Source organism: Trachypithecus francoisi, unplaced genomic scaffold (genome assembly GCF_009764315.1).
Source record: "Trachypithecus francoisi isolate TF-2019V2 unplaced genomic scaffold, Tfra_2.0 Lachesis_group15, whole genome shotgun sequence".
Classification (NCBI taxonomy): Eukaryota; Metazoa; Chordata; class Mammalia; order Primates; family Cercopithecidae; genus Trachypithecus; species Trachypithecus francoisi.
Window position 1 is genome coordinate 21,358,872 of NW_022681460.1, and position 72,089 is coordinate 21,430,960.

Sequence of the window (72,089 nt, forward strand, 5' to 3'; positions counted from 1 at the left end):
AACAGGTAGACAGGAGATCAGTAAGAACATAAAATATTTGAACAAAACTATGAACCAACTAGATATAACAGATATCTATACAATATTCTACCCAACAATAGCAAAATACACATTTTTTTCAAGTGCATATTGAACAAACTACACAATAGATCACATGCTAGGCTATAAAACAAGCCTCAGTAAATATGGAAAGAATAAAATTATACAAACTGTTTTCCAAACACAATGTATTAAATTAGAAGGCAACAACAAAATTAAATTTAAAAAATCACAAAAACATAAAAATTAAACAACATGTTACTAAACAGTTGGTCAATAAATCATAAGGGAAATTAGAAAGTTTCTTCTGATGAATAAAAATATAACACAATGTGCCCATCCTGGGCAACAGAGAAAGACCCTTTATAAAAAAAAAAAAAAAAAAAAGGAAAAAAGAGAACAAAAAATGCATGAAAATAGAGTTGAAAAATAATATAATGAAATTAACAAAACTAAAAGTTTGTTCTTTGAAAAGATTAACAAAATGGACAATACTTTATGCTAAAGACAAAAGGCTCAAATAAAACAAAGAATAAAAGGGGAGATATTTTTAAGGACTTTTCATAAATAATGAGGATTATAAGAAAATAAAGGAACAATGGTGTGCCAATAAGTTAGATGCTTAGATAAAACAAATTCCTAGAAAAACACAAACTATGAAAACTGACTCAAGAAGAAATAGAAAATCTGAGGACACATAGCAAAATGTTAAGTTAATACTGTAAAAGTTTCCCAAAAAGAAAAACCCTAGCCCAGATGGCTTCACTAGCAAAAACTGCCAAATATATAAAGAATTAATGCCAATCCTTTACAAACTCTTTGAAACAAAAAAAGAAAAGGGAATACTTCCAAACTCATTTCAGGAAGCCAGGATTATTCTGATACTAGAAGCAAGCAAAGACATCAAAATAAAATTACATATGCTTTATGAATACAGATGCAAAAGCCATTAATAAAATTCTAGGAAATTTAATCTAGCAGCAGAAAAAAGGGATTGTACAACATGGCCAAATAGGATTTATCCCGGGAATACAAGGTTGAATTAACATATGGAAATCAATCGATCTGATTTGTTATATTAGTAGAATAAAGGGCAAAACCACATGATAATCTCAATAGATGCAGAAAATAATTTTGACACATTAAACCCCCTTTCATGATAAAACACACTCGACAAGTTAAAATTAGAAGCAAACTTTCTCAACCTGTTAAAGAACGTCTACAAAAAATAAAAATTAAAAATTAAAAAAACCACACAGCTAATATCATACTTAAGGAAAAAAAGATCAAATGCTTTCCCTTTAAGTTAAAAAACAAAGCAAAAATATCTTCTATCATCATTTTCAGTCAGCATTGTGCCATTTAAGACAATTAGGCAAATATAAGAAATAAAATGTTTCCAAATTGGAAAGGAAAAAGTAAAACTGTTTGCATTCATAGATGACATGACATTGTCTACAGAAAATCTTAAGGAATTCACTTAAAAATGATCAGAGCTAATAAGTGAGTTCATCAAGGTTGCAAAATACAAGATCAATATACAGAAATCAATTGTATTTCTATCCATTAGCAATGACAATCTGCAAATGAAATTAAGAATACAATTGCATTCACATTAGCATCAAAAAGTATACAATTCCTCAGAATAAATTTAACAAATTAAGTTAAGATTTGTACACTGAAAACTGCATAAATTGTTGAAGAAATAATGCAACGCAATTTCCATCAAAAGCCCCACTGACTTTTTTTCAGAAATTGACAAAATAAAGTTAATATGGAAATGCAAAGGACTCAAAATAGCCAAAAAAAAAAAAAAAAAAATTCTTGAAAAAAACAAGGTTGGAGAACTCACACTTCCTGATTTTAAAACTTTTTCCCATACACAGCTGCAGTAATCAAGGCAACATATACTAGCATAAAGATAGACTTATAGGTCAATGGAGTATAATTAGAGTCCGGAGACAAACTCTTACATTTATAATTAATTCATTTTTGACAAGGATGTCAGACAATTCATCAGGGGAAGAACAGTCTTACTAACAAATGATGCTGGAAACAACTGAATATCCGCATGTCAAAGAATGAAGTTAGACTCTTTCCTTAAACAACACACACACAAAAATAACTCAAAATCAATCACAGACCAAAATATAAAGATAACACTACACAATTCTTAGAAGAAAATTTAGGAGCACATTTTCATTTACTTGGATTAGGCAATGGTTTCTTAGATATGAAATGAAGGTACAAGTGACAAAAGAACTAATAGATAAATTGGGTTACATCAAGATTAAGAACTTTCGTGCTGCAAATGATACCATCAAGAAATTAACAGTGGTGGTGGTGATGCTCAGCGCTACAGAGGACAATGGCTGGAAATCCTCTTTGTTTTCCTCAGCTCCTGGGGTCCAGGGACAGCCCACAGAGCCCCTGTGCCTGGCCAGCAGCCATCATGGAAATCGTTAGTTTCACATTTTTGTGGAAGAAGGAATTGCGGGCAGAAGTGGACTGCAATGCATTTTAATCCTTGTGGGAAGAGCTAAGGCATTGAATTGCTTCCTTTGAAGGAAGGAGTGGAATTATGCAACATAGTGACACAGGTAATTTTTCTACCCTAAATTATTGTAATGATTCTTTCAGTACTTAATGCAAGATTTAGTGTGTATCTATCTGTTTTACTTCATGTTTTAGCTGTAGGTTGGAGTGAAATAGCTGTTCTGTCCTGCAGAACTGGGTTTCAAGGGTCAGAATAGTAGATCCAATAATTAAAATTTATGCTTTAACATTTTAGATCTGGTTTTTGATATGCTCTCTCAGTAAATCTAAGAGTGTCTTTAAAAATGTAAACCCAGAGGAATTTGAAGTTTCTATTTAAACTTTATTTGCAACTCCTTGAATGAAAAGATTGAATTTATTTATAGTTAATTGTACTATTCAGAATTTTTTTTTTTTTTTTTTTTTTTTTTGAGACAGAGTCTCGCTCTGTCGCCCGGGCTGGAGTGCAGTGGCCGCATCTCAGCTCACTGCAAGCTCCGCCTCCCGGGTTCACGCCATTCTCCTGCCTCAGCCTCCGGAGTAGCTGGGACTACAGGCGCCGGCCACCTCGCCCGGCTAGTTTTTTGTATTTTTTTAGTAGAGACGGGGTTTCACCGGGTTAGCCAGGATGGTCTCGATCTCCTGACCTCATGATCCACCCGTCTCGGCCTCCCAAAGTGCTGGGATTACAAGCGCGAGCCACCGCGCCCGGCCTATTCAGATTTTTGAATGTATGAGGCAACCAAAAAAATTCTATCTACAGCATGCTCTTAAAAAATATAAAAAGAAGATGAAAAGACAACACACAGAATGGGAAACAATTATGGTAAACTATATATCTGATAAGAGACTGGTATCCAGAATATACAAAGACCTCATACAATAATAAAAAGACAACCCAATTAACAACTGACAAAGAATTTGAATTGACATTTCCTCCCCAAAACGTATACGGATAAAGAGATGTTCAACATCATTACTCATTAGGAAAATACAGATCTTTTCATCAGGGAATACAAATTAGAAAAATCTTGAGAGATCTTGTGATAGAATATTGTTTTTTATGAATATTCTTTTAGTTGGGAAGCCTAGGCGGGTAGGTCACTTGAGGTCAGGAGTTCAAGACCAGCCTGGCCAACATGGTGAAACCCCATCTTTACTAAAAATAAAATATTTGGCCAGACGCAGTGGCACATACCTGTAATTCAGCGATTCAGGAGGCTGAGGCATGAGTATTGCTTGAGCCTGGGAGGCGGAGGTTGCAGTGAGTCTGGATCGTGCCACTGCGCTCCAGCCTGAGCGAGAGATCAAAAGCAAGACTCTGTCTCTGGAGAGGGGATTGGGGAGTGTGGCTCAGAATATTCTTTCAGGAATATTCTTTTGAGAATGGTGAGTTTTTAAGTAAGTGTGTCCTTACTTTAAACTTATCGTTCAGTTCATGTTAGCATTTAGTTATATTGGAAAAACTATTATACCTTTTGATTATGAAGATAAAAATCTCTCTTTCTCTATCTCTCTCTATATACACATACATATATGTATACCTACATATATATCAATATAAATATAAGATATAAGTATTTAAAATTTCTACTATAATCCAAATTTTATTCCCTAATTTTTATTAAATCTTCAGACTAAAGAGGATTTGCCAGTCATAAGTGGAATAAAATTTTATTTTGAAAGAACCAAAAATTTGATGATGGGAACTAGGAAAATACAGAGTATAAATGAGATTCCATATGATTTCATTATTTATAAAGTGTGAGAAAAATAAGGATGTACTTGAATATGATTCTAAATTTTTATTAATTAATTAATTTTACTTCAATAGGTTTTTGGAACAGGTGGTGTTTGGTTACATGAATAAGTGTAGTGATGATTTCTGAGATTTTGGTGCACTCATCACCTGAGCAGTGTACGCTGTACCCAATGTATAGTCTTTTACCCCTCACCACCCCCCATCCTTTCCCCTGAGTCCTCGAAGTCCAGTATCATTTTGCATCCTCATAACTTAGCTCCCACATATGAGTGAGAACATATTTGGTGTTTGGTTTTCCATTCCTGAGTTACTTCACTCAGAATTATGGTCTCCAGTTCCATTCAGGTTACTGCAAATGCCATTATTTTGTTCCTTTTTATGGCTGAGTAGTATGCCATGGCATAAATATATCACATTTTCTTTATCCACTTGTTGATGGATGGACATTTGGTTTGGTTTCATCTTTCTGCAGTTGAAAGTTGTGCTGTTATAAACATGTGTATGCAAGTAGAATATGATTCTAAAACTAATTTGAAAGTGAAGCATGCCCTTGAAGGATATGGCATAGGCGGAGTTAAAACAAAGGCCACTATGGTTGATAAGTAACTGTTATAAAGAAAAAAAACGACAACACTGTTTTTAAAACATGGAGATCTTGCCAGTTACATACAAGCCTTTCTTTTTAATTGTAATAGAAAAAAGGTTTTTTTCAAGGTCTTTTCTGCAAAGGCCTCATCAAAATATAGCCAAGCCTCTCTTGCTTCCCACTAGTATCAAATTAAATATTATCTAAGTTGGAAACAATAAGTGCTAAAATTAACTTTATTTAAGGTTTTAAAAAATCACTTTGGAATATTAGTGCTGTTCTATTTTTATCATTAAATATTACTCATTTGAATTATATATATAGTTAAATTTTCTACATAGATCAGAAAGCTATTTCTGTTACTGTATCATCATCAAAGGATGGTAACAGGTATTAGAATTAGGACTAATTTTTTCAACCACTGAAGACATAAAACAACTCTGTATGCCTCCAGGAAATCTAGAACCCATGATTTATAAGAATCAGTATTTATGAGACTGAGTTTTCAAAATGAATATTCTGCTCAGGTTAATATAATGGTAGAGAGATTAGTTGTCCTCCCCAATTTCCCTACAGCATTATTTAAAATTAAAATCAATATTTAAAGATTAATTTTACTTTGGAATGGTGTTACCATCACTTATCAAATATCTTTTCTTCTTCATGGATCTTTGCTGAATTCATAAGTCGCTGAGAAAGTTTTGGTTAGAAATATAAGCTCTTCTATTTCCTAAAATTTTCAGCATACTTCTTACTCTCCAGGTAGAAAATTTCTTGCAGTAGTACTGCATGCAGATTAAAAGTCAGAAAAGGCTTCATGCTTTTTCTTTCATCTGAGTTCCACATACGCCAGCCTCTCAACAATATAGATCTTAAAATCAGATGGGCAGCCAAGTCATAGCACATATTCAGTAATACTTTATGTTTATGTATTGATTATAAAAGGTTGATTAGGCCAGGTGAAAACCTAGGCCAGCAGTCACCCTTTCCAGATACTGACTTTTTCATGACAATTAATTTAATAACCAATACAGTATTTAATACTAAATACTGTATTCTGATGGGGATGTACTGACAAGCATACAGAATCAGAAAAAAATGTATCTGGCTTGGGAGATAAACCTACTAGAGCATTATTTTGGCTGGTATGAACTTTCTCTTTAGGTGAATGCCAAGAAAACAGTACTCTGTCTTCCAAACTCTCTTCTTTTCTTCTGATTCACTATTAATATTTGAGTGACAGATTAAGTGAGCCTGAAATTTGCTCTGATCTCTACTTTGTGTAATATGATTAAGCAACTAGTTGTCTCTGGTCAGGGACAAACTCTTATGTTGACCATCTCTCAACTAAATAATCTAAGAGAGATTGTAGCAAGCACCAGTTGTTTTTGTCACATAGTATTATTTCATGCCCTCTCTTTCATTTATTTTTGTTTGAAAGAAAGAGAAGTAAAATAACACTACAGTGGTTCTCTGGGGAATCACTCTTCTATTTTCGTGATAAGTGATGGTGGTGAAATTGATTTCACTATCTACTCCATTCTCTATTCCAGTGATCCCGGTTAAGCCATTGGCATATCCCAACCTTTGATAAATAATTCCATCAGAATCGATGAGATGTGAGGACATTTTGTGAGGCCCGTCAGTGGAAAATGGCTCCATTTTTTCCCCTGAGAGGCATGTCTGAGGAGGTGAAGTCAGGACCGTCAGAAGCAATGCTACCCACCCTACGAAGAGAACCTAAAACTGCTAATGAGACCAATTTTGAAGCCTAAGGATAAAAATCATTACCACAAAAGGCAGAGGAGAGAGATGGAAATGAATGGGGCCTACTATTCAAGCCACTGGATAAAAGCTCACCTGGAATTAAATATATGTACCTGGACTTTTAAATTGCTAATGAATAGATTTGATTTATATTTAAGTCAGTGTGATTTAGGTTTTCTATAATGTACTTATGACACAAAGAAATATGACTCAGCTGGCAGGAAAATGAATGCTTTCACCAAGAATAATAATTTCATTTCTTTATTCACATTATCTATTTGACCACCAAGGAAACTTTTTACTTAGAAAAGTGTGTGTGTGTGTGTGTGTGTGTGTGTGTGTGTGTTTTCAATCAGTGGTGTGATTTTGTGTGACTGAGAAGCATAAACAGGTGAAGAGTCACATGCAGGTAGGGTGTGGCACTTGTAACAAGCAGATACTTGGTTCCAATCTTCAGGCCATGAAGGGAATACCACTTTGGTGCTTTTTTTTTTTTTTTTTTTTTTTTTTGATGCTTCACTTAACTGTTTGTTTTACACTGTGAATTTCTCGGATACTTCACAAGTCTATTTTAGAGACTTAAGCCATAGTACACACAGCCTACCTCTGATGTCTTTAAAAGGACAAGAAACATTGGCAAGCTGCTTCTCCTAGTTTACATTTGGGTACTCCTTTATAGAGGGTCAGCAATGTCAGCTAAAGACCACAAATGGCAGCTGCCTGCAATTTCCCCAATTTTCTATAATTTCCCCTGGTCTTTGCACTTCAAATGAGCAAAGATTAATTCTTTACAAATGCTTTTTATTTTTTTAAAAATGAATGCTATACTTATAGTCTATAATAAACACTAAGTTGTAGTCTTTTTCTTTTACCCCAGTAACTCCTACCATACTTATGTTGGACTTTCTGCGACAGCCATGCCTACCAGGCAAGTTTCCTTCCACCTTTATTTCTACTTTGGAAAACTGGCTTACTCTTTGTTTCCTTTCTGTGGAACAGCATTTAAAAGGGCAATTTTCAGAACTCTTTTGGTTTCTTTTTTCTTTTGTTCCTACAATGAAAGACCACAAGTTTGTGTCTAATGTTTCACAGGATAAGCATTTTTATTATTTCAAATCTGATTCTCTAAGCCAGACTTGAACTCTTCGCCTACATGTATGTGGCTTAAAGGAAAGAAGTCTTGGAAATTATTTATTTGATTTCAGCAAAGTACAACTTGTGCCCAGTCTTTCAGCCTTCCAAAAATGTCGAATTAGTGAATCAAATTACCTGGATTGGCTCTCTTTATATAAAGTCCTTTTTATCTTCTCTCTGTCCATCCTTTTATAAGTAAAATTGGCTCTGATGCTGCACTGAAAATATCCCCTCAGAGATTACCAATCCTAAAGGTAGAATCCAGTTTCTAGTCTTATTTTTATGGCATTTCTATTGGACTTTACAACAATTAATACAATCTTTCACATTAGCCATTAGAATGTAGAATCCTGTGCTTTGAATTTTTAAAAAAATCTGTTCTTCCCTTTTCCTTCATGGCCTCTACTTTTTCTTCTCACATCCCAAATGCAAGCCTTTCAAATAGTTTCCTGTTTCATCTTTGTTTATTTCCTTTTATTTTCTTCGTTATTTTCTTCCAAGACTTCAAAAAGTCAATTCCATGTGTAACTTCCAAATCCATATTAATCAGCCCCAATTATGCTGAGAGACAAATCCTAAATGTTCAATGTCTGTTTGATCCCTCAAAAAAATATATTTCTTAGGCCTCTCATAACCAGTCTTTTCTCCTCCATGCATACCAACAGATGAGTTCTTTTAAAGCACAGTTCTATTCTTTTTAGATTCTCATTCAGTCTCTATCATTGTACACTAATACAATCAAAATTTCTTATCACAGCCTTTAAAAACCTCTACTACTTCTTCAACTTTACTGCTTGCTACTCCTCCACCTGCAAAATGAAGATGTTCCACCATTTATTGTCTCTATAATCCATGTTACATTTTTTTTCCAGGAATAATTTCCCTCCATCTTCATCCAGGAACTGTCAGCTGTAATGCTACTGAAATAGCCAAGCCTTTATGAAGAATCCTTTCTTTCCCTACTTGCTTCTTTTTTCTGACCTCTCATTGGAAATTTCCTTTCTCTTTTTGACTTTTAGTAAACATTGCCTTGCACTGATATTATTTGTGTGTACGTGTTCTTGCCAAGAAAGCCATAGTTCCTCCAGAATGAGTAATTAATATTATTCATTTTCTTTTCTCTATAGTGCCTAGTGAAGGCACTGAATAGACACTCTGGTAAATCTTTGATGTTATTACTGATTATATGCAAACTTAGTGGGGATAAGGAACAGCCTTCAACACTTGAAAACGTTTAATTTTCTTCATAGGCAAACTTCTCCAAATGGGAGGAGGAATTTTGTTCTCACTGAACGATGTAGTTGAAAAGCAATATACAGATATAAGGTATGTAATAACTCTATGTATTATAACATCAGACTGAATTAGTAAAGGAAATAAAATTAGCAAAGGAGATATAAGATAGATATTTTCTCAATATGCTTTGAATCTAAGGACAGGATTTCACCTGTCACTGAATAGCTGTGTGGCATTGGTCAGATTATATAACCTCTATAAGTCTGTGTTTTTATTTGTAGAGGGAGAACAATACTCCATACTGATATTGTTAAGAAAAAACAGGACAGTACATATAAAGAGGTAATAGAGAGGACATGCTCCATACACAACAGCTACTATTGATATTATCATCAATGACGGATTACTTTTTCTTAGCTAAAACTTACATTCCCTTCTACCAAGCAAGACCCCTGAAACTTTAGATGACTCTCTGGGCATGATTTTTCCTTTCAGATTTATCACATGCTACATTTTCTGCTTTTATCAAATTGCTGATATTCTACCTTCCTTAGAAGGTCATAAATTCTGCCATGATTCCCCATTGGCAAATTGTTACAAAAGAAGAGAAAAATTATGTGTGTGTATACACACACACATATTTGTGATACATAACTGTTCCATTTCTGTAGCACAGACCCACAAAAATGGAGGCTCTATTTTTATTAACTTCTTTTTTTTTTTGAGACGGAGTCTGGCTCTGTTGCCCAGGCTGGAGTGCGGTGGCCGGATCTCAGCTCACTGCAAGCTCCGCCTCCCGGGTTCACGCCATTCTCCTGCCTCAGCCTCCAGAGTAGCTGGGACTACAGGCGCTCGCCACCTCGCCCGGCTAGTTTTCTGCATTTTTTAGTAGAGACGGGGTTTCACTGTGTTAGCCAGGATGGTCTCGATCTCCTGACCTCGTGATCCGCCCGTCTCGGCCTCCCAAAGTGCTGGGATTACAGGCTTGAGCCACCGCGCCCGGCCTTATTAACTTCTAATAATATAGATGTTTTGATCTGTTCCTCTATATTATTACCATGTACACGATAAAACACTGTCTAAATTAGTAACAAGATTGAGTGCACATTTGAAGAAGGAATCCTCATAAACTTTCATAATGGAGGCAAGTGCAGCAGGAGTAACTTTATGTATGCCGAATTGTTACATCAGCCATGCTTTACAGCTGTTTAGTGCTTTTCAGTTTACAAAACCCTGTCCTCACATTATCAACTTTAAATTTTGCAAAAATACAGTTAGGATGGGAGAGAAGGTAGCATTATTTCAATACTATAAATGAGGAAAATGAGACTCCCAAAGATTAATTAGCTTGTAAAAAAATCACTTGGTTTGTAATGGAGAATCAGGTTCAGAACCGTCTTCTGACTTATAATTAAAGATATTTTCACTCAATCTCTCTAATTCTTAGTTTCCATGAACCCTAGGGTAAAATTAATCATGCTTGCCAAACAATGGAATTTTAAGACAAACTAGGTAAACTGCTAAAAAATTAATCTTGTTCTTACTCAATAACACAGTGATAAATTATTTTCATGGTACCGTCTATATTTTATGATTGAGCGAGTTTACAGCATTCTTATCTTAATATATCACCCACTCAACTTTCAGTAACTTTGTGCTTTCTCCTTTCTTCTTTCATTCCTCTGGCATATGAACTGGTTGCAGCTAAGTGAGTTACTCAGTATAAGAGCTGTTAAAAATATATATTTGATGTAACCATGCTTTGCACAAAAACAAAAATAGGTGCTGGTAAATGGTACCGTTGTTCAACCTCACTCAAAAAGTTCTGGTAACATAGATGAAAGATAGTAAGCACACTGGTAGTAATTTGCTGCAGCAGTTATGTAGATAAGAAGACATTTAGGTATGAATATCACTGATCAATATTATAATAGTCTATTAAAACAAAAACAGTTATTTGAGAGACAAAAATAGGTGATAGCATTTCTATTTTGGGTATTAGAATCAAAATCTAGGGGAGACACCTCTTTCTGTTTTTTCTAACAATTGGTTCTTAGGACTTATAACAAGCTAAGGTTATTTTTGTCCAACACAAATATCATCTCATATTGCCTTAGTTTCCCTATTAATAAAATAGGAGTAATAAAACCTTACTTCATATAATTTTTGAAACATAATCACATATACCTAGTATATAATAAATATTCAGTGCACACTGGCTAATAGTATTAGCACCAGTAATGTCTTGCCCCTCTCTCCCAAACATTAAATACATGCTATAGTTGATGATAAAAATGGTCACAATTCTCTACCCTTTCTTATATCCATGTCTTCTGAAATGTAACTTTACAGCTTCTCCCCAGCTGGCCCTGTAACTTGCTTTGACTAATAGAATGTAGCAGAAATGTCACTCTCTTCTTGTCTCTTGGAATCCTCTGCCTCTTTCCTATAAACAAGCCCAGGCTAACCTAATGGAGAATGAGAGAGCAGATGGATCAGAGCCAAGTCACCTCAGCTGTCCTAAGCAAAGTCATAAACACATCAGATACAGAAGCACATTGGATAAAGCATCCAAGATCAGCAAAGCTGGCTCATAGTCAATACTCAGCTGATGACAGACACATGAGGGAGCCCAGCCAAGACCTAAAGAACCACTCAGCTTTCCCATGATTTGTGAACTATAGTAAAGTGTTGCTGTTCTAAGCCACTAAGTTTTGAAATAATTTGTTATGCAGCAATATCTAACTAATACACAGAATTTGCTGGCCAAGAATTGTAAACACTATGAATTGGGTTTGTTTTTGCTTTTCCATCTTGTAGATGGAACTCTGGGGCAGAATGAAGGGTTGTCAATCATAATGTTGAGAATAAATGTTTAAAATCAGGTCCAGAAGGCTAAGTATTTATTTGCTATGCTCAGCCAATAGACAGATGATTTTACCTTAGAATTCTGTGACTTGAGAGACCATACTCTTTTTCTTACACAACCATGTAGTGCAGTGTATCAGTGTTTGCCTTGAAGTAGGCAAAGAATTTCAGGGGAGGGAAAAAGAGAAGTTAGAGATTAAACATGTTATATTATTTGGCTGTGTCCCCACCCAGATCTCATCTTGAATTGTAGCTCCCACGATTCCCACATGTTGTGGGAGGGACCCAGTGGAAGGTAATTGAATCATGGGGGCAGGTCTTTCCTGTGCTGGTCTTGTGACAGTGAATAAGTCTCGTGAGATCTGATGGTTTTATAAAGGGGAGTTTCCCTGCACAAGTTCTCTTCTTTTATCTGCTGCCATGTGAAACATGCCTTTCACCTTCCATCATGATCGTGAGGCCTCCCCATCCACGTGGAACTGCGAGCCCATTAAACCTCTTTCTTTTGTAAATTACTCAGTCTTGGGTACAACTTATTAGCGGCTTGAAAACAAACTAATACAACATTCAGGGCCCTTTTATTACGAAGAAAAAAAATTTACCATTTGGAAACACTTCTTTTTGCTTGGAATTGCTCTGTTTTTAAAACTTGCCAATTCAAAAACTAAACTAAGGATCAACATTCAATTTATCTTAACCCAGATTTTGCTCAGATGACAACATCTTTTTAAGGAGCCTCCTTTGTCCAAGGCAGAAGAAAAATCAGGCAAGAGAAACGATAAGTAGAATTTAAAAAATAACCAATACTTTATTCTGAACTACAAAGGATGAACAAACAGCACTTAATTTTCTTTTTTCCTTTCTCCTTCCGGTGAGAAATAGGTTAAGGATTTTAATGCCTTTCTGAATAGAACCTATAAAAAATTGAAACTACTGTTTTCTTCCTAAATGTTCTTAAGACAGAGAAAATATACTAAAAATTAGGTGGTACTATTGCTTAATGTCTCTAAGGGACTAAAATAAGTGACCTGAATAATTAGCTAATTCTCTTTGAGTCTCTTTTAACTTTCAGCCAAACAGTTATGCTATTTACTGATCTCACCATAAATATTTCTTCAGAATAGGAAAAGCAAGATATCAAGTTCCAATTGTCCTTTCTAATAATAGATTTAACTCAAATATTTGTGGGTGGTTTAAAAATGTTAACCCAGCTTAGATATACTAAACTATAACTTTGTATTTCTGTAATTGAACAGTTTACCTCTAAGGTTACTCTAAGTATCTTAAGATACTTCTAGGGCAAAATGTCATCCTCTGGGGGTTCTCCTTATGTGTTCCTGGTCTTCTCCTGGGGTTATCTAATGTCTGTGGTCATGTACATATAATGCTGGCATTGAGAGAGGACTCTGGTCTTTGTGCCATCTATTGGTCTAGGTTAGCCTCTGTCCAAGGAGTGGCTATTGCACCTGAACTTGGCTGTTGGGCACCAGTGTCTGTGTCTCTGCCATGATCTCCTCACTCAATGTCATCTGTGTAGAGCCTGTGCTTCTTCCAGGCCTCTGCTCTTTGCAACACTGGTTGACATGCACACTACATTTTCTTTGACTCTCTCTAGCCCCTACTCAGTCCAGGAAGAGCTTTTATTTTCTTCTTGAATGTTGAAAAACTACTTTTAAGCAGCTCAAGGTCAAGATTATTAAAATCAGTTTTGGAGATGTAGAATAACCTGGTCTTTTTCTCCTTATAAAATGAAGTGATTAGAATGTGAGACGTTACAATTTTTTTTCCTAAGAGATAGTCTAAATCAGTGTTTTTCCTGATGCCAATTTGAGGACTAGGACAGGTTTTTACCCGTCCAGTTTGAAATCAGACTGCATCGGACAATCCAGTTGATTTTTTAAAGCTACATTTATTAGTTTACAGTCTGTCTATCATTCTGAGGTTTTAGTCTCTTATATTTTTTACATTTTAAAATAGAATTGTGATAATAGATACAATTTTTAAAATGGCTTAACTTTGCCAATAAAAATTGGCAATATTAAGTCAGTTTCCAAAATATTTTTTGATTACTTGCTTGAATTATTTCCACAGATCTATAAAATCTAAATTTTCAGAAGCCATTGATTCAATCAATCATATTGAGAAAGCTTATATTAACTTGACAATAACAGTAACAAAAGGAATTCTGCATGGCATGAGAAAGCTCCTTATTTCTTAACTTCGTAATAGCTCTAGTCATAGCTATTTAAGATTTCCAAAACCGTAGAGGTGATAACTCTATCTCATACATTTTTAGGGTACATCAAATAAAATTGTATTAATAAACTCCCTAGCCCATCATAAGAACTTTCCAATAGTTCATATCACCTCCTCTTTTCCACTTTATAAATACAAGTTAGATATTAAATAAAAGCAGGTGCTTCCTCCTCAGATAGGCATCTTGTATTTCTCACGGGCTTATTTATATCTAGGTTCCTGAAAATTCAAATAAAACTTGACTTTTTAGACAAGTAAGCCACAATTGTGTTGATTATTTTATAATTATCAGAGATATTTTATCTTTTTTTGAAGTTCTTTAATAGAACAGTGAATTTTAATTCTTCGGCTTAAAATCTTCTGCTTTGCCTCATTCCCATATAGTTAAGAAGTTTAAATTCGTCAAACTATTGAGGAAAACAAATGAATCACTGCAAAAGGTAAGATTTGTTTTATAAATACACAATTGACTCCATCCATTTATTTATCCATCCACTCATCCATGCATCCCCATATCCTAATAGTCTAACATTTAAAATGTAGATTTTAGTATTTTTAGCCTTTTTCTTTTTAAAAAATTATAAGAAAATTTTGAACCGAATAACCACTAAAAGGCTTTTTCAATTAAAGTTACAGCATCTTTTAAAGGTAGGTCACATGTTTAAATTCACTATGTAATTGAAATGCACTCTAGTTAGACATACTTAAATGAATACACTGGGTCACATGAAAAATGTTATTTGGCTCAAGTATGACCTACAATATCTAGCCCTTGGCAAGCTGTAGAGACATGCTGTGTTTCTCAATGCTAAAGAAATTGGTTGTGGTGTAGCAGATTCAGTCAGACTAGAGAAGTTGTTGCCTTCCTTTGGCTATGAACCAAATCCCAGCAGATTAGATAGCTGTTTTCCTGACATTCAGTGAAATGACCCTGTGAATTAGCTCAGCTGGCTTGCATTTATTTTGAGTATGCAGAGTATACTGATATAAAGTAACTAATGAAAGCTGAGTATGGTTTTATATTACATAAAAATTTCAGGCAACAAGAATATAAAAACTAAGCAGAGATCATTTTAAACAGCACTAGTTACTCTTAAAGCTAAATGTTATCTCCTGGAAATTTTACTTATATGGATAAATTCTGAAATGTTTATTTTAATCACCTTTAATGCAGAAACCTTAATTTAATATGACATAAAATCATTTACTTTTTCTCAGATGTTATTAAGAATTTTAATTTCTTGTATTAACATTAGCCATATACACCTGATCAGTGTTTTTTCTGTCACAGTAAAGAAATTAAAGAACTATATGATATGCTTCTACTCTTAATCAATTATAAAATGATAGCCCTCCTTTAAAAAGATCTTCATGTATTTTATGATTTGATAAGACTGGAATAAAATTTACTTTGGTGCTCCTTTGAGAAATAGTCTGGTGGAAAAATACATTTACCACCTCTTGTAATACAAAAGGGATGTGGACATTAAAAAAATGTCTTACTCCTTAGAATGAAACGAAATTAATGAACATGATTAGAATAGAAGGATGAAAACTTAATGAAAAAACAGTTTAACTCTGACAAACACCTGGCAAACCTGAGCATTTTGTCTATTAAATCTCCAGACAGAAGAAATTATTTTTTCTTTCCATGTTCAAATATATAGCATTTCTTTCCCTAACCAAACATCTTAATTTAGCATAAACTTCCTCATACTAATTCAGTACCTTTAAATATTATTTGTCATGGTCAATGATACTGCTTTATCTACCTTGTTTTCCCACCAAAAATCTATGTGTGACATCCGGACATGTTTAGGGAATACATTTTAACTGAAGTTCCCATGGTCTGCATCATCTATTGTTTGAAACACAATAAACTGGCAGGGAGTAAATCTATAATAAAATAAGCAACAGTTGCTTGGCATCTGGAAACACATGGTGAAATACAATTACTAGGTGTTTTGTAGAGCAAGTGGCTGGCTTCCTCATAGAAACCTTTTTTTTTTTTTTTTTTGAGACGGAGTCTCGCTCTGCCGCCCAGGCTGGAGTGCAGTGGCCGGATCTCAGCTCACTGCAAGCTCCGCCTCCCGGGTTCACGCCATTCTCCTGCCTCAGCCTCCCGAGTAGCTGGGACTACAGGCGCCCGCCACGTCGCCCGGCTAGTTTTTTTGTATTTTTAGTAGAGACGGGGTTTCACCATGTTAGCCAGGATGGTCTTGATCTTCTGACCTCGTGATCCGCCCGTCTCGGCCTCCCAAAGTGCTGGGATTACAGGCTTGAGCCACCGCGCCCGGCCAGAAACCTTATGTCTGTTAGTGACTAACACGGGTATACAATATTTCTTATTCAATATCCTTCACTGATAAGAGCTACACACAGTTTACCTCTTTTACCTCTCACTGAAAACCAGTGTCATCCTTCTGTGTCATCCTTCAAGGAACTAAGAAACTATCTTCTGCCTTCATATCCAATGCAAAGATATTTTGAGGACTTGGTGACCATATGCATGTTTCCCTCTTTCACAAATGTGACCAAAAAGAATACAGTTTCTTCTAAAAGGGTTCACAGGAAAAAAAAAATTAAGCCTTCATAAGGAAACTAGAGTATTATTATCAGACTCTAATATCAACTCATGGGCAGGAAAACATCTTTTAAAAACTCAAGTTCTGAGCCAGATGGATGGTAAGGAAAAAAAAAAATGTATGTTTTCAAGTTTTTTGTGACTAGGGTTTCCATCTTTATACAAACAATCCCCACAAAAACCAAAACAAATCCCACAAAAAAACAAAAGCCCTTCCAAATGTTAGAATTAATAGCTGATATTTGTGGGATTTGTAGATATGGATCATAAAACTAAATAAATATCTATTAAATAAAATCTTGATTTCTGAGGAGAAAAGCATTTATCCATGTTATATGTAACATAACCCAAATTATTAATAAATTAAAATTAAGGACATGGAGTTCTATATTTTATACCTTCTACCTTCCTACCAATAACTAAAATTCAATCTTCCATAATTAAAAATTCTTGTAGATTATTAAGGCAGGCTTGCATACACACACACACAAAGAAAGAACAAATCTGACTTCTGAAAAAGAAGAAAGCCTTGATAATCAACTAAAACTGGAACTTTTACATATTTCAAAAGTTAAGAAGTAAAAAACACTATGCAGAAAAATCATGTGCCTCTATGTAACCTGTTTAAAAGCAGGACAGGAATTTGAAAACAAAATGCATTATGAAAATCTTAGTTGAGAAATTTTCCATTGCACATCAAGTCTGTTTGCTCAAGATTTAATGCTAATGAGATCTGCATAAACACTAAATCTTGGTTGCTTCTTCAATTATTACCTAACAGTGAGTTTTGACTACTGAATGACTACAGAGAATGGAATATTATGCAAATTAGATGAAGGGAAATACAAATGGCAAACATGTTGAATCATTTTCTCTTTGTAAATTTATTTTAATTTCTATTGCCTCCAAATGCTGTTTGATACACTATTTCTTTTTTTAAGTCATAATTATTTAATGAGCCACTAAAACATTTTCATCATTGATTTTATTTCAGAATAAAGTAGTTTGTATTTTATTCATCAAAATTATCTGAATAATAAACCAACTGGCAAAAATATCCCAGATTATATTCAACTAAAATCAAATGGAAATTGCTTCTAATACTTGACCTGCTATGTGATTTAAAAATTAATTTTTAAAAACTTGCACAAAATATACACCTATAATTAGAGGGAAGAACTTCATTAAATTAAGCAAAATAACAAGAACAACAAAAACTTAATAAGAAGAGTAACATTACAATTGAATCAAAATAGGAAAGAGAAATAGAAATTATACTTGAAGAGCTTAGAGTTCACTATTAAGTTCTCTTTGACTATTGGAAAGCCAATAATTTTTTATTTTCAATAGAGTGGTTTTAACTCACAAAATAAGTTTTGATTGATAAATACAAGCATTTTACACAGAAAATATAGAATTTAAGTAGAGAAAACTTCACAATAATCTCAAAGAATTATCATTTCAGAACTGTGATTTGTTTCCAAGTCAATTTCCCATCTACATCATGACTCATTTTTTCTTCAAATGACATTCTTTCCCCTTTAACCAAAAACCTTTCCAGTATTAATCTGATTGACCTTCTCACTTTATGTCTTTCTTCCTTCCTTTTTATTCTAACTTGAATTACTTAAAATATTTATTTTTGGTCTCTGGGTCATCCTGAATATGACTGTAGACCATGTGGGAAATAGCTTTCCCCTTTGTGTAATGTGACAAGCATAACCAGTTAGCAGTTAACATATTACATATCTATTATGATGCAGGAACTTAAAAGTAGGAGGTGGTTAAGAAAATTAATTCTGAAATCAGAATGCTTTAGTCCAAATCTCATCTCTAACACTTACAGGTTTTGTAGTCTTGGGAAAGTTGAATAAAATTTTCAGCTTTTATTTTCTTATCTGGCAAAAGAGAACAATACAAATATTGGCCTAAATTAAATTTATTGGTGATAGAATTAAAGCCTTTATGGAATTAAGCATCAGAAAGTAAAGCTAAGATAGAAAAATATATTATTGTGGCAGAGAGCTATTATTACATATTAAAACAGACTAGTAGGGTTTTTCACAATTTAGTATATATGTATTACAAGTCTAAGAAATAAAACCTATATTTGGTCCATTTTATACACACACACATACACACATACACGCACACACATACACATTCAGTTTCTTAATATATTGATTGCCAAGTCAGAAAAAATTATTAAAATAATATAGTGCAAATGAACAGATGGTACAGCTACATTTCGTATTATGCTTATTAAGCATGAGCATTTGTGTTCTCTTCTTCAAGAACATATTTGTAGCAGAAATTAAGATAGGAATATTTGCCTTAAACCTCATGGACAATGCAAATATGTAGATGCAAATTGATTTTTTATGTCTTATCTCTAGCATTTCTAAAATAATGTATCTCATTCATATACAAAAAAGTGATTATTTTCTTTACCAAAAATTACACAAGTAATTTTTCTCAGGATAACAAAAAAAAGATAAGCAAAGCTGAGAAAAGTGTTACCAAAATTCCTAGGACCCTGAGGTAACTACTTCTAACAATTTGGTGTATCTCCTATTTGTGTATGAATATGTGTTTCATAAAAATGAGATCTAAATATACATATCGAGCTGGGCATGGTGGCTCACGCCTGTAATCCCAGCACTTTGGGAGGCCAAAGTGAGTGAATTGCTTCAGTCCAGGAGTTCAAGACCAGTCTGGGCAACATTGGTGAAACCTCTCTACCAAAATACAAAAAAAAAAAAAAATTAGCTGGGCATGGTGGCTCACAGTAGACCAAGTTACTTGGGAGGCTGAGGTGGGAGGATTGTTTGAGTGAGCCAAGCTCCAGTCTGTACTCCACTGCACTACAGCCTGAGTGACAGACTGAGACCCATCTCAAAAGAAAAATAATAAATAAATAAATAAACCTATACAGTATAGTCTTCATTGGTGATTCCTCTGCCTAGCACAGTGCTTGACATACAGTAGATCCTCAATATTTAATGAGTAAATGGGTAAATGAATAAATAAATGATTTCTAATAACAAATAGAGGAAGGTCCATTTAGAAATATTTGATTGTGTTTGTACAAAAAATTAGCATTTTTGGCCTCGCGTGGTGGTTCACACCTGTAATCACAGTAACTTGGGAAGATGAGGTGGGCAGATCATGAGGTCAAGAGTTCAAGACCAGCCTGTCTAACATGGTGAAACCATGTTTCTACTAAAAATACAAAAATTAGCTGGGTGTGGTGGCATGCACCTGTAATCCCAGCTACTCAAGAGGTTGAATCAGGAGAATCACTTGAACCCCAAAGGCGGAGGTTGCAGTGAGCCGAGATCATGCCATTGCACTCCAGCCTGGGTGACAGAGTAAGACTCCATCTCAAAAAAAAAAAAAAATCGTATTTTTATTGGAATTATTTTTATATTTAGATCAATTTGGTGGTGAAATGTGTATATTAATATATAAATTAATGTTACATATAAATATATTAAACATATAAAGTATATATTATATATTAGTTTATATATTACTATATTATTATACAAATATATTAAACTACATTAAGCTTTTCTTTCAACAGACAGAAAATATTTTTTCATTTATGTATGTCTTTTATAGCTCACAGAAGAGGTACTCAGTTTTCTTCTAATATATTTCAGATATTTTGATTTTTCTGAGTGAAGTTATGAAGGAATATCATGGTTACCATAACAGTAATAGTGGTTATCCTGCTTTGTCTTTAATGTTGAGACATTTTAATATTTAATGTTGTGTTGTTACGGTGTTTCATTGTTGCAGTGTGATGCTGGCAGATGGTTTCAAAATGTTAGAAATGCAAAATGCTTGTTCCGCAGTGCCTTAAAGAAATGGCACTCAAACATAAATTTAATTTTCTCAGCAAGGCAATTTTTACTTTCTGCAGAAAGGGTGCCCCTCGCAGATGAAACAATGGCAAGAGCACACCTGGGCAGGGGAGGGGCAGGGGTTCTTATTCCTGACCCAGGTAGCCCTACTGCTGTGTCATTCCCCTATTGGCTGGAGTTGGACTGCACAGTCTAAGTTAATTCTGACTGGCTATTTTAAAGAGGGCAGAGGTATGAGCCAGAGTGGTGGGATGAGTGGTTTGGTGGGAAGGATGGTTAGGAACAGGTAACTAAATGTGACTTAGGTCAGAGCAGGTAACCAAGGGTGACTCAGGTCAAAGCAGGTGACTGGGATGAGTCAGGAAGGAGCAGGTGACTAGGGGAACAGATGTGAACTACTGATTAGGACTGGTGGGAAAGTTGTTTACTGAAACTAGAAGTGAGGAGCTGAAGAGAACCAGGAAGTTAAACATTAAAATGGATAACTGAAGAATAAGAGAGCTGAACATACTGACATACTGATTCTTTGAAGAGAAACTTGGGGTTCACTATATGTAACAAAAGATTTAACAAAGAATATGCTGGGCTCAGTGGTTCACACCTGTAATCCCAGCACTGTAGGAGGCTGAGGCCAGCAGAGGCAGACCACTTAGGCCCAGGAGTTTGAGGTAACATAGTAAGACTACCTACAAGAATTCTTAAGGCAGGGTTAAAAGTGGTATTCATTAAACATGGAATTTATAGGCATGCAATATTCCAGAGACTATTGGAAAACTTTATTGATAATCTGCAAGTAGTTATTTTACAGAGAAAGAGAAATCCATACTAATTGATTAGGGAATGATGAAGGGAGATAAATATGTCCAAAGCTGTGATAAAACAAATTTCTCATCTCAACTTTATGTGATCAAAATATCAGAAATGAAAAAAGTATATAAAAAGAAAACTTGATAACAAATTAACTATACATCAATAACTCAAGGACATGTAAAGAATAGAGACTCCCAGCCTGGGCAACATGGTGAAACCTGGTCTCTACAAAAGAATAGAGAAATTAGCCAGGCATGGTGGTGCATGCCTGTGGTCCCAGCGACCTGGGAGACTGAGGTGGGAGGATCACTTGAGCCTGGGAGGTCCAGGGTGTAGTGAGCCTTGATAGTGCCACTGCACTCTAGCCAGGGCAAGTTTCAGAGAGTAAAGGAGAAAAGGGAAAGCTTTCTAATTTTTTCACTAACACTATTTTAAATTTGATATCAAAACTTGTAAAAGAGAATCCAGGAAATTAAAATTGTAGACCCACTCAGTTATGAATATAGATGTAAAATCCTAAAGAAATAATTTTTGAATTATTTCAGTTATGTATTAAATGACAATAATAACAGTAATAATACTTCATGAGGAAATAGGTTTACAAAAATTAAAAAAAAAAAAAACTACCAATGCAATGTATTGGAACACCGATTAAGTTAAAAAAGAATATTATCCAGACAGATGTAGACACATTTAATGAAATTCAGAAATCAGTCATTAAAAAAATAAGCCAGAAACCTAAGAACATAAGGTAAATCCTAAACCTGATTAAGGGTCTTTATCAATAATGGAACAACAAACAGTACATATGATATTGCAACATTCCCATTGAAGTTAGGAAGACAAATTGTTTTGACTGTTCAACATTATACCATACTGGAGAGATTCAGCAATATAATAATTATAAAAATGGGAAGAATAAAAATTAGAAAAGAAAGAATAAGTTATTGAAATATGATAGTTTACATGAATAAACCTAAGATTTTAATCACAAAACTTTTAAAACTTAAATAAATTTCAATGCTGTGATCGGATACAATACCCATATATGAAAATCATTTGGTTTCTTATGTGTTAGCAGTAGTAAATTAGAAAAGAAGAAAGTAATCTAAGATATATTTATAGATACAATGAAAGCTTTTTGAGCTTTGGAAGAATAATTTTAAAACTACTTACAGACATAATGAAGAGAAATGCAAAGACAGAAACAAGAATGACAAAGAACCTCCTGTGTTGAATATACTTCCAAATCCAACATGCAAGATACATGAAGATAAGTAGTACGAGAAAGAGAATCCACAAAAGTAACAAAGAAAAGTTAGATTTACCCCAGTCTAAATGCAAATTGGGAAAAAAAAGATTTTAGAATATTTAAGATTAATTTTTAAACTCATTTACTCATTCAATAATAATTACTATGATTGTGCATATGCCTGTCAGGTGCTATTCTGATTATACATAGTATAGTGAGGAGAGCTGAGGTATAGCATGACTACAAATGTGATCAGTGCTGAATTTGTGGGGATCTCAAAGGAAACAGAATTTTACAGTAATCCTGGTTAATATAGGAATTGGTGAGTCAGGCCTTGGGTTTAATTTCTTCTGCCAAATGAAAGGATATATATAACACTACAGAAAAAATCCGAGTTCCTTGTACTTGGGGATCCTTCTCTGTAGACAGCTTATTAATACTCCCATTCTGTTTGTTCTAGAAAAAAAAATCGACATAAAATAACAGATACTGAAAGTTTTCCCTTAAGAGTCTCCAACATTTGGAAAAGTTAAAATAAATGTACTTGTATTAGTCTCTATACTGATATCAACCTATTTTATTAACCAAGCTCAAGTCCATCCTTTTTACTATGCAATTATGGTCTAGGTCAGGATCCTTCATTTGTCATATAAAGGAAAAGCAAATGTGGATGTTTAGAATGCAAACCCTAGCTTTTCCCGTTCTGGTAAGCTCAGTGAGTGAAAGCATTAGGCCTGAGCCAAAATGCAGGAACTTGCTTCTAAATAGCTTGACCTAAAAAATAAAGATAATAGAGGAGCTATTTTCTTTGGTTTCCTTTCACAATTGCTTTGGGTTTTTTGTTTGTTTGGATAAAAACACCAAAGACCATTCCACTATTTGGTCAAAATGTATTTCTTGCAGAATGTCTTCTTTCCCAGATGTAGGAAACAATCCTGTTTATGTTAGTGCAATAAATCTAAGAAATAAAGGAGCTGTTGTCACCTCCTTGTCCAGTTTATAGTAAAGATCAGTGTGAAGCTTACATTCCAGAGGTGTATTCATTCAATTCGACAAGCACCAGTTTAATCTGGACTTCTTGATATTTCAACTAAGTAAAGTTACTCTTGACTCTTTGTGAGTGGTCAGAAATGTGGCTTTTTTCTATTAGCCTCAAAAGGATTCATTTATATCTCCTCTTAGTTCTAACATGCTTTCTCATCTAATATTTTTTTCTGATTTTTATAGTAGCCTTGAGAGATACACAAATATAATAATTCTTATTTTACACGTGAAGAAATAAAATCTCCAAGAGATGATGTGGATTTTCAGTAGAACTGAGACTTATGAATCTTTGCTTAGTGTTCTTTCATTAAGTTCACTTACTTGAACATTTATTTATCAACACATAATTATTGAGTGCGTAACTTAGGCCAAACTGTGTTGCAGGGACTCTACTGCCTATCAAGTTTGATTGTCACTGTTCTTTATAAGTATCAGAAAGATTATTAGTAACAAGAACTTCTGGTATTAATTGTGAAGAGAATATCCCTACTTTATTTTTTCAGTCTTAAAAACTAGTCTACATTATGATTATAGCTTGTTCAGACATGATTTTGATAATGCTTTCAGCCCACGTTTATGAGAATTTAAATATCAATATTTCTGATATTGACAGCAGTTAAGTCAATATTTGATAGCAAACATTTCAAACTTTTTTCTTTAATGAGGAATGAATTTGGCTTGAAAGGTTTTAAAATCAGACCTTTGATTATAACCTATGAGCTGCTTTAAAATTTATTAATCCCCCAAATATTAGAAGCCCATAATTTACACTCTAATTTGCTCTAATATGCTGTTTGTATTCTCTTTCTCCAAATACTTAATATGATCAGTCCCTTTCCTATAGGACATTTAAAAAATCAGTTTTCTACAAATATATACCACATTATTTATTCTATAACATATAGCAGGTATTCATTGATTTTTTGTTGTTGGTGGTGGTGGTAGTTTTTAGTGTCCTATGAATGCAAGGAAATAACACCAAAGTGGGGTAGCAGGGAGGTAGTAGTGAGTTCAGCAACTCAACTTCCCTACTGCTTTTTATAGCCAAGAGCATCTCAGATCATTGTTCATATCCCAATAGGGCAGTTGCAATGTTCAGACACAAGGTGATTTTCTTTTCTGCACATATTTATGCAGTTGTTCTACATCATTGATTGAAATTATTTTCCCTTCACTTTTGAATTACTATGGCATGTTTATATCAAAGATCAGTTGACCGTATATGTGTGGGTCTATGTATGTCTGAACCCTATTCTACTCTACTGATCTGTTCTTCTATCCTTATGCCAATTCTAGAATATCTTGATTACTATAGCTTTATAATTTGGCTTGAAGTCAGATAGTGTAAATCTTTTACCTTTACTCTTCTTTTTCAATTATTTTGCTATTGTAGCTCTTTTGAATTTCCACATTAACTTGTCATTTTCTACAAAAAAAGATTAATTGCGATTTTATGTGGATTGTATTGAACCCATAGATCAATTTGCGGACAATTGACATCTTAGCAATTTTGAGCCTCCTAATCCATTAACACGGTATATCTCCATTTAGGTTCACTTAATTTATTTCAGCATGTATTGTATCTTTATTGTAAAATTCTTGCCTATCTTTTGTTAATTTTTTAACTTAAGGATATGTTATAAATAATTATATATATATTTATTGCAAATAATTTTTTAATTTAATTTTTCCAGTTGTTTGTTGCTAGTATATAAAAATACAGTCAATTTTTATATTAATTTGTATTTTGCCACTTTGCTAAGTTAACTTATTGGTTTTGAGACTTTTATAGATTCCTTTCCATTTTGTAATTAAAAAAACGATGTCCGTAAATAAAATTTAGTTTAACTCTTTCATTCCTTTTTTTGGTTCGTTTTATGCCTTTGTGTTTCCTTATGACATTGTTTGCTACCTTCAATACAACTTTTTTTTTGTTTTTTAAAATTACTGCTATTTTACTTTTTAAGTTCCATGGTACGTGTGCAGGATGTGCAGGTTTGTTACATAGGTAAACATGTGCCATGGTGGCTTGTTGCACCATCACCCAGGTATTAAGCTCAGCATGCATTAGCTCTCTTCCCTAGTGCTCTCACCCCCTTCTGCCCTCCCCTGACAGGCCCCAGTGTGTGTTGTTTCCCTCCCTGTGTCCATGTGTTCTCATTCTTCAGCTACCACTTATAAGTGTGAACCTGCAGTGTTGTTTTTCTGTTCCTGCATTAGTTTGCTGAGGATAATGGCTTCCAGCTTTATCCATGTCCCTGCAAAGGACATAATCTTGTTGCTTTTTATGACTGCATAGAAGTTCATGCTGTATATGTAGCACATTTTCTTTATCCAATCTATCAATGATGGGCATTTGTGTTGATTTCTTGTCTTTGCTATTTTGAATAGTGCTGCAGTGAACATATGTGTGCATGTGTCTTTGTAACAGAATGATTTATTTTCCTTTGGGTATATACCCAGTAATGGGATTGCTGGGTCAAATGGTATTTCTGGTTCTGAATCTTTGAGGAATCACCACACTGTTTACCACAATGATTGAACTAATTTACATTTTCACCAACAGTGCAAAAGCATTCCTATTTCTCCACTACCTCATCAGCATCCGTTTTTTTTTTTTTTTTTTTTGACTTTTTAATAATCGCCATTCTGACTGGCATGAGATGGTATCTCACTGTGGTTTTGATTTGCATTTCTCTAATCATCAGTGATGTTGGCCTTTTTTTCATATGTTTGTTGACTGCATGTATGTCTTTTTATGAAAAGTGTCTGTTCCTGTCCTTTGCCCACTTAGTAATGGGATTGTTTTTTTCTTGTAAATTTGCTTAAGTTCCTTGTAGATTCTGGATATTAGAGCTCTGTCAGATGGATAGACTGCAAAATTTTTCTCCCATTCTGTAGGTTGTCTGTTCACTCTGACAATAGTTTCTTTTGCTGTGCAGAAGCTCTGAGGTTTAATTAGATCCCATTTATTAATCTTTGCTTTTGTTGCAATTGCTTTAGGCAAATTCATCGTAAAATCTTGCCCATGTCTATGTCTTGAATGGTATTGCCTAGTGGTATTAAAGTCTCCCACTATTACTGTGGCGGGGGGTCTAAGTCTCTTTAAGAACTTGTTTTAGGAATCTGGGTGCTCCTGTATTGGGTGCATATATATTTAGAATAATTATCTCTTATTGTTGAATTGAATCCTTTACCATTATGTAATGCCCTTCTTTGTCTTTTTCGATCTTTGTTGGTTTAAAGTCTATTTTGTCAGAAACTGGGATTGCAACCCCTGCTTCTTTCTGTTTTCGATTTGCTTGGTAAATTTTCCTCCATCCCTTTATTTTGAGCGTATGTGTGTCTTTGCATGTGAGATGTGTGTCTTGAATACAGTACACTGATGAGTCTTGTCTTTTTATCCAGCGTGCCATTCTGTGTCTTTTAATTGGGGCATTTAGCCCATTTACATTTAAGGTTAATATCGTTATGTGCGAATTTGATACTGTTATTATAATGCTGGCTGGTTAATTTTGCAGAATTGTTAATGTAGTTGCTTCATAGTGTCATTGGTCTGTGTACTTCAGTGAGTTTTTGTAATGGCTGGTAATGGTTTTTCCTTTTCATGTTTAGTGCTTCCTTCAGGAGCTCTTGCAAGGCAGGCCTGATGGTGACAAAAATCCCTCAGCATTTGCTTGCCTGAAAAGGATTTTATTTCTCCTTTGCTTATGAAGTTTAGTTTAGCCATATATGAAATTCTGCACTGGAGGTTCTTTTCTTTAAGAATATTGTATATTGGCCCCCAATTTCTTCTGGCTTGTAGGGTTTCCACTGAGAGGTCTGCTGTTACTCTGATGAGCTTCCCTTTGTTTCTCTCTGGCTGCCCTTAACATTTTTTCCTTCATTTAGACCTTGGAGAATCTGATGATTATGGGGTTGATCTTCCTGTAGAGTACCTTAGGGTTCTCTGTATTTCTTCAATGTGAATGTTGGCCTGTCTTGCTAGGCTGGGAAAGTTCTCCTGGATGATAGCCTGAAGTGTGTTTTCCAATTTGGTTCCATTCTCCCTGTCTCTTTCAGGTACTGCAATCCACTATAGGTTTGGTCTTTTTACATAGTCCCATAGTTCTTGGAGGTTTTGTTCATTCCTTTGCATTGTTTTTTCTCTAATCTTGTCTACCTGCCTTATTTCAGCAAGATAGTCTTCAAGCTCTGATATTCTCTCTGCCACTTGGCTGATTTGGCTTACATCATGCAGTTCTTGTGCTGTGTTTTTCAGCTCCATCATATCATTTATGTTCCTCTCTAAACTAGTTATTGCAATTAACAGCTCCTGTAATTTTTAAAAATCATATTTCTTAGCTTCTTGGCATTGGGTTAGAACATAATCCTTTAGCTCAATGAAGTTTGTTATTACCCACTTTCTGAAGCCTACTTCTGTCAGTTCATTCATCTCAGCTTCAGTCCCAATCTGTACCCTTGCTGGAGAAGTGTTGTGATCATTTGGAGAAGAGGCATTCTGGATGCTGGAATTTTCAGTGTTTTTGCATTGATTTTTCCTCATCTTCATGGGTTTATCTACCTTTGATCTTTGATGCTGTATTCCTTTGGATGGGATTTTTATGGGTTCTTTTTTGTTGGTGGTGGTGTTCTTGTTGCCTTCTGTTTGTTTATTTTTCTTCTAACAGTGATGCTCCTTTTCTGGAAGTCTCCTGAAGTTTGCTGGGGGTCCACTCCAGACCCTGATTGCCTGGGAATTGCCAGTGGAGGCCACAGAAGAGGCAAGATTGTTGCCTGCTCCTTCCTCTGGAAGCTTCATCTCAGAGGGGCACCGACCTGATGGCAGCTGGAACTCTCCTGTATGAGGTGTCTGGTGACCCCTCTTGGGAAGTCTCACCAGTCTGGAGGCACAGAATCAGGGACTCTTTTAAGGAAGCAATCTGACTGTCCCTCAGTGGAGCTGGTGCACTGTACTTGGGAAATCCCTCTCATCTGGACCAGCCAGACTCTTCAGAGCCAGCAGCCAGGAGAGATTAAGTCCACTGAACCTGAGACTGTGGCCGGTTCTTGCTTGTTGCATCAACAAACAAGACCCGGGCCCTGAGTAAGGAGTTTACAGTCTGTGATATTTATGGAGACAAACTATACATATACAAAAGTTTAAAAAGTTGTAATTAAAGTGTAATAAATGGGTATTCCTGAGGGGAGGAAGGATCCAAGAGCTAAAAAGAAATTATTTAGGCAGTTAGTGAGGGTAAGAGAGTCCTTGGCAAGATATCCTGTCCTAACAAAAAAGCAGCCCCCAATTCTTTACTAACAAAAAGTAGCCTATAAAATCAAGCTGGAGACATAGAAAGGCAAGCCAGAAGGTGAATGCTGTCAGCTGTGCCAATAGAAAAAAGCTACCTAGGGGCCAGGTATGTTCTACGTGGACGCTCCATCTTTCTTATTGTTTGTCAACCACATATATAGTAAAGAAACAGGCGGCCGGGCGCAGTGGCTCATGCCTGTAATCCAAGCACTTTGGGAGGCTGAGGCAGGCTGATCACGAGGTCAGGAGATGAAGACCATCCTGGCTAACATGCTGAAAACCCGTCTCTACTAAAAATACAAAAAAATTAGCTGAGCGTGGTGGCAGGTGCCTGTAATCCCAGCTACTTGGGAGGTGGAGTCAGGAGAATCGTTTGAACCCAGGAGGCAGAGGTTGCAGTGAGTCGAGATCATGCCACTGCACTCTAGCCTAAGCAACATAGTGAGACTATCTCAAAAAAAAAAAAAAAAAAAAAGAGGCAGACAATGTGGCACTGGCTAGGTAGAGGCCCCATCTGCATAATAAAAGATTAAGATGGGGCCAGGCACAGTGGCTCACACCTGTAATGCCAGCACTTTGGGAGGCCGAGGCAGGCAGACCACTTGAGGTCAGGAGTTCAAGACCACCAGCCTGACCAACATGGCAAAACCCCATCTCTACTAAAAATACAAAAGATTAGCCAGGTGTAGTGGTGAGCGCCTGTAATCCTAGCTACTTGGGAGGCCAAGGGAGGAGAATTGCTTGAACCTGGGAGGTGGAGGTTGCAGTGAGCCGAGATCATGCCACTGTACTCCATCCTGGGTGACAGAGCTGGACTCCATCTCAAAAAAAAACAAAACAAAACATTAGAGTGGGGTGTCCAGCTTCTATGTGAGCTATGTAAATGGCATGCCTAGTCAAGCCAATCCTCTGTCTGAACCCTATGTAAATCAGACACTGATCTCTCTGCAAGAGAGCTATTCTCTTTTTCTTTGGCCTATTAAACTCCGCTCTTGAACTCAAAAATAAAATAAAATAAAATCCCAGGGAACAATTTAATCTGAAAACAGCACTTGTTACTGAGAAATAGTGCATTTTCACCTAGTTAGTGTTCTATTTAAGTGAATTTTAAGGCCTGAGGATAATCAGTATACATTTACTAATGAAGTTGCAACTTTGTGCAGTGTAATTAAGAATATAGAGTCAGGAAGTTGCATGTTGCCACCCATCGTGGTTTTGGGATGTGTCGCAGATATTTTTGGAGTTTAAGTCTAAGTTAAGTATTGCTGTTAGAACATTTCACAAAGAACAAATGTGATCTGGAATTCTCAAACATATCACTTTTTATACTCACTTTTTTTCTAATAATTCTGTGTTATTTATCTTCTAATGTCTTTACTTCTGTTTTCTTCTTTCATTACTGGGTTAGCATAAGCTTTAGAAATAAATCAGGGTATTGCCAGGCATGGCGGTTCAGGCCTGTAATCCCAGCATTTTGGGAGGCTGAGGTGGGCAGATCACTTGAGGTCAGGAGTTCAAGACCAGCCCAGCCAACCTGGTAAAATCCCGTCTCTACTAAAGATACAAAAATTAGCTGGGTGTGTTGGCGGTTGCCTGTTATCCCAGCTGCTCAGGAAGTTGCTGCAGGAGAATTGCTTGAACCCAGAAGGCAGAGGCTGCAGTGAGCCAAGATTGCGCCACTGCACTCCAGCCTGGGCAACAGAGGGAAACTCTGCCTAAAAAAAAAAAAAAGAAAAGAAAAAAGAGAGAAACAAAAAGAAAGAAATCAGGGTAAAAACTGAATAATAAGATTATTATACTGGATAAAATATCAAATTGGATGACTTCTAAGATTCTTTGATGGGAGAACCACTTCAAAATCAAGAAGTTTAGAAAAATAGTAAACTGATAAATATGGGAGCATACATTCATTTGGGAAAGGAACAACATATTTGATAAAATACTTTCTAGGACAGATAAAAAGATATAGAGAGATAGATATAAAATTAAAACTGTTAACAATGCCTGACAATTCTTTTCTTTTAGGCACATTTGTTTACCATTCCATAGAAGAGATGATGAAGGATCTAAAAACATTATTTCACCTGTCACTATGACTGCCTAAGTTACTGTTCATTATGAGACAGGTATTATGAGTTAAAATCGTATCATTTCTTCTGTTATGAGATAAGAAAACCGTATTGCTTACCTACTCAAGTTATATTTAATTCTCAATTCCAGGACGATAGCCCTGGAATAAGCTTATTAGACTTAGAGAAGATGAGCTTTTATCCTGGAAAAGATTACAGTTATAAAATATAGTGTTAGAAACTATAAGGAATTTTTTTTTTTCAAGGAGCTAAAAATAGCTATGTGGAATATACACAGGCTGCTATTTTCTTCTTCACTTTGACTTTAGATCGTTTTCTAATTAGTTGTTCTTCTCTCTGTAGTCTTTCTTCTCTCTGAAGTCTTTCTTTTCTCATAAAAACTGAAAGAATATTTTAGTAAATATATATCATTTATATAAATATATATTTTATTATTGAAAAGCATGTTCCCAGTAAGCAAAAATCAAGACTTTGTAGGCATTATAAGCAAAAGTTGACACATTGTCCACTTAATTTAATATTGACTTAGGAAATGATATCTTTATGTTAGTGTAGATTGGAATTCCAACCTAAAATAGAATTTTGCCATGATAATAGGCCATACAAAAAGAAGGGAGCTTAATGTGCAGGAATATATGGAAAAATTGAGAGATGTTAGCATTAGAAATATAATACCAAAAAGGATAGAGCATCATAAATTTGTGGTGTAATTATAAGCTGACAGAGAGGAATGGTTTCTCTTACTGATTAGTTTGAACTTTTTATGTAATATATAAATTTTGTGTCAAATTTGTGAAAGTTATTTTTTTTCCAGCTTGTTAGCTGATGGCAATAGTTCTTAAAAAAAACACAAAAAGCAATGAGATAAATAATTCTATGTGTGTGTGTCTGTGTGTGTGTGTGTCTGGGTGTGTGTAGTTATTAAGTATCCATTTATTACGCTTGAATGACTACTTTTAAAACTTTTTATATATTTATAGTTTGTCTCCATAAATGTCATAGACTGTGAGCTCCTTGGTCAGGATCTGTGTCTTGTTTGTTGGTGGGTAAACCACGGTTCAACCTAACCAAATCAAATTTTGATACTTGTCTCATCTACAACCCCATTCTATGTTTGAATTGTAAAAAAAAAGTCAATAAGCATGAATTTAAGTCAACCATTTCCACTTGTTCAGTTTTCCTAGGTGGGGTTTTGGGATTGAAGTTATGTAAATATTTCTTTAGAGAGTAGAAGATAAGCAGTCTGAGGCTGAGGCAATGGAGCTTCCTCAAAGAGGCCTTCATTGGAGGAGAGGCAGCAGTGGGTATTAGAAATGAAAAATGTATTCCTTTTCTTTCTTTCTTTCTTTCTTTCTTTTTTTTTTTTTTTTGAGTCGGAGTCTCACTCTGTCACCCAGGCTGGAGTGCAGTGGCATGATCTCAGCTCACTGAAAGCTCTGCCTCCCGGGTTTACGCCATCCTCCTGCCTCAGCCTCCCGAATAGCTGGGACTACAGGCACCCACCACCACTTCCGACTAATTTTTTGTATTTTTAGTAGAGACTGGTTTCACTGTGTTAGCCAGGATGGTCTTGATCTCCTGATCCTGTGATTCACCCTCCTCAGCCTCCCAGAGTGCTGGGATTACAGGAGTGAGCCACCTGTGCCCAGCTGAAAAATGTATTTCTTATTGATTTATTGATTGCTGATGAGTCATGAGAGTGGGGAAGCATTAACAATGAAGAAGCATCTATGATAACCTCAAGAATTCTATTTTTGCATAGAGACATGCTCAGGCTGAAAACAAAAACCTTTCTTTTTTCTTTTCTTTTTTTTTTTTTTTTTTTTTGAGACGGAGTCTTGCTCTGTCGCCCGGGCTGGAGTGCAGTGGCTGGATCTCAGCTCACTGCAAGCTCCACCTCCCGGGTTTACGCCATTCTCCTTCCTCAGCCTCCCGAGTAGCTGGGACTACAGGCACCAGCCACCTCACCCGGCTAACTTTTTGTATTTTTTAGTAGAGACGGGGTTTCACCATGTTAGCCAGGATGGTCTCAAACTCCTGACCTTGTGATCCGCCTGTCTCGGCCTCCCAAAGTGCTGGGATTACAGGCTTGAGCCACCACTCCCGGCCCCTTCCTTCCTTCCTTCCTTCCTTCCTTCCTTCCTTCCTTCCTTTCTTTTTTTCTTTCTTTGTCTCTGTTTCTTCTCTTTTTCTCTTTCTTTTCTTTCTCTTCTTTCCTTCTTTTCTTTGTTTTCTTCTTCCTTTTTAATTGAGACAGGGTCTTGCCTTGTTGCCCAGACTAGAATGCAGGGGGGTTATCATAGCTCACTGCTTCCTCCAATTCCTGGGCTCAAGGAATACCCTTGCCTCAGCATCTCGAGTAGCTGAGACCATAAGCATGTGTTACCACACCTCGCCAACTTACTCAGACTGGTCTTGAACTCCTGGCCTCAAGGGATCCTCCACCCTCATCCTCCCAAACCGATTTCATCACAATAGTAGATAAACCTGATATTCATTCATATTTTTGAACTTATACTATGTTCTGATTTTCTGATTGATTCCCCTAGTTTCTTCCCTTTCACTCTCAGATATACAGTTTTGGTTGATGCTATTTGAAATTTGTTTTGATAAAAAGAAAAAGTTAGGCCAGGCGCAGTGGCTCAAGCCTGTAATCCCAGCACTTTGGGAGGCCAAGACGGGCGGATTACGAAGTCAGGAGATCGAGACCAGCCTGGCTAACCCGGTGAAACTCCGTCTCTACTAAAAAATACCAAAAAAAAAAAACTAGCCAGGCGTGGTGGCGGGCGCCTGTAGTCCCAGCTACTCGGGAGGTTGAGGCAGGAGAATGGCATAAACCTGCGAGGCAGAGCTTGCAGTGAGCTGAGATCCGGCCACTGCACTCCAGCCTGGGGGACAGAGTGAGACTGTGTCTCAAAAAAAAAAAAAAAGAAAAGAAAAAGTTGATTTTTATAATAATGTATCCCCTTTTGCTTATGACAAATTCTCTTTCATGTAAACACTGATGTCTTCAAAGTTATATTTCAAACACTGAATCTCACTCCATCATGTATTCATATCATTTATTATTGATTGGTTCTTTTGGGAATTGTTTTAACCCAGGTCTCTGAAGCTAAACCAGTTTCCCCTTTTTTACATGTACATTATCTTCAACTAATAGAAAAGTTAAATCAGTTTAAGAAAAAAGTCGCTCTTTTTACGACTGGAACCATGGAGGGTGTAAAAAAGAAGCAGAAGAAGGTTCCTGCTCTGCCAGAAACCCTTAAGAAAAAGCGAAGGAATTTCGCAGAGCTGAAGATCAAGCGCCTGAGAAAGAAGTTTGCCCAAAAGATGCTTCGAAAGGCAAGGAGGAAGCTTATCTATGAAAAAGCAAAGCACTATGACAAGGAATATAGGCAGTTGTACAGAACTAAAATTCGAATGGCGAGGATGGCAAGAAAAGCTGGCAACTTCTATGTACCTGCTGAACCCAAATTGGCGTTTGTCATCAGAATCAGAGGTATCAATGGCGTGAGTCCAAAGGTCCGAAAGGTATTGCAGCTTCTTCGCCTTCGTCAGATCTTCAATGGAACCTTTGTGAAGCTCAACAAGGCTTCAATTAACATGCTGAGGATTGTAGAGCCATATATTGCATGGGGGTACCCCAATCTGAAGTCAGTAAATGAGCTAATCTACAAGCGTGGTTATGGCAAAATCAGTAAGAAGCGAATTGCTTTGACGGATAATGCTTTGATTGCTCGATCTCTTGGTAAATATGGCATCATCTGCGTGGAGGATCTGATTCATGAGATTTATACTGTTGGAAACGCTTCAAAGAGGCAAATAACTTCCTGTGGCCCTTGAAATTATCTTCTCCACAAGGTGAAATGAAGAAAATGACCACCCATTTTGTAGAAGGTGGAGATGCTGGCAATAGGGAAGACCAGATCAACAGGCTTATTAGAAGAATGAGCTAAGGTGTCTACCTTGATTATTTTTCTAATCTGGTCAGTTAATAAACAGTACCTGCTCTCAAATTGAAAAAGAAAAAAAAAAAGTCAACATAATAGCATCACAGATTTAGGAAATTGCTATAGCTAATTTAATCTGTTGTTTGGATGACTAAATTCTCATGACAGCCAAATCAGCCATGCGTTTACAAATCATAGAAATTAGAGCTGGCATAGATAATGACCACCGTCTAGTCAATACTCTCATCCTGCAGTTAAGAAAACTGGAGCGAAGGAGGTAAAGTAGCTCATTCAAGTTCTCACTCCTAATTTGTGTCTTTTTTATGGATTGCCAATGGAAGAGTTAAACTAACATGCTTCTTTTCATTTATTCTTACTGAAATTACTTCTTTTACTCTCAATAAGCTTTGAAGAAAGGGAACCAAAAATGTCCAGAGAAGATGAATCGTTACAGTGCTTTTCTGTCCTGTGGCTTTATTTCTTTGAATATTGAATTATGAGATTTCCATTGCTTCTGACCCTTTCTATTTTCCTGTAAATAGTGATGGTCCAAAATTGCCTTTTAAGCACTGAGTACCACTCCCTTTTACTCATCCGCATCTAATTATTTCTTTTTCTTTTCCTTTCTTGTCAAGTTAATAGTGTCGATATTTTTAGAGGGCAAATCATGTGTGAAGCAATACCATTTTTAAAGTTCCTGGCACAAGAGACGATCAGTCCAAATATTTATACAATACATGCTGTGCTTCATAGATGGCTGCTGATAATTATATTGAGGCCATGAAGCAAGGTTTCCCTCCAAGGCATAGATTCAGATTCAAAAATATTTGATAGAGACAATCAAATTGGAAAGGATGATGGAATTTGTTGCAGTTAAGCTAGGAAGAGCAGTGGAAATGAGATCCAGATAACACTGTTACTGTCCTTTACTATTTGTGAGGACACTGAGGTGTATTTTGCACAAATGACTCAAATGCATTTTATTAGGAAAAAGACTCCTACAGACTATAGGGGTTTAAGAAATTTCATTTTTTCTTCATAGTAAAATGTTAAAAGACAAACACTTGTAAAGTTAAAGATTGGGCTCTATGTGATTTATGGCCAGAGACGAAGGGAAAAGAGAGAAGAACAGGCACCAACCAGCCAACATCTGTCCTCCAGAGAGTTTGTTTTTATTTTCTTAAAGCATTTGAGAAAATATTTGGCAGTTACTTTTTCCTGAATCGCTATGCTGAAAGCATTGTGTTAACAAGTGTGTCTTGAATGAATAACACCTCATTGTTTGTGAGAGGGTAACCTATCTCTTTTACAGTAATTCAATATTTTGCCTTCAGTAATAAATGATAGCTTATTTTTGGTGTATCTCATTCTTTCATAAGTTTTATTTAACCATGCCTTGTCACCTTAATGAGATGGGTAGTGGGTGCTCAAAGGAAACAGGCACCTAAATCATCATATAACTTTTGCACTCTGTATGTCAGATTGATACTATGTTTCATGACTAGAGGCCGCAGTACTCTGTGGGTACTCTGCTTCAGTGAAAAACTTTATAAAAGTAATATTTGAATAGATTTAAGAAAAAATTTCATGTACTTTATAAATCTTTACAGATAAGAAAATAAGTTCCCAAAAGGCCCCATGACCTGCCCGTTTTTTCCTAGCATTTCTGTTGATCACTGGGTTTATCAAGGATACCTTCATTTCTAGTATATTCTGAACGTAAGGGTCCATGTTAGGTTAAAAACTTTAAAAATACCTTCCTACTTTACTACCTATAACTGACATTTATTAAACAACAATTATGCACTGAACACTATGCCATGTATCATCAGTCATTATAAACCTATAAGAGATATATACTTTGGCCAGGTGATGTGGCTCAAGCCTGTAATCCCAGCACTTTGGGAGGCCGAGGCGGGTGGATCACGAGGTCAGGAGATCGAGACCCTCCTGGCTAACACGGTGAAACCCCGTCTCTACTAAAAATACAAAAAACTAGCCGGGCGCGGTGGCGGGCACCTGTAGTCCCAGCTACTCGGAGGCTGAGGCGGGAGAATGGCGGGAACCCGGGAGGCGGAGCTTGCAGTGAGCTGAGATCCGGCCACAGCACTCCAGCCTGGGCGACAGAGCAAGACTCCGTCTCAAAAAAAAAAAAAAAAAAAAAAAAAAGAGATATATACTTTATTATTCTAATTTGGCAGACTACAAAATTAGGCTCAGGTCAAATAACTTGCTCAAAATCACATAGCTGGTGAGTTGTGGACACAGAATTTGAATCACAGCAGCTTGATGCCAGATGTTATACTACACTTAAAGAGCACATATATGCGGGTGTTAGATACAATAAATCATAGTACAAGTGGGTAATACATATATGTTTTTTCTTTCATCTGGCAGAGTTTAAATTTTAGTTAAGGGTTGGATATTGCTATCAATTTATAGTCATAAAAATATAACCAGAAATATAAAAAGGTGCTCAGCATAGTGCCTGGGTCATAATAAATGCTCCAAATATTTGTTAAATGACTGAACGAAAGGCATCAGGTAATCAGCATTAAGTAAGCAGTACAGATAATAACAATCATTCAAGCTTACAGAAGGAGGAAAAAAAGCATTCCTTTTTTGAAAACATAAATTATATTTTTAAAATGTCATAACAGGAAAAACATTGACATTGACATTGCTCAGTCTAATAAAATAGGAAAGCAACAATCATTTTGAGAGACTCTCATCTATTCAATATTTTATCTTTGACATTGACAAGGGTGAAGTTTTAACAGTAAGTGCTACTAATAATAAGTAGTGTACTTAAACATCTATTTATCTTATAAATTTTAACACATCTATAAGTGAAGACCATGCAGTGTGGTTTAAATGTCTCCTCCAAAACTCTTGTCGAAATTTAATTGCTATCATTATAGTGTTAAGAGATAAGACCCTTAAAATATGATTAGGTCATGAGGGTAGAGCCCTCATGAATGGACTAATGCCATTATCTTGGGAGTAGGCTCCTGGTAAAAAATGAATTCAGCCCAATTTTCTTTATTGCGTGTGTATTCTCTGTGTGAGACCTTCCACGGTGTTTTGACCTCACCAGGGGTGGCCCCTTGCTCTTGGACTTCTCGGCCTCCAGAACCATGAGCCAATACATCTCATTTTTAAATAAATTACTCAACATGTGGTGTTCTGTTACAGCAACAGAAAATTGAATAAGAGATCATGTTTCATAAGCTTGATTATCTAGCATATACCAAAATTTTTGGCACATATTAAGTATGAATTTGCAATTAAATTATAAATTTCTCATGCATGAATTCTAATCATTTCCTGAGATTAGTTTCACAAGTATCTCTAAAGGATAAAAATTCCTTATGTTGAGTACACTCCATTGAAGCAGAGCTCACTTTTATTTGTATTTCATCAGTCGCATATACTCGGATGTCTCATTCTGCAGCAGACTCACTCCATGCTTCCTAGCACAATCTTATAAACTCCTCAGTCTTTAGTTTTCATGTCTGACTTCTTGCTTCTTTTACTTTTCTTTCACTATTTTAAGAAGGTTTTGAATCTAGGTAATATAGAATTATCTATGTTCTGTATCATATCTTGGGAATAATGTTAGAAGAAAAATATAATTATAAAAACAGCTTGATTAGCCTTTTAAGAGGTAACATATCCAGCATCTTTATGGAAAAATAATGTAGTCAAATAATTATTTTGAAAGATGTAGAGAATATATATTTGTGTATGTATGTTTGCATGATGACACTTAAATATCAGAAACTAAAAAAATAACTTTTTATGAAGAAAGAATACATTGTTTAAATATGTAATTTAAAAACTGTTCTGTTCTATATACATATTCCATATCATTTATTCTACAACACTGCTGATTTTTCTATGCTCCTATTCAAAATGCTTCATCTTCGTTTATAACATAAAGTACAACTGTCTTAACCTGGCATTGAAAATAAGATCTGTTTTAAACTTATCTTCACGATGTTACCTTTGCCATTTCCATTAGAGAAACTTCACATCATACTTGTTGACTTATTATCCCTCAAATAACTTTTTTTTTTTTTTTTTTTTTGAGACAGAGTCTTGCTCTGCTGCCCAGGCTAGAGTGCAGTGGCCGGCTCTCAGCTCACTGCAAGCTCCGCCTCCCGGGTTCACGCCGTTCTCCTGTCTCAGCCTCCCGAGTAGCTGGGACTACAGGCGCCCGCCTCGTCGCCCGGCTAGTTTTTTGTATTTTTTAGTAGAGACGGGGTTTCACCGTATTAGCCAGGATGGTCTCGATCTCCTGACCTCGTGATCCGCCCGTCTCGGCCTCCCAAAGTGCTGGGATTACAGGCTCAAATAACTTTTTTTTAACTCCTTCCAAATATTTACTCTTTCTATTCTCCGCTTATTTCAGCTCATAGTGCTCTTTATCTACCTTCTGGAAACACTTGCAGTTATTAATTATACCTCTTTTTTATTCATTAATCAAATATTTTCCTGCTAAAGAATGGCTTTATAATTCAAGGAAAATTGCCTTGAAAGACAAAAGACCACAGTTGCAATGCTATTTTGGTTTGCCAATAAGGAACTGTGTGACCCTGGTAAGTCAATCAAACTTCTTTTGTTCTAAGGTTTATTAAGTCTAGGCAAACATTTTAGTATACCTTTTTAAAAACACTCTTAATCTAAGAGTTGGTGTTATATAAAATGAAATTTTCAAATTTGTCTCTCTTCAAAGAAATAGAAATCATTGTATTAGTGATTATCATTTTGTACCTATTAGACTGGCAAAAATGGAAAATATCTTTAACCTACACTGCTGGTTGAGACATGGTAAAAAAATCACTTGTTCACTACTGGAAGAAATGTGAAGTGTTTCTGCCTTTATGGATATATGTATGTATAGATATCATTCAACCAACAAATTTTATCACTGGAAATACCTCATAGAAATAAAAAGCATCAGTATTTAAAAATATATATATACATGAGTATTAATTGCTGCATGTTTAATATAAAAATTGTTCTTCATAGGAGTAAAGTAGCAAATAAAACTGGATGGAGGAAAAGAGTGTGCCTATCAACAGGTCAAATTGATTTATCATGCACTTGAACCATTATGAATAAATGGATTGGAGTTATGTGAAATGACTTGTGAGAACCTCCGTGAAGTTTTAGTTGAGTGAAAAGGGAGCAGAATAACATTGAAAATGAATTTATAGGTTGCAATTATAAACAGCATTTTTTACCCATAACTGCTCTTATAGATTTAGTAGAGCTCTAGAAGTTCTCCGGCCACTGGGCAAAATCTAGGGCAAACTCACAATTTCTGCTCATTGTTAGAAAATAAAATGTCTTTCAGTCATTTGAGCTTACAAAAGATCCAGTTTAGTAATTAATGTGTCCAGTCGATATGATAATTAAAGACTTCGTTCAAAGTTTAAGCTTTTAGTCTCCCTAGTTCTGGTCTGGTGCTGAAGAAAAGGCTCTCTCCCTGGCTATGTTTCCGCCCTTTTGGCCACGACTGGTTAGATTTGGTTTCTAACTCCTCCAGCATCAAAGACTGGTAGTAGAGGAAGAGAGGAGGAGAGGTATGTAACGGATTAGGAAAGATCTTGTGTGACTAAGTTGTCCTGACTTGGTACTTTCCAGGCTTGGCAAATGTTTAAAGCTGACTCTATTTCTAATGAATGGTTTGTGGGTTCTTTAGAGAACTTCCTATCACTGAGTATGTCTCCTTGCAGTTCACTTGATTTGAGCTCATAAAACTCTTGGTCTGCTATTTTCTAATTTCTTTCTAGTCCCCTGGGCATCTGGGTGTCCACTTCAGTGTCCCTTCTGCTGAAGCCTCTTCACCACTCCCAAAAGCCCTCTTGGGCAGGATCCACAACAGTGCTACACCAGCCCTCTCTTCTGTAGTTCATGTCTTGTTCATGGGAAAGATACACCCCTGGCCCTCTAATGACAGACCATGGTGTATTTCCAATCATAGCTCTCTATTCTGCTGACCCAGTCTCCTTCAGCAGCTCTCTCACCTTTTGTCCCTATCAGCACTGGGCTCACATATCAAGCTCTGCCACTGGTTTCTCTGAAATCCCACTCACTAGGCTTGAGACGAGAGATCAAGCCCTTCCATCCAGTCTCCCATGGGAGTAGCAGTTGGCATTCTCAGCTAATTGGTAGCTCTCTCCAGTGAAATCTTCAGTCTTCAACTCTGGGCTCTTCAATCTCCACCCTTTTGTACCCTGCTTGGAAGCTGGCCTGAAATTTGCTTTTCAATCCTCTACTTTGTTTATTCTCTTTATATGAACAAGTCATCACACCTCAGGCAAAACTGAGGTAGAGTTATCTTCTACTGTTATTGATATAATCTTACTTTCTATGTACATTGGTTGTCTGTTGCTGCATAATAACAATTTTATCACAAATTTAGCAGCTTAAAACATCACAATTTTATTATTTCACAGTTTCTGTGAGTCAGAAGTTAGGGCTTAAGTGGAGTCTCTCACAAGACTGTGTAATCAGGGTGTTAGCTGTGGCTTGTCTGGGGAAGGATCCCCTTCTCAATTCACATGACTGCTGGCAGCACTCAGTTCTTGTAGATTGTTGGACTGAGAGTGTGAGTTTCTTGCAGGCTGTCAGCTGTAGGTTGCTCCCAGTTCAGGCCATGTGGGCTTTCCTAACGTGACCACTGGCATCCTCAAAGCAGTAAGAGGGAGAAAGCCATTCCTCAAGACAGGCACTGTAATCTTATGTGACATAATCACATACACGTAATCATGTATACTCAATCACCTTTCCTATACTTGATTTATTAAAAACAAGTTGATCTCCCTCCTACTCAAGGTGAGGGAATTATACAAGGGTGAGAATATCAGAAGGTGAGAATTATGGGGAACACATTAAAGTCTGTCTGCCACAATATGATAAACAATTTTAAAAATCAGATGTATGTGTGTGCTTGTCTATGAGTGTAGGTATATGTCTATAAAATATTCTATGGGTATGGAGAAAGACACTAGGCTTTAATACAGGTTATCATGAAGGGAGATAATGGAATGTGTTGTTATAGTAAGGAAGAGGAAAATGGGACAGGGAATCCAAAAGACCAAAAAAAATTGCTCATTTAAAATTAAGCATGCACATTATCACAGTTATTCATTTATATAAAATACATATATATGAACTATATATACATGTACATGAATTCTATGTAAGGAAAGTAAATAAAAACTATTTTACAAATAAAAAATTAAAAAAGAAAGATTTACTTTCTTGCTTTTCTTATAAGATGCTTTTTCTACACTTGGTTAATAGAACTGAACCTTTTTTTTTTGTTTTTTTGAACAATGTAAAAACAATAATGCCAAAAGGAAAAACTTTAGCAAATTAACAGCATTTTTATTTTTTATTTATTTTCAACTTTTATTTTAAGTTCCAGGGTACATGTGCAGGATGTGCAGGTTTGTTACATAGGTAAACGTGTGCCATGGTGGTTTACTGCACATGTCAACCCATCATCTAAGTATTAAGCCCAGCATCCATTAGCTATTCTCCCTGATGCTCTTCCTCCCCTTGCTCCCCCGACAGGCCCCAGCATCTGTTGTTCCCCTCAATGCAGCCATATGTTCTCGTTGTTCAGCTCCCACTTGTAAGTGAGTACATGTAGTCTTTGGTTTTCTGTTCCTCCATTACTAATGCTGAGGATAACAGCTTTTAGCTCCATCTATGTCCCTGCAAAAGACATAATCCTGTTCCTTTATGGATGCATAGTATTCCATGGTGTATATGTGCCACATTTTCTTCATCCAGTCTGTCATTGATGGGCATTTGAGGTGATTCCATGTCTTACCTAGTATGAATAGTGCTGCAATGAATATACGTGCACATGTATCTTTATAACAGAATGATTTATTTTCCTTTGGGTATATACTGGGTAAAATGGTACTTCCACTTCTAGATCTTTGAGGAATTGCCACATTGTCTTACTCAATTGACCTTTTAATAATAGCCATTCTGACTGGTATGAGATGGTATCTCATTGTGGTTTTGATGTGCATTTCTCTAATGATCAGTGATGTTGAGCTTTTTCTCATATGTTTGTTGGCCACATGAATGTCTTTTTTGAAAGTGCCTGTTCCTGTCCTTTGCCCACTTTTAGTGGAGTTGCTTGTTTTTTTCTTGTAAATTTAAGTTTCTTGTAGATTCTGGATATTAGTCCTTTGTCAGATGGATAGATTGCAAAATTCTTCTCCCGTTCTGTAAGTTGCTTGTTCACTCTGATGATAGCTTCTTTTGCTGTGCAGAAAAAGCTCTTTAGTTTAGATCCCATTTGTCAATTTTTGCTTTTGTTGCAATTGCTTTTGCTGTTTTCATCATGAAATCTTTGTCTGTACCTATGTCCTGAATGGTATTGGTTAGATTTTCTTCTAAGGTTTTTATAGTTTTGGGTTTTATGTTTAAGTCTTATATCCATCTTGATTTAATTAAGAAACATTTTTTGAGACAGAGTCTTGCTGTGTTGCCCAGGCTGGAGTGCAGTGGTGCATCTTGGTTCACTGCAACCTCCGCCTCCTCGGTTGAAGTGATTCTCCTGCCTCAGCCTCTTGAGTAGGAGGAATTACAGGCACTCACCACCACACCTGGCTAATTTTTGTAGTTTTAGTAGAGACAGGGTTTCACCATGTTGGCCAGGCTGGTCTTGAACTCCTGAGCTCTGGTGATACACCTGCCTTGGCCTCCCAAAATGTTGAGTTAATTTTTATATAAGGTGTAAGGAAGGACTCTAGTTTTAATTTTCTGCATATAGCTAGCCTGTTCTCCCAGCACCATTTATTAAATAGGGAATCCTTTCCCCATCTCTCGTTTTTATCAAATTTGTCAAAGACCAGATGGTTGTAGGTATGTGGTCTTATTTCCGAGTTCTCTATTCTATTCCGTTGGCCAATGGAACAGCATTTTGATTTATGTCATTTACAACTTTAGAATGTTAAACTGTTTCCACACACAGGTGTAACAATCAAATTGTCTTTTAAAAGGTATACATATACCACACACATCACACCATGCCCCCTGACTCCTCGACTACATATCAGAGTCCAGTTTTTTTTTTTTTTTTTTTTTTGAGGTGGAGTCTCGCTCTGTCGCCCGGCTGGAGTGCAGTGGCCGGATCTCAGCTCACTGCAAGCTCTGCCTCCCGGGTTCACACCCTTCTCCTGCCTCAGCCTCCCAAGTAGCTGGGACTATAGGCGTCCGCCATCTCGCCCGGCTGTTTTTTTTTTTTTTGTATTTTTTAGTAGAGACGGGGTTTCACCGTGTTAGCCAGGATGGTCTCGATCTGCTGACCTCGTGATCCACCCGTCTCGGCCTCCCAAAGTGCTGGGATTACAGGCTTGAGCCACTGCGCCCAGCCCAGAGTCCAGTTTTGCCATAAGTTTAGTTTGCAGGATAAGAGAATGGAATTTCGTGAAGTGATTGTCAAGTGTTTGAAAACTGTCTAAAAGGTTTTGTTTTGGAGCATTCAAGAAGAAAACAACAAATGAAAATAGTTATCAGATTCCAAATAATTCCAAATGAATAGTAAACCTCAGTATTTGGAAGCTGGTAACTACAGAAAAAAAAGATAATATTATTATTATTTAGTTACCTAGATCAATAGTAATCTAGCTTCTTTAACTAAATGAAATATAGATTCAATTTTCCAAAGAACTAAGTATCATATAAATTTTGACAGGTAGAAATTGAATGAAAAAGACAAAAAGATTTAAGCCTTGTAGGTATATTGAATTGATAGACCTAGCACAAAATTTAGTGTTTGTCACTTTCTCATGGGGGTCTATCCAGTTTATGGCCTTTCTTCCTACTTTCCTTTCCTTCTCTCTCTTTCTGTGGTATGAGTTGCTTTGATTCCTCTCTCTATTTCCTCCTCTTAATCTAGATCCCTTTTAATCTAGATTTAACACTTTTTTTCTCTCTGACAGAGTTGATGACTTTTCAACTCTCCTCTTCTATGAAAACATGTTTCCATTATCATACTTAAATTACTCTCAAAATTATTTGCTTATAAGTTACCATCTCCAGCAAAGTGGGAGCCCTCATTTATCTCATTTTCACCCAATATGTGTACTGCACTTGGCATTTTGGCAGCATGTATTGATGAATGAATGAGTCTTTCACTTATTTTTATCACGTTTGCCTCTGTATCTTTACGCACTTATACTCTATCTTCCCTTTACTACTTTTTGTCCTGCAAGGCCCAAACATCTTACAGTTGGCAGGAAACTGAGAAATGAAGCATTCGCTGTTTCTAAGGGCACAGTCTATGAAATCTAGGTTTTAGAGTACCCACTCATTAAAACTGTTTTGTCCTGAGTGCAAACCCACATCTACTGAATCAGAATCATTTGGGTAGATTTAAAGAACTGACCACAAGCTCCTGCATTATGATGCAAACTAATTCAGTAATTTAAAAATGAAATAAAAAAGAGTCAACTTGAATCCTTCGGACTTGGAAGCCATTTAGGGACCAATGTGATAATATCCAAAATTGTGACAAAGGTCAATGCATTCCTTAATTTCTTCCTTTCTGAATGTATGTGACTTAAAGGGAACACATGAGTACCAACACTTGAATTTTTTTTGTCATGAAATAAACTTGTCCTAGAGAATGTGTTCTACTACTTAGATCACTACCATGATATTGACTTGTGTTCAAGCTCTAGTTATGAAGATCCTTGTGGATCGGCATAGGAAGCTGACCTGTTTACATTTGGATATAGTCTAAATGGAAACATTTATGGCCACTCAGTAATGGTTACTGAACTCAGATAATAAGAATAAATCTGTTCTATGTGCTTAGATTGTATAGTCGGGTGTAGTTTTCATAGTTGTTTATCTCATGAGACTTTGTAGTGCTTTTGATTGATTTTGTATTTGTGTGCCCACTATTGAAAGCAGTGGTAGGACTGGTGCACTATCAGATTATTCATATAGCTAAGAAGTCATAGGTTTCTCTTAAGGTGTTGCCTTTTTAGTTGAATTTGAAAAGACTCCAGTGATTTTTCCCTTTCTAGGAAACAGTGTAACTGTAAACAGAAAGAGGTCCACATAAGAACTATGATATCTGTGTTTAGTTGTCATATATTTTCTCTCTCCTTCCCCTGTTTTTAATTCCCCTTCCTACTTTTCTGTTTCTCTCTGTCCTTCTCTTTTTTTCTTTCTCCATCTCCCTGCCGAATTCTCTGACACATATATACACAATTAAGGAGTGAATAAAACAAGTTAATATCACTCTCAAATTGTTAACAAAACTCAGATGTGTTTCCAATTTAAGACCCAATTACAGTTCCATTTTTAGTTTTTCCATACACAGCTGCATACCATGTTATTCACAATTTCCCTTTGCTAAAGATAGTTAAACACTGATTTAAAACAATCTGACAACAATGTACATTTTCTTCAAATATTGTCTTCAAAATCACAAATAGTCTTTTATGTATTCTTCATAAGAATTCTGAAGTGTTACTCTTAAAGATGTTACTACTTATGTGTATAAGTAGAAATGAAAAAACCAAAATGCATTCCTCCCCATCACTTAGAGATGCTTTGCCAAGTCTGTAAACTCATGTGGACTTGTCTTCTGGGACATGTGCTTTACTTCTACACTGAAAACATTCACCCCTCATACTGACTGATGCCCCTCTATGATGGCCTGGCTACTGTTTCCTTTCAATCACCTATCAAAAAGTACTTAGAGAAATTGAAAAAACTTTGAGTAGCATCCTCTAGTCAATCACTATCTCATAAAATTGAGACTCACGTAGGTTGGAGTGACTTGCCTTTGGTTACAAACGAGGCCATGATGAGGATGGGTATAGAGCCCATTGCCCATGATGTTCATTCTTTTCAGGCAGTGATTTCTTGCAGAATTTTGTTCTCCTTCTTGTGCTTTTAGTTGCTCCAGCATAAGCCTTTATAATGTGGCACTTTTGCTATGAGCTGTGCAAGTTCAAACCAAACAGAGATAATATATTTTAAGTGAGACTCTGATGTATACTAAATGCTGTTATAAGGTGATCTGGAAGGTGATTTTTAGGCTAGTTCTGAAAGAGCAGTCTAGACCACATATCCTTTTTAAAACCTGCAGCTGAATTTCGAGACTGATATACTGGAATAAATTTCCATAAACTCATTGGAAAAAAATATTTCTTCACATTTACTTCTAGTTTACTGTGTGTCAATCTTTGGATTGCTTCCTGATTGATGAGAACAAGATTTTAAGTTTTATGAGGTAAGTATTATTGTTCCCATGATGCAAATGAGGAAACTCCCAGGAAGAGTTTATGAACTCTTTGTGAACATGATGAAATATATGAAAATAAGCAAGTTACTGAACCTTTCTATAAGACTTCTAAACACATAATATAGGGAAAATATTATCAACCTCACAGCAGCTGAAGTGATCCACTGAAACAGTGTCTGTGAAGTTCTCAGCATGGTGCTGGACCGCTGTTAGCACCCAATGTGAGGTCACTATCATAGAGTTCCTAAAGGTTTTAATTTAAAGTACAGGTAGGAAATGGTGTTCCTCAGAGAATTTTAAGCATTGCTTAATGAGAGCTATCAGGTGTCCTTTGAGTGAATTCTTAAAGAAGTTTTATAAATGAAACTATTGGGTAGGCCTTCATTTTAGGAATGGGCTGTTAGTCATCTAATGTGCTATCTGATAGACTTCAATTAGACCAGGACTGAGAATTGAGGTTCGACGTGAAACAAATTTTACCATGCTGATAGAGAGTTTGGACTTTCAGGCTGCTAGCACCTGGGCATCCTCCATTTCTGGTAAATGTGTTTGGGAGCACAAATCATTTGACTCTGCTTCGATATTCATCAGGCCAGGCTATAAGGAGTAACCTTTACATTTAAGAGCAATTTACATTTGCTGATCTGCTAAGATAAAGAATCTAATAAAACAAAAATTATGAAAGTACTATTAATCCTTTGAGAAGAAATGATGTAACTTCAAAGGAGGGCTACATTGTCTCTATGACAGATTTTGGGCAGCGCCAGGTTAGCAAGTACAAAGCTATTAAAATTGCTACAGATAGGGATACATACTTCCAACCACTATTATGTGATTCACTTCTTAGGATAGTTTGAATAATTCCATAAACAATATTATTTCACCCATAACAATGGGGTAAGGTGGGTAATAATGTTGAAAGCTTTTGAATAGTTTTTATAGAAATAACTATAATATTTTTAAACAAGATCAGAGTCACTTTGAATTTCTCATCCTTTTTCACTGTCTTTGCTGAAAATAGATATTAGAGACAGAAAGAAGTAAAAGGGTGAAGACAGAAAAACACTTCTACAGAGAAATTAAAAAAGCACTAAAATTGCAAAATAATACCCAACTTGGCAGAGTCTAAAACAAATGTGTGTTAAATTTGACCCTGGAAGATTTCTGTGCTATAATCCACAAAGAAAGACTGAGTAAAGGGTCATCTCCATTTAAATCCTTTTCAATGGCAACTGGAATTTGTGCTGTGCTGCCTTTAGTTAGATCTAAGGGAAGAATTAGGCCCATTTGTTTTTTAAAGAGATTTTAAGGCAGAAGACTAAGCAGGTGTACAAAAGATTTTGGATTGATAAAAATGTAATAATCTTTTTTGAAGCCAATAATAGCATCTGTCTAGGTTGCAAGTATTGATTTTGAATTAGCAAGGTAAATGAGTTTTCTAGGGATGGAGTGAATAGGGGTAAAGAGTGGCAGCTCTGCCACGGCTGGTCTAGGATAAAGTGAGTCTTAAGGAGCATCAGAGTGAGGCTCAGAGATCTTTTTGAGTAGGCTCTTGACAGACAATTCATGATATTTTTGAAAGCATATTTACTAGAGAATATGATATATGCATACAGTTAAGAATACACAAACATGAGCCTGAGACTTCGATAATATTAATTGTTCATTTCTGGAGATGACACAGACAATTGATTAGATGAAATTAAAACTGCATTTTGCTGTGTGGATTTATGTGAGGAAGCTTAAATGGCAAATAATGGATGATTCAAACAACTTCAGTACCTATTGAGAGCAAGAAATTGAGACATTCTCATCTAATTATAAACCTTGAAATCTTGATAACTTTGGTTCTGAGAAGCAAGACATAACAAAGGTGAGGCTTAACGTCTTCATGCAGTTTATGTACAACTGAGCTCCTGAGACTACATGCATGTGTCCAAGAGACCCATTGTGCTGAGTTATTATTATTTTTTTAGTCTCAATGATGTGTTCTCATTACAGAAATTGTATGCAATTCTTAGAGACTATCCCCTGACATGATGTTTTCCCTACGAGCAACGAACTAAATCCCCATGCGTGTGTTGACAGGAAAATTCAAAACAAATTCCTTGGGATCGTGTCTTCTTCATCTTCATGCATCTCGGGCCCAGGGATACAAACTACAGAATTTCTAAACAAGTGGTTTAGGTCCGAGACCTGCCTGAAAGTGAACTTCTATTCAGCAATGATAGCACAGCAAAACACACTGTTTTTATACTTTGATTGTGTGTTCCTTTAGTATGAATCCAGAAGGTGCTGGGAGAGATTAACCAGGGGCCAGAGTTCCACCAGGCCTCCTTCTTTTGGTGCCTCCGAGATACACGCAGCATTCAACTTAGCCACTTAATAAAAGCTTGCTAATTGGAATGGACATAAAATACGTTTTATATATATATAATATATATATACACATTATATACACATATATAAAAATATATTATATATACATTTTATTCATACATATAATAAATATGTATATTTTATACACACACACACACGAACCTATGATGTGTAAATATTACAACCCGGCTATTAGTGCTAGCTCTAATTCCTGCGTCACACACTGTTAGGAGTCAGTATCCTATCTCACTTTGTGTTGCTATTTCTCTCCTTGTATATATTTTCTTTCTTTCTAAGCACGGTGGCTATGAAATCTTCTAGGGCATAAATGACCTCATGTACAAATATAAAATTTTTGTTAATAATAGATATTTGTAGACACAAAAAGACATCAGTATACTTCAGAATAGATCTACCCTGTTTTTGCAATTGTCAGATGATATGGCTTAATCTTTATATAGGAATATGGATGTGCCATGTATGTATTTCTATTATTTAAAGGGCAGTACAGATGTTGAGCCACTGTGTATATTTACCAAGTGCTTTACTGATCCCATCAGCCTGATATGGTTTGGATTCGTGTCTCCACCCAAATTTCATGTCGAATTATAATCCCCAGTTGGAGAAGGGGTCTGGTGGGAGGTGATGCGATCATGGGGGCAGATTTCTCCCTTGCTGTTCTCATGAGAGCGAGTAAGTTCTCATGAGATCTGGCTGTTTAAAAGTGTGTGGCACCTCCCCCTTCTCTCTCTTTCTCCTGTTCCCCATGTAAGATATTTTTGTTTCCCCTTCACCTTCTGCCATGATTGAAAGTTTCCTGAGGCCTCCCCAGTCATGTTTCTTGTACAGCCTAAGGAACTATGAACCAAATAAACTTCGTTTCTTTATAAATCACCCAGTTTTAAGTGTTTCTTTATAGCAGTGTGAGAATGGACTAATATTGCCCTTGAAGTGCTATGGCCTTAACCTTAACCAGCACTTACTCAAAGGATGGGCCACTAAGAGACTCTCACATGACTGTGGCCTGGTTTTTATTTGAAGAAGGAATTGGCATTTACATTAAGAATTGGGAAGGAAGGAAGGGAAGAACAGGTAGAAAGACAGGGAGATACAATTTCACTCTTTTTATCAGTGAAGTCAACACCAGCTCAAAAATATTTCCAACATAAATCTCTGATTATTGAATATTAACTTCTGGTCTTGGCTTCACAGCATCCAAAGGCATTTTCAATTACTATTCAAAATTCATACAGTTTTTCAGACCAAAATAGTTTTGGTTGAATCTAAATGTCAAATGTATTATATATTTTACTATATAATTTTTTTCCCCCTAGGACCTGAGAAAGGAGCTGGTAGAGACAGGAGAAAACTTATCACATAATCAAATAACAAAAAGGTGTTGCATTGCCAAAAAATGTTTGGGAATTTCTTTTCTGGGCCATCCCACTTCCTTATTTTTGTTTCTAGACTGAAATGGTACACAGCATATTCCACTTCCTTTTTCTCTTAAAACCTGTCATAGTTTTGTTTAGTTTGAGGTCAGTCTAACCATGCCCCTCACTTAGAGGCTATATAACCTCAGCGTAGGAGGTTGAAATATTCTCCCTTCTGATTGACTGAGGGACACATTAACAAAAGCAGATACTTTAGTATTACTCTAGAATCAGAAGGAAAAACAATGTGAATTTTTTCAGTTTTCCAAATAGCAGCTCTGTGAAAGGAACACACCCATGTAGCTTATTGGTATTAATTCCATAAAAGCAACCTAAAAGTCTAAACTGGGAGCAACTATTGCAAAGCATCTAGTCATGTGAGTTTTATTTAATAATTTAATACTATTAAAACAAAAAAGTTAAATTCTTTTAATGGTTAAAAAAATGGATATATGGTTTTCTGATGGTAAACCCTGAAGGACTGGTCTTTGCCTTGGGAATCTTGACAAAAGCTTCTGAAGTCATTTAAAAACCTGATGGATCAGGATGATCATTTTCCAGCCATTTGTTTTTTGGTGTTAATTGCTTTTAATCCTTAGAGACTTATCCATTGATCTGTTTCCTGGGGAAGAAGTTGAACCTTTGTGTCAAGTCTCTAAATCACCATTAAGAAATGCTAACATTAAAAATATTATCTTGGTGGCTGGCAAGATGGCCAAAAATGAATAGCTCCAGTCTGCAGCTCCCGGCAAGATGAACACAGAAGGTGGGTGATGTCTGCATTTTCAACTGAAGTACCCAGCTCATCTCACTGGGACTGGTTACACAGTAGGTGCAGCCTACCGACGGCAAGCTGAAGCAGATTGGGGTGTCACCTCATCTGGGAAGTTCAAGGGGTCAGGGAACTCCCTCCCCTAGCCAAAGGAAGCCTTGAGGGACTGTGCCATGAGGAATGGTGCATCCCAGCCCAGATACTATGCTTTTTCCACAGTCTTTGCAACTTGCAGACTAGGAGATTCCCTCCAGTGCCTACGCCACCAGGGCCCTGGGTTTCAAGCACAAAACTGGGTGGCCATTTGGGCAGACACTGAATTAGCTTCAGGAGGTTTGTTTGTTTGTTTGTTTGTTTTCATACCCTAGTGGCACCTGGAATGCCAGCAAGCCAGAATGGTTCACTCTCCTGGAAAAAGGGGATGTAACCAGGGAGCCGATGCTCAGCAGATCCCACCCCCATGGAACCCAGCAAGTTAAGATTCACTGGCTTGAATTTCTCATTGCCAACATAGCAGTCTGAAGTCGACCTGGGACACTGCAGCTTGGTGGAGGGAGGGGCATCAACCATTACTGAGGCTTGAGTAGGCGGTTTTCCCCTCACAGCATAAACAAAGCTGGTGGGAAGTTCGAACTGGTCAGGGCCTACTACAGCTCATAAAAGCTGCTGTAGCCAGATTGCCTCTCTAGATTCTTCCTTTCTGGGAAGGGCATCGCTGAAAGAATAGCAGCATCCCCAGTCAGGGGCTTATAGATAAAACTCCCACCTCCCCCAGGACAGAGCACCTGGGGGAAGAGGGGTCTATGGACGCAGCTTCAGCAGACTTAAACGTTCCTGCCTACAGACTCTGAAGAGAGCAGCAGATCTCCCAGCACAGTGCTCGAACTCTGTTAAGGGATAGACTACCTCCTCAAGTGGGTCTCCGACCCCCATGCCTCCTGACTGGGAAATACCTCCCAGCAGGAGCTGATAGACACCTCATACAAAAGAACTCCAGCTAGCATATGGCAGGTAATCCTCTAAGATGAAGATTTCAGAAGAAGGAACAGCCAGCAATCTTTGTTGTTCTGCAGCCTCCGCTGGTGATACCCAGGCAAACAGGGTCTGGAGTGGACCTCCAGCAAACTCTAGCAGCCCTGCAGCAGAGGGGCCTGACTGTTAGAAGGAAAACTAACAAACAGAAAGGAATAGCATCAACATCAACAAAAAGGCTGTCCACACAGAAACCCCATCTGAAGGTTAACAACATCAAAGACCAAAGGTAGATAAATCCACAAAGATGAGGAAAAACCAGCACCAAAAGGCTGAAAATTTCAAAAACTAGGAAGCCTCTTCTCCTCCAAAGGATCACAACTCCTCACCAGCAAGCGAACAAAACTGGACAGAGAATGAGTTTGATGAATTGACAGAAGTAGGCTTCAGAAGGTGGGTAATAACAAACTCCTCCGAGCTAAAGGAGCATATTTCAACCCAAAGCAAGGAAGCTAAGAACCTTGAAAAAGGGTTAGAGGAATTGCTAACTAGAATAACCAGTTTGGAGAAGAACACAAATGACCTGATGGAGCTGAAAACCACAGCACGAGGTTTGAATTACCTATGAGGCCTTACTGGCTTTGTCTGTGCAGGAATTTTTCAGGCCTGATCTCCATTTTAATTTATCTTAGCAATAGGAAACAGCATCTAAGTAAGCAGATAGTGAGTAGTTAGTCTTATAATATAAGTCTTAAGAGAACAGGGACATCTCGAAGGAAGAATGAGGAGACAACATTTGCTAGAGAAACAGTAAGGTATTTATTATCAGTAATGTAGAACTATTTTATTTATTTATTTATTTATTTATTTATTTTGAGACGGAGTCTCGCTCTGTTGCTTAGGCTGAAGTGCAGTGGCGCAATCTCGGCTCACTGCAAACTCCGCCTCCTGGGTTCACGCCATTCTCCTGCCTCAGCCCCCCGAGTAGCTGGGACTACAGGTGCCCGCCACCTCGCCCGGCTAATTTTTTTGTATTTTTAGTAGAGACGGGGTTTCACCAGGTTAGCCAGGATGGTCTCAATCTCCTGACCTCGTGATCCGCCCACCTCGGCCTCCCAAAGTGCTGGGATTACAGGCGTGAAGAACTATTTTCAATGGCCAAAATGAACAAGGTATCTACTGGGGTCAGAGGACAAATTTCTCTATTGAAGGATAAACATGCAATGTTAATGGGGTAAATTTGAATGGAAAACTTTAATAATAGAGAACATTCACTGAATACTTAGGATTTCTGTGTGCTATTGTAATGCCCAGACCGTTTATTCCCCAAAGAAGACCACCAGAGGCCAGAGTCAAAGCCAAGCGGCAAGGATCTTTACTGCAAGTTCAAACTTGGTCCCTCCGTTCCACAGCATACAAGAGGGCCCCGAACAATGCGTGTGCTTGCTTTTTATAGCCCAATGTAAACAGGACTTGTAAGATTACAGAGGAACAAGGGAATTCTTTTTTTTTTTTTTTTTTTTGAGACGGAGTCTCGCTCTGTCACCCAGGCTGGAGTGCAGTGGCCGGATCTCAGCTCACTGCAAGCTCCGCCTCCCGGGTCTAGGCCATTCTCCTGCCTCAGCCTCCTGAGTAGCTGGGACTACAGGCGCCCGCCACCTCGCCCGGCTAGTTTTTTTTTTGTATTTTTTAGTAGAGACGGGGTTTCACCGTGTTAGCCAGGATGGTCTCGATCTTCTGACCTCGTGATCCGCCCGTCTCGGCCTCCCAAAGTGCTGGGATTACAGGCTTGAGCCGCCGCGCCCGGCCGGGAATTCTTTAGGTTACAGCATTACAATTGGTTAACATTTTAAGTTATACATTTTAGCAGGTTTCTATTGGTTCCCATGCTTTCAGTAAAACTGCAAACGTCTGTGTCCTTATCAGGGACTTTCCAGGTGGTGTTTTTCTAAAGTTGAAATATATGATAGTCTCTGAGTTGAGAGATGTGTTTGTACTGGGCTCAGGAAGTTGAGAGATATATGGTGGGTTGTGTTTGTACTGGGCCTGTTTGTGTTGAGCCCAGGGCTGAGGAATGTGCCTGATTTCTTTTATTCCCCCTTTCACTATCTTGCAACAATTTACGTATTTATTACCTTATTGGCAGTGGAGGAAAATACAGCCTACAGAGGTTGAGAATATCCCCAAGGTCGTCAAAAAATTTGTCGTGGGAAGGGCTAGATTTGAACCTAGGTCTGTCTGATTACAGAGACCGTGCTTCTTTCACTTCATTGTTTGTTGTAGGAAGTCAGGGACCCCGAACCGAGGGACCGACTGAAACCATGGCAGAAGAACATAAATTGTGAAGATTTCATGGACATTTATTAGCTCCCCAAAATAATACTTTTATAATTTCTTATGGCTGTCTTTACAGCAATCTCTGAACATAAATTGTGAAGATTTCATGGACACTTATCACTTCCCCAATCAATACCCTTGTGATATCCTATGCCTGTCTTTACTTTAATCTCTTAATCCCGTCATCTTCTTCGTAAGCTGAGGAGGTTGAATGTCGCCGCAGGGCCCTGTGATGATTGTGTCAACTGCACAAATTGTTTGTAGAGCATGTGTGTTTGAACAATATGAAATCTGGGCATTTTGAAAAAAGAACAGGATGATAGCAATGTTCGGGGAACAAGGGAGGTAACTTTGAACTGGCTGCCGGTGAGCCGCATGAAACAGAACCATATTTCTCCTCTTTCAAAAGCAAATGGAAGAAATATCGCTGAATTCTTTTTCTCAGCAAGGAACATCCCTGAGAAAGAGAATGCGCCCTGAGGGTAGGCCTATGAACGGCCCCCTTAGAAGCAAGCCGTCTTTTATGGTCAAAGACAAAGGGATGAAATAAGCCCCGATCTCCTATAGCGCTCCCAGGCTCATTAGGACAAGGAAAATTCCTGCCTAACAAATTTTGGTCAGACAGGTTGTCTGCTCTCAAACCCTGTTTCCTGATAAGATGTTATCAATGACAATGCCTGCCCGAAACTTCATTAGCAATTTTAATTTCATACCATCCTGTGGTCCTGTGATTTCACCCTGCCTCCACTTGCTTGTTAATATTTTATTACTTTGTGAAGTATGTGATCTCTGTGACCCATACCGTATTCATGCACTCACTCCCCTTTTGAAAATCGCTAATAAAAACCTGCTGTTTTTACAACTCAGGGAACATCACAGATCCTGCCGACATGTGATGTCTCCCCCGGACACCCAGCTTTAAATTTCTCTCTCTTGTGCTCTTTCCCTTTATTTCTCAAACCAACTGAGACACTTAGGAAATAGAAAAGAACCCACGTAACCATTGGGAGCGGGTTCTCCCGATAATTGTTATTTATTCATTCAACTTATTTATGTGGAATAAAAATATATTAGGAGCTTAACAAGATGCTGAGATAAAACACTAAACACTAGAACATTTTCCTATGTTCTAAAAAGTCAATATATTAATTTTCATTGAACACATAAAATCTACAAGGCATCATAGGAAATGAAAAATATAAAAGAAATCTCTCTCCTCTAGTTGTTTATTATCTATTTATGCGTACACATGCAACTATACACATAAACTGTATACATAAAGAGAATGATATAAAAGTCAGCATTTCAGCACTAAATGGGTGTTACAAACAACATGCACAGCGTAAAAGTGTGCAGAGGAGAAACTACCACGGGTAGTTGGGATATTGGGAAGGCTTCATGAAAACTGCAGGATTCCAGCTGGACTATGAAGAATGCAGAGGATACAAAACGATAGGAGTGAGGAAGATATTTATTTGAGGCAGAAGTGAAAATAGGTAGCAATGGCAGAAATACTTAAAATCATTCTCCTTTGGGCAAACCTCCCCGTCCAAAACCCCTGAACCTCCCACTATCCAAAATAAAACCAAATAGATGTCCTCACCTATTCAATTTCAGTATGGCTGTGTAGGAATTTTATGTGGGAGAGAATTAGGGCATTGGACTGGAACAGTAAGTTGGAACCATATCATGAAGAGTTTGAAATACAAGAATAAGTATTCAGACTCCTAGAGAACTTTGAAGACTAAACTTAATGGAAATTTGCAGTAATATCCCCTAGGGAACTCAATACATTTCTGATTATAGGAGTGCAGAAGTGAGAAGTTTAGTATCAATTCTGGCTCTCCTTCCCTGCTAGGGCTAAATGTTAATATTATCCAAGGATGTTTCCAAGTGAATCTCTGCCAGTTCTCTCTTTCCAAGTCACATCTCAGAGTCTCTTCACTTGAATCAAGCTACTCCCAGCTTCTGTACACATCTGGTCCAACGCTACTTTTGGATATGTTTTGCTAAGGTTGTTGCTCTGCCTGGAAGGCCCACATTCCTCAGCTGCATGACCCGAGGTTTCCTCCCCCTAAGACCTTGCTAGTGGCTCCTAGATGCCTTCCAAACCAACTTCTCTTCTATGAGATCAGCTCTCAGCTTTGTATTCCTTGGCACTTATGGAGTATGTTATGGAGGTATGTTATTTTGGCCTTGCTTATGTTGTCTATTTGTTGTCTGTGTGTTACTCTTGTCTTCCTTGGACAGTGAAAGACCTTGTCTTCAGTTTTTTTGTATTCTTCAGTGTAATTAGCGTAATGCTTTGAAGATAAGAAAAGAATATAAAGAAGTACCCTTCAACTTAGCTTTATTTCACTGCACTAGGTTATATTTGGTTGAGGATAACAATAATAGCTAATAATACTGTATCAAATTGAACTATCATTTATAATTTTTTGGATCTGATTACAAAATAAGATTTTAAAAAATTTCTGCATCTAAAATGTCATCATGGTTTGCCAAAAATCTTTTTGTTGTTGTTATGAATCCTATCTTAACAATCCTATTTTGGAAAATCTAATGGAAACTTCACCGAGTCTTATCAGGGACATTTATAACTCCTTACGAATTATTTTCTATCTTTAGTTTAAGACAAACAAAAAAGTTATGCATTTTTTTTTAAATCTGTAGCCTCTTTAGAAAGAAGAAAGTTGCAAAGCCTAGGTGTTTTAGTAATCAGTTCTCCTGATATCCCATTTAATTAATGTTTGCCTTCTGTAAAATTTTAAAGCCTAATATCCCTAGAAGTCCCCTTCACAGTGCAATTTGTACCCTAATACAACTCCAATCATCCTATGAATGAAAATTTAAAGTAATACTAGAGTTGGTTTCCATGCTCTCAGTCTCTCCTCTTTCCAGAGTAGTCCTGCTTTCCCTTCCTTTTATCACATGTATTAATAAGTTCATGAAAGGGCTTCAAAATTTTTTTTGAAGTATAATGAAGGAGAGATCGCCACTTAGTGTTAGCTTGGTTAGGTAAGTGGCTAGAAACATGTTAATACTTGTTTATCTGTATCTAAGGACATTTGCACTTTTAAACCTGAGAGAGTATTTTTATTTTCAGTATGTTTACAATTATTTTTTGTTTTACTTTTATAAAACTATAAAATTCTAGAGTTAGAAAGGGGCCTCTACATAATCTCATCATTTTAAAGAATAAAGAGAAACGAGTAGACTCATCTAGAGAGATTCAGCCAGTTAGCTTCAGAGCTAAAAGTGGCATTTTCTTTATTTATTTTATTTTATTTTATTTATTTATTTTTTGAGACGGAGTCTCGCTCTGTCACCCAGGATGGAGTGCAGTGGCGCCATCTCGGCTCACTGAAAGCTCCGCCTCCCGGGTTCACGCCATTCTCCTGCCTCAGCCTCCCAAGTAGCTGGGACTACAGGCGCCCGCTACCTTGCCCGGTTAGTTTTTTGTATTTTTTAGTAGAGACGGGGTTTCACCGTGTTAGCCAGGATGGTCTCGATCTCCTGACCTCATGATCCGCCAGTCTCAGCCTCCTAAAGTGCTGGGATTACAGGCTTGAGCCACCGCACCCGGCCGGCATTTTCTTTATTAAAACACACAGAGACACAGAAGCACACACACACACCACCCTGACTAAACTTCTACTATAACCCAGGCCAGTATGGGTCCTAGGGTTATAATATTTTTCTAATATGCCCGGCTCTGCAAACTTACAAGGAATGGGGGAAGATTATATGTATATAAAAGATTATATATAGAAGATTATATATATATAAGATTATATATATATACACACACATATATATAAACAATTATACAGTATAAATTTTTATAATAAATCCATGTGCAAAGTGGTATGGGAATTGAGAAGGGATTTAAGAGAAGTCTTTAGAGAAACAGTATCTCTAAAGGCTTAGTTCAACAGAGTATCTTCTAAACTGAGAGTAAGAAGACATCAGAAACCGAGGGCATCAAAAACAGAAGAAATAACATGAATGAAAGCTGTGGAGGTATTAAAAGCTGCATAGCTCGTTCAAGGAATGGTCAAAAGTTTCATCTACTAATGGGTTGGAGAGGGACATGAAGGAGAAGAAAGTGGCATAAAACAATGAGGAAAAGGTAAGTTAGGGCTGGCTTTTGGGTGACCTTGTTCACTATGCAGCAGCTTTCAAACTTTAGAGACATTGAAATGTTTTAAATGACAATGATCAAGGTATCAAAAAGATGAATCGTGACCATATGGAGCATGTATTATAGGGAATATTTTATAGAAATAGTTCATGTGAGAAATGAGCAGAATCTCAACTAAGACAGTGTCAGAAGAACTAGAGGACAGGTGACTGGTTCAAACCTTTCAGATGCAAGGTCAATAAGTGTCAGTGACTGAATAGATTTAGAAGGTGAGAGAAAACTTGAAATTAGCTTCACATTGGATCAACAGGTGCCATAACAAAGATATGAAACATGCAGGAACTCGTTTCAATATTTTGTACATTAAGCCACATTGACAATGGTTGCTTCACTAATTTTTTAAAAACTTAGCTAAAGGTTGTCTTTTTTGACATAGGTTTTGTCTAATACAAGTTTTCTTAAGGATAATATTTATACTCCTTTTACATTAGCGTTGTAAAAATTAAATTGAAATTTCAGTGTTTAACAATAAATACAAACAAGGAATTTTCAATGTATCATGTAATTAGGTTTTGAAAGATCAAATTTCAAAAGAGACTAAGAATTATAAATCTATAGGTTTATGAATGCTTGAACTTCAGAGAGACATTCTGAGAAATTTGATGTCTTATTTATTCATATATTTGTACACATACATAAAAATGAGTTATATATCTTCATACATGTGTATATAATTTATATGTATGTTATTTAGGACTTGTAAGACTTGGGATGTGTCAAGAATTATTCAAAATGGTTTACAAATATTGGCTTATTTGTTCTGTGTAACAATAGTAATATAAGATAGTATTATTATTACACTCAGTTTATAATTATGGAAACTGAGGCACAGTTTCAGACCCTTAACCAAAGTGACGTAGCTAGTAAGTGTCAGAGTCTGACTTTGAATCCAAATGGCCTGGCTCTAGAGTCCTTGATAAGTTTTTGTGTTTTTTTTATGTAAGAAACTATCATTTGCCATTGCTCTTACATATGAATATTCAGGTACAGAGCTAATCAACCTTTAATAGTTTGGTTGTTTAAAAATTCTATGTATAAAAGGGAAACTAATATAAAGGTTAGACAAAACTTTGAACAAGAATGTGTTGGATGAATATGTTATTCAGTAAATTAGTAAGAGAAATATAGTGTGATAATTGAATTTGTAATGTGGTTATGAGCCTTTGATGACTCAATACTTCATAGACTCTGACAAAAGAATATTTATCTACATGTACAATTTTTAAATTTCATTTCTATAAAAAAGAATGAGAGCAGGCATAGAACTTACAGGTATTATTTAGCATTTGGAAATTAAGGTTTACCACATACATAGAAATACTTAGGTTTGATAAAGACGAGTTAGTAACATTTTGATATTAAAAATAATGTGTTTAGAAATACAATCTGCAACTGTTAAAGTATGTTTTTCCCCCAGGAAATAATCCACTTAGACTTTGAGGAGTTAACGGTAGGAGGAAGGTAAAGGGAGTACATCTTTAGTGGGTTGTATTGGGAAATAAAAAGGGCCATAATAATAACTATACTCTTTCCTTTCAGCTGTTATGGCCTCTTGAAAGTTGCCATCTACACTTGGGATTCTTACATAGTTTTATTTTATTCAGGATGCTTTTCCTGACTGTTCTAAACAGTCCTGCTGGTTGAAAGCGTCTCTCTCATTAGACTTTAATGGGAGCATCTCAGGAAATACATGAAACTCATACTAAAAGAGCATTAAGCAGATGAATGAACATAGTGCTGATGACTTTAACCTAGGTCATTTGGAATCAGATTCTAGGCCGTTCACATTATACTATGGTTCATTCATGGATGACTCATTAAAGAACTGTCATGATTCTCGTTTCTGCTACCCCATATTGATAAAGTTTCAGAGGTTCATCTGAGAAAAATGACTCAGGGCATGAGAGGACAAAGGAATTCATTCCAGGCATAGATTTAACTGGGGAATGTATTTTTGTGAACTTGGAAAAATGCTTGAATGCATTGCAATATATTCCATTACAGGGGGATGAAGACTGTATCTGGTCAGGTTGGTCAGGTATTTACATAAAATTTTCCCTCTTCTAAAATTTTATCCCCTCCCCTGCAAATAACGCAAACACATTCGTTTTGTTTATTGCATTGCAAAGATCTGGGATAATGCATATACATTCTTCTCAACTTTTATGAAGAAAGAAATCTTGAGCTGCTTCTTAGTATGGGGTAAGAGTCTAGCCATCTATATTCTAGCCTTCAATTCAACACTAATTAGCCAGATAATCTTTTTTTTTTTTTTTTGAGACAAAGTCTTGCTCTGTCACCCAGGCTGGGGTGCAATGGCACAATCTCGGCTCACTGCAGCCTCCGGCTCCCAGATTCAAGCAATTCTCCTGTCCCAGCCTCCCGAGTAGCTGGGACTACAGGTGCGTGCCACCACGCCCAGCTAATTTTTATATTTTTAGTAGACACGGGGTTGCACCATGTTGATCAGGTTGGTCTCGAACTCCTGGCCTCATGATCTGCCCACGTCTGCCTCCCAAAGTGCTGGGATTTCAGGTGTGAGCCAGTGCGCCCAGCCATTAGCCAGATAATCTTGATGAAAATTCCCTACTCTCCTGGTTCTTATCTACAAAAAGATATAATACTATGTCTCCTGCTTCCCAAGATGATTATAATCATTAAAGGATATAGTCAACACATATTCCAAGAATGTCTTGGTTTTTCTGAATTGCTCTGTCTTCTTGATTCTGCTAACTGATGAAGAAAAAATTGAAAGTGAGAAATGGGAAGAAAAAATTAAATTTGTGTTTGTGGGGTATGTGATGCCTGTTTTTTTACATTTAAAAGATAATGTATTAGTGATGTATTTAGCTTTTCACACCGAATTTTTTTCTCATAACGAATTGGGCCAGCTAATTCAAATTGTGAAACTTATCCATCATAATAGATCAAGTTTGTTCCTAGAATATTGAACTGGGGTTATCTTTCATTGACTCTGCAGGAAGCATTATGACATAGTTTCTAGAGGCGTAAAACAAGTGAAAGATAACAATGACAACAGTAACAGATGCTAGAATAATACCATTTATGAAAGGGCTTTCACAACCTTTACCTTGCTGAATCCACACAACTATCCTGGGAGGTAGAGGTCATTATTATTTCCATTCCATAAACAGGGAAATGGGCCAAGACAGATAAACTTCCTCAGCATCACAGAGCGAGGAAGGGACAGCTGTGACTTTGACCTAGGTCATTTGGAATCATATACTGAGCTCTTCCCACTATACTATGTTTCATTCTGCTCAGAACAATTCTTTTTAGTTAAAACAAAAGAGAGGTCATCAATTTTTTTTTTCCTGTTGGTTCCCAGGCCTAGAACTGAAGCTGTTAACAATGAGATAGGCATCTCAGGGAGGATAAAACTTGTAGGTAATAACAGAATGGATAACATTTCCAGAGCATTTATTTCATGCCAGATATTGGTATAAGGACTTTGCACATTTGAATTATTTTAATGCTTATACAAACCTTGAACCCCAATATATTATATTCCTCTTCCCATCCCATAGGCACTCAAGTTAAATAACTCACTTATTCCTCTACAATGAATTAGTTGAACATCTGAATTTGAACCTCGGGAGCCTGGCTTCAGGGACCCTAGCATAATCACTTATACTTAGCATCTCCCACAAGCCTGCATCAGATACATTCTGGGGGCATCCTGGCCTTACAGTACAGGGAAAAGGCCAGACTGGCAGACAAAGTAGACATGAGGAGACTAAGGAGAAAGAAGTTGTCCATTGACCAATGTTGAAAGGCAAAGGGGGAAGCGAGGGGTCTAGCAAGGCAGAATAGGTGAATCTTCTCACGATAAACTGTTGGCATCAGGGAGTAAGCTTTGCTGCTTGACTAGGCACAGGGCATGATTCTGCTTCCTAAAAACTCTGGGCAGAACCAGGTAGTACACAATCCCAGAGATACAAAGGAATCGAGTGGTGGGTCTCACTTGACTAGACCATGGTGGAGTAAGCCAGGGACCTGATTGTTGGAAGGGAAATGTAAGGTCCTAACCTACAAGCAAACAAACAAAACCAAAACAGTGCAAGAGCTTATGTACTGGCCCTAGGGCACAAAATCATAATAGGATGATCAGCACGCAGCAAGGGTTTATTCCTCAGAACCCCTGAGTGAGACAGAGGCTGCCACAATCAAGGAGATTGGTCTCTAAGAACGGTGTATGTGCCCTATCTCAATACAATAAATCCAGATAAAATGATAAAGATAGCTACTCTTTGAACTTTTGGTTCCCAATTTGCAATAGTACCCTTCTCATTTAATTTGTAAAGAATAAAATGAGTCATCATCAATATTATTGAAAGAAAGGGCTTCTTAAATTAGTAGGGATTAACTTACTAGGAATAAAGTTGAATTTATTCAAAGGCAAGGATGAGGTAGGACATAGTGGGAGAAATAGCTACAACTATTAGATTAAGTGTCTAAGACTCTTTCTGATGTTACCTCCTCTAGAACATTTTGCTGAATCTCCCATGGCTGATTTTATGAACTCTGACTGCAATAACTTTGCATTCTAGGCACACTTACTGCTTTGCACCATAATTAGCTTTTGCTCTTCTTATCCATTTTAGGACTTTGGTTGATGATTGAGTTATTCACACTTAGTTCATGTCACCTAATCATCAGCGGTCTACAAAGACACCCCTCTCATTTTATTTATTTATTATTATTTATGTATTTATCTAATTCATTTTATCAACAGACTGTACCCCCGTGTCCCGCCACATCATAGGCTGTCCTTTCAACGTGTTTCCATGTATCCTTTAATTTGTTTGATAAATGGGCATCATTGCTTTGTGTGAATGTATTTTAATTTACATGTATGGTATTGTTATAGATTATTTTATTTCTTCCGTTTAAGCTTACTTAGCTTTATGTGTTTTTAAGGTAGATCTGTGTTATTTTGTTACATCTAGTTCTTTGCTTCTAACTGTGGCAAAGCATCCCACAGTGGGCTTCCACGCTGGGACCTATGTTGCCTCCAACTTATTGCTGACTTCAGAAGGGCTGAGCTGAAGATCTTGGTGTATGCGCACCGAAGAGCTTAGTGAGAATTCCTCTTACATAAATACCAGAAGAAAAGTTGCTCATTCATTGCAATTTGATTACATATTTCCTATTTGCTCTCCAGAATGATGTCCTTTTCAATTCATGTGTTTGTCTAGACTATACATTTTGCCTTGAAGGCAGGCAAAATTGTCTTCCTTGTTATAATATTATGTATGCATTCTGGAGAAAGTGGTTAATGCATACTTATTGAATACACAAATGGGACCAGATAGTCCAGTTTTTTAAATTTCTGAAGGCAACTAGCACGGTAGTTTATAAATGAAATCCATATTGCGCAATTTGCCTACATGGAGAGTCCTCTTTCAGTTTACCAGTGAGGGGTAAAAAAAAACACCACACTATTTAAAAGCTGCCAGAGCTTAGGGACTCTGTGTCCTGTCTTTGAACTGCTGTTTCCACACAAGAGTGGAAGTGCTTTCTATTATTCTAGTAAAAAGGACATGCTCTGTGGGGCTTCCCATAATTGTTCCAAGAGCCAACAAACTGGATTTCCAATACCACTTCTCCCAGAAATCAACAGTGTTTCCTCTCTCACTCTACCTTCCGGTTAAAAAAAAAAAATAGTTCCTGTTTGTGATGAACAGAGGTCAGATTTCTCCGTGGGAATGATCGTAAAGAATTAACATCCTTCTGCAGACAATGTCACAGTGTCACGGAGCACGTTTTACCTTCCCCGTAGGGTCCCCATGTGGAATGGGAACAGCCTGGGATATCCATCAGGGGATGACAGACTTATGTTACCATCACAGGTCAATACCAGACCAATTAGAAGATGAACATTGGGGTATATTTTAAATAAAATGTTACAGGTTCCTGACATGAAATCAAGGCTGCAGGTGTAAGTAGCATGATTGCTTACAACAGTACTTAAGCATTACAAAGCATTAGTCTATGATCTAAAACAATCTAGTTAATAAATATTTGTATTTTCCAATTACCTATGCCTGGAAAAAACTAGACAAGAATCAAAATAATAAAATCAATCATTCAGTGTGATGTCTATTTTTTAAATTTCCTACCATGTTTTCATCTTATATAACATTGAAAATTTAACTTTTTATTTAGTGTACAAAATATTTTACCCAAAGCAGAAAGAGAAAACGTTTAATAATAAAGTGGCAATGTAAAATGTAGCATCAATAACTGACCATTTTCATTTCACACTGTGAGCTTGAGAGCACCTGGAAAATGAAAAACCTATATTCCAGAAGTGGCCTTCGTAAAAGGCAAAGTGGTCCTTAGACTTTGTGCCTCTGCACAGGCCTTCTGCATCTAAAAAGAAAGGAGGATATACTGGACAATATAAACTCCATTCTTTTGGATTTGGTAAAGTCTGGAATTTCACTAAATCTTACTTGTTTTCTATCAGAAGGATTGGGTCAAACCAAATATCTGACCAAGAATTTTGCATTACTTCCAAAATTACAGCGATTTCCAAGAAAGCTCAGTGAAGGATAAGGAGTTTTAGTTTTCTCAACCTCAGTAGGTTATATTTTCCAAGAAAAGTATTATAACACATAGCAAAAATAAAAATAAATGTGGATAATCCCCTGCAATGATGGGCACAATTAAATTACAAACAAAGGACAGCTTTCCCAAAATGTATGGCCATATTCTTTACAAGCTTCCCTTACTGAGAACTGGCTGACCACCTGATCAAAATGACCATTAACAAGAAATACCTCAAAGATGTCAACTGACACATCATTAATCTCTGAAGTTACGATTAGTCATCACATATTATTTGGTAGTGGTATTAGAGGGAAGCATGTCAATATTAATAACAATGGCTAATGCTTGCTGAATGGTCACTGCAGTATACACAGAATTCTAGGATATTTGTATATATTGATTCATTTAATCCTCACAAAAACTATGAAATGGCTGGTAATATTTATTTTATAGATGAAGAATATGAGGCATAGTAAAGATAAGGAATATGTTCAGAATTTACAACTAATAGGGAATGGAACTGGAAATCAACTCAGTCCTCTAGCTTCAGAGTCTTCATAATGGCATAATAAATACATCTCAAATAGGGCTTTAAATTTTGAAGAATCCCCCTTCCTTCTTTCTTCCCCTATCTTCCTATCCCCCAACTCTACCCTGTCTTTCAGCAAGTGTAATTGAAACACCAGCAAGTGCCAGATAATTCTACATATTGAGAATTATAAGGTAAATCAAATAGGATCCCTGATCATCAAAGTGTTCACTACTCAGTAGGATAAATAGATTCAACTGCAAGTTAAGATGAGACCTTATAGTAATAACTACAATAGAAAAGCCCAGTTGGCCCAAGAAGCCTGGGAAAGAGATTCCAGAGACAATACTTAACTTGGCTTTGAAGAATGATTACCAGGTGTAGATTGAAGGGATAAGTCATTGTGAATAGAAGAGGCAGTGTGTGTAGAGTCCTAGAAGTTCACATTCAAAGGCACTTCTCTGGAGCAGCAAATACTTTAATAAGACTTCAGTGCACAGATCTGAAAAGTGAGAATATATAAGTGACAGCTATGCACTCAGTAGATGTGTGGTTTCTCCTTGGTCACATAACAATCATCACCTTGCAATATTTTTAAATTGTATGTTCCTTTACAATTTAGATGATAAATATGCTGTGAAGAAATCAATTCTGCTCAATATTCAAATCCATTTTTTCCCAACACTCACATTCACCTTTGTGGTTCTCATGATAACTCATGAATATTACCATTATTGCCATTTTACAGCTCAGCATCTAGAGGCTCAAAGAGACAAGATGACTTGGTGAAATTGGCATTAACACCAAATAGTGGCATCAACGTTTTAACTCTTGTTTCAGTTCTGTTGTCCAACACCAAACTCTATGACTGGATCATGCTTTTAACCATATGTTACCAAAACACTAATGTAGGCAGAGCAGAAAGACAACAGGAGTGTGTCTCTAATGCATCAATAAGTCACTGTACCAGATTTATATGATTTGCAGATTTCTTGATATTTAACAAGAATAAATTTGTTTAAATACGAAGTAGCCAGTCAATTAAAAGTGAGAGATCACTTCATTTAATGTCTTGCTTTAATTTTCTGCAGTAATGGCACTTTTTATTCTGACAGTTCTCTGCCAAAATATTTTTATTAGTTAGTTATATATTTTTAAACATCCTTCTTTATTCTTATTTTTATTTTTGAAACAGGGTCTCACTTTGTTGTCCAGGCTGGAATGCGGTGGTGGAATCATTGCTCACTGCAGTCTTGACCTCCTGGGCTCCAGTTATCTTTCAACCTCAGCCTCCAAGTAGCTGAGACCATAAGAGGATGTCAACATGCTTGGCTACATTTGTTGTTGTTGTTGTTTGTTTGTTTTTGGTAGAGACAGGGTCTCACGATGTTGCATAAACTGGTCTCAAACTCTTGCACTCAAGTGATCCTCCTGCCTCGGCTTCCCAAAATTCTGGGATTACAGGTGTGAGCTGCTACGCCTGGCCAAAAAATCCTTCTGTAGAAACAATAAAAGACAATGCAAGGGGAATGTCAGTTGAGAGATGTTTTAGTCAGCTTGGGTTGCCATAACAAAATACCACAGACTGGGTAGTTTAAACAACAGAGATTTATTTCCCAGTTCTGGGGTGTGGAAAGTCCAAGGTTAATATAGTAAGGTAGGTTTCATTCTGAGACTTTTTCCTTTAGCTTTTAGGCAACTGCTATCTTGTAGGGTGCTCACATAACCTCTTCTTTGTACATAGATGGGAAGAGAGTGAGAGAAGTTCACTCTCTCTTTATAAGGGCACTAATCCCATTAGGAGGGGTCCATCCTCAAAACCCCATTAAAATCTAATTACCTCCAAAGGGCTGCATTCTTCAAATACCTCCACACCAGGGGTTAAGGCTTCAACATGAATTTTGAGAGGACATTTTTCATTCCATAATAAGGGACAATTTTTCTTGAGTCTTTTGCATTTTTGAATGTTTTTATAAGCAGTGGCAACTGACAGCTTTTTTTTCTAGATGATCCTTTCAAAGGTGTTGCTAAAGTAAACAGCTTTAGGAGACAGATAATGTCTACATTTGGAGAAAAGGGTGGTTTTGTTTTTTGTGCAGTTTAATAAGGATAATGTCTCTCTCTGAGACAAGATTGAGCAGATTTGCTTGCAGTCCGTTATAAAGGACTGAGGTTTCCTAAACTTGGGGTTTTTCTTCTGTAATACAATCCACTCCATGTGCACGTGTTACAACCTTTGCTTTGTCACTCTCTGGGAATTAGGAGTAAAGAAATTAGTAAAATAAAATGCTGATATCTTGGCTACTGCTACTGCTGTGAGCAAATAACTGTCTTTTCTCTCACTCAGGTCTCATGCCTTTTGCCAACACATCTACATCTATGACAACCTAATTTGTAGCTTGCAAGTAGGGTAAAATCTCAGACCCTTCACAGTTCTTGACAATATGTAAATCACAAAACAAACAAAAAATACAAAATAAACCAGAAAACTATGTGTGATCAGGCAAGAAAACTTTACATATGAATTTATAAACAACACCTAGGCTAAAGTGAAGTATGGCATTGGTACTGCATTACATATTTTAATGTTCTTATTGTTATTACATCCAAGGCTTTCATGTAACATTACAGTCATAATATCTCAAAATAGTCCAGAGTCATGCCAATTTATTCAAGAAGGCCTCATTGTAAGGAAGACAACTTCTCATCTATGGAAATAGCTTGACTATCAAGAAAATGCTTCACAGATTTTTAACCCAAACTAATTCAATGAAGCAGTAGGTATTAATTGATTGAACAATTCCTTTATTGAATAAAGTCCATTTATCAGATACATCTAGACTGCTGACAGCTGTGGTGTGCTCCTCTGGCAACTGTGGACTATAGAAACATAAAGGGCAGGGAAAGTCCCTGTGGCGGGGAACCTAACATCTCATCTGGGAGAGAGCAAGAAGTAAGCAAATAAATATGATTTCAGATACTAAAAAGTGCTTTGAGGATAAAAAATATCACAAGGGGCTAGAGAGTAATAGGGGCTGATGGAGGACTTAACATATAGAGGAAGGCCTCTTTGAGAAGGTGATGTGTGAGCAGAGATCTGAGTGTCCCGGTTGAGTAATATTTGTGGGGAAGATTCTTCCAGATGGACAAAACCCAGCCAGTCAGGGACAGGAATGAGCAAAATCTGCTCTTGAAAATGCAAAAATCGGCCTGGCACGGTGGCTCAAGCCTGTAATCCCAGCACTTTGGGAGGCCGAGACGGGTGGATCACGAGGTCAGGAGATCGAGACCATCCTGGCTAACACCGTGAAACCCTGTCTCTACTAAAAAATACAGAAAAAACTAGACGGGCGAGGTGGCGGGTGCCTGTAGTCCCAGCTACTCGGGAGCCTGAGACAGGAGAATGGCCTAAACCTGGGAGGTGGAGCTTGCAGTGAGCTGAGATCCGGCCACTGCACTCCAGCCTGGGCGACAGAGCGAGACTCTGTCTCAAAAAAAAAAAAAAAAAAAAAAAGAAAATGCAAAAATCTAATGTGAGAGAATCAAATGAACCAAGTGAGCAAGTGGTAGGAGATAAAATTGGAGGAGAAGGCAAGGGACTGTTCATCTGGGACTTTGTCGGCCACAGTAAGGCCTGCACATTACCCTGAGTGTGGGAAACCATTCACATGTGCACTGGGGATGCTTGACCAGTGAATAGACTGTAGCAGGGTGAACATGGTAAGCACTTTAGAAGGGTATCGTACCAGTTCAGACATTACAAGAGATGATGGTGATGATGATTATAAGAGGTGATGGGGAGGTACTTAGAAATGGCCATCTTAGGAGTATATTTTGATGGTATTTGCTGATAGATTGGATGTGCAGCATGAGGAAAAGGCTTTATTCAGGGATGATTTTCCAGGTTTTTGCCTGAGCAATTAAGTGGTGACTTGGACCAAGCTAGGGAAGATAGGGAGGAGTGAGTTTAGTGGGGGAAATTATGAGTTCTTTTTTTGCCATATAAAGTTGGATTTCCTATAATAGATTGAAATGGGGATGTGAGTGAGCAAGTTCTGGAGTACAGAGGAAGTTTCCAGATAGTGCTCTGGTTACCTACTGCCACATAACACTCCCCCCTCCAATAAAGCTTAGTGGTTTAAAACAACAGCAACATTTATTTTTCTTGCAAACGTGTAATTTGAGTAGGGCTTAATAGGGATGTGTTCCTGCTTCATTTGGCATCATTTGGCAACTTGAAGGCTGGAAGCTGGAATGATCTGCAGCCCGTCTTACTCACTTGTCTGGTGGTTGGGGATGGCCATCGGCCATCTGCTGGGGCTGGGCCAGCACTCCCACACATGGCCTGTCCATGTGGCTCCCTGGTTTCCTCATAGATGGTTGTGGTCCAAGGGTGCACATCCCAAGAGAGACAGAACCAGGCTGAAGCTGTATTACCTTTCCCAATCTAGCCTCAGGAGTCCCATAGCGTCACTTTTGCTTCTTTCTACTCATTAGAAGTGAGTCATTTACTAAGGCTGGCCCCTATTCAAAGGGAGGGGAATCAGACTCCACCTTTGGTAAGAGGTGTGTCAAAACATTTATGGACTTGTTTTAAAACTATTACAGCTTAAAAAAATGGATTTGGAAATCACTGGCATATTGCTGACATTTATACCCATTAGAAGAGATGAAATTGCTTAGAGAGAGAGTAAAGCCAGAGGAGACAGAAGGCCAAGGACTATACCCTGGAAAATCACCAACATGTAGTTTCTCAGAGTTGGAGGAACCAAAAAAGAAGACTCAGAAGGGGAAGCCATTGAAAAAGGGGGAAAACCAGATCAATGTGGTGTCCTGAAAGTCAAGAGATGAAAGGTGCTTCACGGAGGAAAGGCAGCCGTGTCTGATACTGCAGATGACTCAGATCAAGCAAGGTGCAGACAGTGAATTGATGACTGGGTGTTGTGAGGTGGAGGTTGCTGGGACTTTGACAAGACAAGAGCAGTTTGGTTGTGTAATGACAACACAAACATAGTTGGGGGGATTTCAAGAGATAACTGGGAAGTGAGAAAGCAAAGACCAGTTTTCAATATTCTTCCATATGTTCTGTGCTGTGCAAGGTCCCATGGCATCATGATATAGAAGGGAAAGGGACAGAACTTAGGAACAGTGTAAGTGTATGGTAAGTCATTTAGATAGAGTGATTATTTATGACTGTAGTTGAAAATAATCCCTAAGGACATATTAGCTTCACTTTTTCCCTCACTAAATTTTAAACAGCTGAACTATCTCATTTGAACATGTAGGTACGACTATTCATTGATTCTTAAGACTTATAAGGTAGTTCTTATTTCCTGAATCTAACAGCAGGAACCTTTCAGCAAATGATTGAAAACAAAGTGAGATATTATTAACGACACAGCAAATTCCCCAAGAAGAGCAGAAACAAGAACCATTTGCATACAAGCACATTTTCAGTTGTTAAATTGTGTTGAATCTCTTTTACATTTTAATCAGAGAAAAAATAAGCAG

The 72,089-nt window shown here is 36.9% G+C and overlaps 1 pseudogene across 1 annotated transcript; it reads left to right on the top strand.

Annotated features, from left to right (window-relative positions):
* The first annotated feature begins 2,408 nt into the window (after positions 1–2,408).
* Positions 2,409–35,138, top strand: LOC117097005 (annotated as a pseudogene). Its single transcript, XR_004442760.1, has 4 exons — positions 2,409–2,639; positions 9,074–9,149; positions 14,568–14,623; positions 34,286–35,138. The product of XR_004442760.1 is annotated as a 60S ribosomal protein L7-like (transcript).
* Positions 35,139–72,089: the final 36,951 nt, after the last annotated feature.